Source organism: Cetorhinus maximus, chromosome 21 (genome assembly GCF_964194155.1).
Source record: "Cetorhinus maximus chromosome 21, sCetMax3.hap1.1, whole genome shotgun sequence".
In the NCBI taxonomy this organism is placed as follows: domain Eukaryota; kingdom Metazoa; phylum Chordata; class Chondrichthyes; order Lamniformes; family Cetorhinidae; genus Cetorhinus; species Cetorhinus maximus.
The window spans coordinates 31,747,829-31,819,917 of NC_135899.1; the positions used below are offsets into that span (position 1 = coordinate 31,747,829).

The 72,089-nt window shown below is 44.9% G+C and overlaps 3 protein-coding genes across 3 annotated transcripts; 1 reads left to right on the top strand and 2 right to left on the bottom strand.

The window, feature by feature from the left end:
- Window positions 1–14,411: 14,411 nt before the first annotated feature.
- LOC144695831 (uncharacterized) lies at window positions 14,412–20,239 on the bottom strand. Its single transcript, XM_078566853.1, has one exon. It carries the CDS (start codon window positions 19,889–19,891, stop codon window positions 18,860–18,862), a length of 1,032 nt encoding a protein of 343 aa, XP_078422979.1. The 5' UTR covers window positions 19,892–20,239; the 3' UTR covers window positions 14,412–18,859.
- Window positions 20,240–27,558: 7,319 nt separating this feature from the next.
- LOC144695833 (uncharacterized) lies at window positions 27,559–30,132 on the bottom strand. The gene has a single exon (XM_078566855.1). The coding sequence runs from the start codon at window positions 29,997–29,999 to the stop codon at window positions 29,232–29,234; it is 768 nt and encodes a 255-aa protein (XP_078422981.1). The 5' UTR covers window positions 30,000–30,132; the 3' UTR covers window positions 27,559–29,231.
- Window positions 30,133–59,406: 29,274 nt separating this feature from the next.
- Window positions 59,407–61,864, top strand: LOC144695832 (uncharacterized). The gene has a single exon (XM_078566854.1). The coding sequence runs from the start codon at window positions 59,849–59,851 to the stop codon at window positions 60,878–60,880; it is 1,032 nt and encodes a 343-aa protein (XP_078422980.1). The 5' UTR covers window positions 59,407–59,848; the 3' UTR covers window positions 60,881–61,864.
- Window positions 61,865–72,089: the final 10,225 nt, after the last annotated feature.

The window sequence follows — 72,089 nt, forward strand, 5'->3', positions numbered from 1 at the left end:
GCTAGTGAGACAGATGATGCATCGGTTTTAATTTTAAAGTTCCCTAGGTTTGAGGAAAGTTTTATTAGATTGCAAAATAGCAAATATAACTCCTTATTCAAAAAGGGAGGGAGACAAGAAAGCAGGAAACTATAGGCCAGTTAGCTTAACATCTGTCACAGGGAAAATGTTAGAAGCTGTTATCAAAGATGTTTTAGCAGGGCACTTAGAAAATTGAAGGCAATCAGGCAGAGTCAACATGGTTTTGTAAAAGGGAAATCATGTTTAACCAATTTATTGGAATTCTTTGAAGGAGTCACATGTGCTGTGGATAAAGGAGAACTGGTGGATGTACTGTACTTAGATTTCCAGAAGGCATTAGACAAGGTGCCACATCAAAGGTTATTGCAGAAAATAAAATATCTGGCAAATGGAGTATAATATGGGCAAATGTGAAATTGTCCATTTTGGCAGGAAGAATAAAAAATAAACTTATTATTTAAATGGTGAGAGATTGCAGAGCTCTGAGATTCAGTGGGATCTGGGTGTCTTAGCGCATGAATCGCAAAACATGAGTATGCAGGTACAGCAAGTAATTAGGAAAGTTAATATAATGTTATAATTTATTGTGAGAGGAATTGATTAGAAAAGTAGGGAGGTTATGCTTCGGTTGTACAGGGCACTGGTCAGACCACATCTGGAGTATTGGTCTCCTTGTTTAAGGAGAGATGTAAATGCATTAGAAGCAGTTCAGAGAAGGTTTACTGGACTAATACCAGGAATGGGCGGGTTGACTTATGAGGATAGGCTGAATGGGTTAGGCGTGCATCCACTGGAGTTCAGAAGAGTAAGAAGTGACTTGATCGAAACCTTTAAGATCCCGAGGGGTCTTGACAGGGTGAATGCGGAGAGGATGTTTCTTCTTGTGGGAGAATCTAGAACTGTTTCAAAAAAAGGGATCACTCATTTAAGACAGAGATGAGGAGAATTATTTTCTCTCAGAGTGTTGAGAGTCTTTGGAACCCTTCCTCAAAAGGCGGTGGAAACAGAGTCTTTGAATATTTTTAAGGCAGAGCTAGATAGATTATTGATTAACAAGGGGGTGAAAGATTATCAGGTGTAGGCAGGAATGTGGTGTTGAGGTTACAATCAGATCAGCCATGATCTTATTGAATGGCGGAGCAGGCTCGAGGGGCTGAGTGGCCTATTCCTGCTCCTAATTAGTATGTACATTCAATAAGCATCCTTTAGTTATAGGTATCTCTCCTCACAGGGACACATCTGCCTCTGCTATGGACCGGGACCGCTATAACTTGCAAGTGCAAAGACATCGAATTTTACATAAGAACTGATCCATCACACCACTGTTAGTTGCAGAAGTTTACCATTCAAGAACCACAATCCAATGTTCATCCCCTGTCATAGGCTGATCATAAAATCCAGCACTGATGGCCCACAGTTTCTCAGGACCTTTTTTGGCGGAAGGGAAGTTAAGCAGCTCCAGAAGAGCTAAAGCGTGTACAGTAACACTAGTCAGGGAAACACCTTCAACTGGCAGTAAAAAGCTTCCCCTTTGTAATTGATTACATCCGTAAAAGATGGAGGAAACTCCATGCCGAGGGTTGTGGTGAGGTGCAATCAGTCACCTCATATAACTGGCTTTCCCACTCGGGTCTATGACCCACACTCAGTACAATTCTACACTTACAGTTACTCGCATTAATACATGGTCACTATGTTCAGGCTTTCCACTCCCCTTTGCTGCACACATACTACAATTCTACGCTAACACACTCTTCCACCACTCCCGCCCATTGAAGAATGCCTGAACCGAGAGCTGATTCAATTGTACACAATATTCTACGAAAGGTATTAAATTTGATAACTCGGGGAGATTAAAGGGGAGTTACAAACAGGAGTTGATTTTTCAGTGGGGACAGTGGGGAAGAAACCACAGCAGAGGTCATCAAGATGAAAACAAAAATACCTGGAAAAACTCAGCAGGTCTGGCAGCATCTGTGGAGAGGAGCACAGTTAACATTTCGAGTCCGCATGACTCTTCGACAGAGCTAAGGAAAAATAGGAAAGGGGTGAAATATAAGCTGGTTTAAGGGGGGGTGGGACAAGAAGAGCTGGATAGAGGGCCAGTGATAGGTGGAGATAACCAAAAGATGTCACAGACAAAAGGACAAAGAGATGTTGAAGGTGGCAATATTATCTTAAGGAATGTGCTAATTAAGGGTAAAAAGCAGGATGAGCAAGGTACAGATAGCCCTAGTGGGGGTGGGGTGGGAGGAAGGACTCGAAAAAGGCTAAAAGGTAGAGATAAAACATTGGATGAAAATATATTTAAAAATAATGGAAACAGGTGGGAAAAGAAAAATCTATATAAATTATTGGAAAAAACAAAAAGGAGAGGGAAAATCGGAAAGGGGGTGGGGATGGAGGAGAGAGTTCATGATCTAAAATTGTTGAATTCAATATTCAGTCCGGAAGGCTGTAAAGTGCTTGGTCGGAAGATGAGGTGCTGTTCCTCCAGTTTGCATTGAGCTTCACTGGAACAATGCAGCAAGCCAAGGATGGACATGTGGGCATGAGAGCAGGGTGGAGTGTTGAAATGGCAAGCGACAGGGAGGTTTGGGTAATGCTTGCAGACAGACCGAAGGTGTTCTGTAAAGCAGTCACCCAGTCTGCGTTTGGTCTCTCCAGTGTAGAGGAAACCACATTGGGAGCAACGAATGCAGTAGACTAAGTTGAGGGAAGTGCAAGTGAAATGCTGCTTCACTTGAAATGAGTGTTTGGGCCCTTGGACAGTGAGGAGAGGGGAAGTGAAGGGGCAGGTGTTGCATCTTCTGCGGTTGCATGGGAAGGTGCCGTGGGAGGGGGTTGAGGTGTAGGGGGTGACGGAGGAGTGGACCAGGGTGTCACGGAGGGAACGATCCCTGCGGAATGCCGCCGGGGGTGGGTGAAGGGAAGATGTGTTTAGTGGTGACATCATGCTGGAGTTGGCGGAAATGGCGGAGGATGATCCTTTGAATGCGGAGGCTGGTGGGGTGATAAGTGAGGACAAGGGGGACCCTATCATGTTTCTGGGTGGGAGAAGAAGGTGTGAGGGCGGATGCATGGGAGATGGGCCGGACATGGTTGAGGGCCCTGTCAACCACCGTGGGTGGAAAACCTCGGTTAAGGAAGAAGGAAGACATGTCAGAGGAACTGTTTTTGAAGGTAGCATCATCAGAACAGATGCGACGGAGGCAAAGGAACTGAGAGAATGGGATGGACTCCTTACAGGAAGCTGGGTCTTTAGTCATCAAAATGTTTGGCTTACCGATAACACTGAGCTAACACGTCCATATAACGATGCCCATTAAATCAGGATGCAACTTTATCAGTTACAGAGAAAAAAAAGATTTATTCCTTACAAGGAACACCAATGACAGCAAGCGTCATGTAGTACATGTTTATGAAACTGTAAAATGTTGCCAGCATCTTCTATGTAAGCAATCTTCGTGCTGTAAGCAATTTCTACGAAATGAGCTCCAGGGCGGTACATTGCCGGAGCTTTTAAAATGCATCCTGCAGGATCCCCATGGGGGTACCACTGAGGTTACAACTCCGTTCAAATTTGCATTGATTATTTCTGAAATTTGAGCAAACAAAGATTAGGAGAGCCTGTTGTGTCCGATTTTATTTAGTGCTGAGAGATCAAATTCGAAAAACCCCAAAGACTCACATTCTGACAATTCCCCACAGTGTTGTTGTTGTTTCAAACACCGCCAGGCCTTCATCAGGATCTCAATATTGTTTCCCCTGATGCCTTGAACTCCGCTGGCTGTGTGCATTTAGTCATTAAATTCCAAATGTTATTGAGTATTACGCTGCCGAATTTGTGTGCCTGGGTTGCAGAATTCAGCAATTTTCACATTGGGGGCCAAGTTCAGCCAATCAAGTTGGGGCATTAAAAACTTCCATCCGACTGGCAACAACTGAGTTGTTTTTTTTAAAAAGTAAAGGCTCTACATTAAAAACATAAGCAATGGACCTGAGTGTTTTGTGGTTCACTAGATTGATTCCAGAGATGCGGGGCTTGTCTTATGAGGAGAGATTGAGCAGTTTAGGCCTATATTCGCTAGAGTTTAGAAGGATGAGAGGAGATCTAATTGAGGTATGTAAGATGCTAAAGGGGATCGACAAAGTAGACGTGGAGCGGATGTTTCACCTTGTGGGGCATTCTAGAATGAGAGGCCATAGTTTTAGGCTAATGGGCAGTAGATTTAAATCAGAGATGAGGAGGAATTACTTTTCTCAAAGGGTTGTGAATCTGTGGAATTCACTACCTCAGAGTGCAGTGTATGCCGGGACGCTGAATAAATTTAAGGAGGAGATAGACAGATTTTTAATTAGTAACAGGTTGAAAGGTTATGGGGAGAGGGCGGGAAATTGGAGTTGAGGCCGAAATGAGATCTACCATGATCATATTGAATGGCGGGGCAGGCTCGAGGGGCTGAATTGCCTACTCCTGCTCCTAGTTCTTATGTTCTTATGTTACTGGTGGCAAACAGATGCAAAAACAAGTGGCAAGAAACACCTTAAAGTAATTTAGCAGCTTCAGCGGATACATGGCCAAGTCAGATGATGGACATTAAATGATACGATTGTAGTTGACAAAGCTGGAAAATGGTATAATTGAGACCAATATATTTGTTTCACAAATACTTTCAAACAACTTAAATGACTTGTTGCAACTGACTAGTAACATTGCTATGTAATGAGCTGTTTTTGTCAGTGTGCATGACCAGGCTTCCAGGCTTGTACACCAGGTTCCTGCACTCTGGCTTTGTGGCATAAGTCTCTTGACCCGAATATAAGAAATTGGGGTCTTTAATAAGCGGGCATTTTCTGCATTTTATAGGATTAGCTGAGAAACATGGATTTTCTTTCTGGAAAAAGGATTCCTAAACACTTTGACCTCTAAACAGCCTTATTTTAGGCTGTCCTATCAACATTCCCGAGTTGTTAGATGGTGTCCTTTGCACCCCCTTATCTCCCAAGTGTTTAGAAGAGACCAAGATATGAACCTCAGTGTAATGTAAACTAGAGCTGACCTTGAGCAGGGTGGCCAACAGGGGAAGGGTGGCAACCAGCCTATCAGACAAGGAACCTGCCCCATATCTATTGGTCTGGAGGGTTGAGGCATGGGATTGACGCTGGGTAAGCTACCAGCCCCCAGAGTTACGGTATATCAATGAGTGCATAGGAGGAAGGGGAGATGAACTACTGCTTGGGACAAGACCAAGAGCCTCCAGCTACCTCAGCCAAAAGGCAAACAAGGAAAGAGGGGCAGATTGCCGTCTGCAATCAGTGAAGGGCTGTCACCCCACCCGCCCCACCAACCCACCGCTTGGAGCTGCAGAGATCAGCTGCATCTATTTGTCCATCCTCCAGGACCGGCAAACTGTCACAGGTCGTCTGCTTTTTCCATCTAATTAATTAATGCATCATATCTAAACTGTTGCTTCTTAATCAACAAACTGACTGTAAATGTTTCTATAGGTATGTGAAGAGAAAAAGATTGATGAAGATAAATGTAGGTCCCTTACAGTCAGAAACAGGGGAATTTATAATGGGGAACAAAGAAATGGTTGACCAACTAAATACATACTTTGGTTCTGTCTTCACAAAGGAGGACACAAATAACAGACCAGAAATGTTGGGGAACACAGGGTTTAGTGAGAGGGAGAAACTGAAAGAAATCAGTATTAGTAGGGAAATGGTGTTGGGGAAAATGATGGGATTGAAGGCCGATAAATCCACAGGGCCTGATAATCTACATCCCAGAGCACTTAAGGAAGTGGCCTTAGAAATAGTAGATGCATTGGTGGTCATCTTCCGAGATTCTATAGGCTCTGGAACAGCTCCTACAGATTGGAGGGTAGCTAATGTAACCCCACTATTTAAAAAGGGAGGCAGAGAGAAAACAGGGAATTATAGACCGGTCAGCCTGATGTCGGTAGTGGGGAAAATTCTAGAGTCCATTATTAATGATTTAATAGCTGAGCACGTGGAAAACAATGGCAGAATCGGACAGAGTCAGCATGGATTTACGAAAGGGAAATCATGCTTGACAAATCTACTGGAATTTTTCGAGGATGTAACTAGTAGAGTTGATGAGGGGGAGCCAGTAGATGTGATTTATTTGGATTTTCAGAAGGCTTTCGACAAAGTCCCACATAAGAGATTAGCGTGTAAAATTTAAGCGCATGGGATTGAAGGTAGTATATTGAGATGGATAGAAAACTGGTTGGCAGACAGGAAACAAAGAGTAGGAATAAATGGGTCTTTTTCCTAATGGCAGGCAGTGACTAGTAGGGTACCGCAGGGATCGGTGCTGGGACCCCAGCTATTCACAATATATATTAATGATTTAGATGAGGGAACTAAATGTAATATCTCTAAATTTGCAGATGACACAAAGCTGGGTGGAAGGGTGAGCTGTGAGGAGGATGCAGAGATGCTTCAGTGTGATTTGGATAAGCTGAGTGAGTGGGCAAATGCATGGCAGATGCAGTATAATGTGGATAAATGTGAGGTTATCCACTTTGGTAGCAAAAACAGGAAGGCAGGTTATTATCTGAATGGCTATAAATTGAGAGAAGGGAATGTGCAATGAGACCTGGGTGTCCTTGTACACCAGTCACTGAAGATAAGCATGCAGGTGCAGCAGGCGGTAAAGAAGGCAAATGGTATGTTGGCCTTCATAGCCAGAGGATTTGAGTACAGGAGCAGGGATGTCTTGCTGCAATTATACAGGGCCTTGGTGAGATCACACCTGGAATATTGTGTGCAGTTTTAGTCTCCTTATCTAAGGTAGGATGTTCTTACTATAGAGGGAGTGCAGCGAAGGTTTACCAGACTGATTTCTGGGATGGCGGGACTGACATGTGAGGAGAGGTTGAGTTAGTTAGGATTATATTCGCTGGAGTTCAGAAGAATGAGGGGGGAATCTCATAGAAACCTATAAAATTCTAACAGGACTAGACAGGGTAGATGCAGGAAGGATATTCTCGATAGTAGGGGAGTCCGGAACCAGGGGTGACAGTCTGAGGATACGGGGTAGACCATTTATGATTGAGATGAGGAGAAACTTCCTTACCCAGAGAGTGGTGAGCCTGTGGAATTCGCTACCACAGAAAGTAGAGGCCAAAATATTGTATGTTTTCAAGAAGGAATCAGATATAGCTCTTGGGGTGAAAGGGATCAAAGGACATGGGGAAAAAGCAGGAACAGGCTATTGAGTTGGATGATCAGCCATGATCATGATGAATGGCGGAGCAGGCTCAAAGGGCCAAATGCCCTACTCCTGCTCCTAGTTTCTATGCTTCTGTGTAACTTAATAAACCATCATAAAATTACTTATGACTAATCGACTGCCTATTTAGGTATCTGTGGGCCCGGACTGAAAAATTCCACACGAATTTCGCAGGTGCCGTCCATGACGTCCTCTGGCTCACTCAAACGATTGTTTCATATGCGAAAAAACAACCACTGGACAGGGGTAGATTATCAAATGCCTTCCCCTGTCCAAACACGCGAAAGTTACTCTTAGCTGTGGATCGGTAGCAACATTTACTCCCTCTGTTTCTCACAATAGGAGTTGGACTTCTTTCTTGGTCTCCCCCCACCTTCTCCGATCACGTTCCTATCCATCCACTTACCATGTGCAAGGAACAGATTCGCCCGCTTTTAAAAGCCTGACTGCGGTGTGCTACTGACTTCCTCGCCGATTCAGTTGGGAACTCAGCAGGCGGCAGGCTAACCATCATGGGCCATGAGAATCGGTCGACTCAAGCCTACTGCCGCTATCTGGCACGTGCGCCACTCACATTCCCGTCCTTGAGTTAAAATCGAGCCCGCGAGACATGCAATTTTCTGCTTCTGCTCTGGCACCATCATGAACTCTTCTGTTTGTACCCGAAGCTTAAGATCTCCAGTCAAACATAAAGGCATCAAGAAACTGAGACGCGCTGTGTGTAGTGGAATATCTTGGAAGAGGAATAAATCCCTTGAACTTAACCTATTCTCAGGTCGACAGACTCAGGTAAGCAGTTGAAGAAAGAAAGAAAGCACTGCAGTGCTACAGGGAAAGGATTAGTTGAAAGCAAAATACTGCGGATGCTGGAAATCTGAACTAAAAACAGAAAAAGCTGGAAAAACTCAGCAGGTCGGACAGCACCTGTGGAGAGAGAAACAGAGTGAACATTTCGAGTCAGTATGACCCTTTTTCAGAGCTAAAGAGTAGAAGTGTGATGGAATTGATGCTGTTTGAGGGGGTGGAGCAGGTGAAGTTGGATAGGTCAGCAATAGGTGGGGACTTCGGAGGTATTGACAAAGATGTCATGGACACAAGACAAAGGGATTGTTAATGGTAGTGGTAATGGCTAAAGAAGTTGCTGATAGCAACATAAAAGTAAGGAAGCAGAATGCATGAATAGCAAAACAAGGGTCAGCACTCTGTGAAAGAACAACATGGATCAAGTAACGGATGGCCCTTTTAGGAGTGGGGGGAAGGGGGCAGTGGTTGGGGAGAAAGGATACAAAAGGGGATGAAAAAGGGGATAAAGCAATGGATACATGAATAAAAATAAAAATAAGTACATGAAAAATAAAAATAAATTTTAAAAAAGGGATTAAGAAAGAGGTGAAGATAGAGGACAGGGTTAATGGTCTGAAGTTGTTGAACTCAATGTTAAGTCTGGAAGGCTGTAAAGTGCCTAATCGGAAGATGAGGTGCTGTTCCTCCAGTTTGCATTAGGTTTTACTGGAACATTGCAGCAGGCCAAGGATGGACATGTGGGCATGAGAGCAGGGTGGTGTGTTGAAATGGCAAGCGACAGGGAGGTCTGGGTCATGCTTGTGGACAGACCTAGGGTGTTCCTCAAAGTGGTCACCCAGTTTGCGTTTGGTCTCTCCAATGTCTCCTCCTTCCTGTCTCTTGCCATTTCAACACACCATCCTGCTCCCTCCCCCATCCCAGACAATGTTACTTGTTCCATGTTGTTCTTTCACAGAGTGCTGACCCCTGTTCTGCTATTCACACATGCTGCCTTCTACCTTTTTGCCACTGTCAGTACCTTCTTTAGCCATTACCACTACCATTAACACTCCCTTCATCTTGTGTCCATGACACCTTTGTCAATCTTTCCTTAGCCTCCACCTATCGCTGACCTTCTATCTAGCTTCACCTGCTCAACCCCCGCCCCCCCCCCACCATTTAAACAGTATAAATTCCATCACGTTTCTACTTCTCTTTAGCTCTGAAGAAGTCATTCAGATGGTAAAGAAGGCAAATGGTATGTTGGCCTTCATAGCCAGAGGATTCGAGTACAGGAGCAGGGATGTCTTGCTGCAATTATACAGGGTCAGTGAGACCACACCTGGAATATTGTGTGCAGTTTTGGTCTCCTTATCTGAGGAAGGATGTTCTTGCTATAGAGGGAGTGCAGCGAAGGTTTACCAGACGTATTCCTAGGATGGCAGGACTGACATATGAGGAGAGGTTGAGTTGGTTGGGATTATATTCGCTGGAGTTCAGAAGAATGAGGGGGGGATCTCATAGAAACCTATAAAATTCTGACAGGACTAGACAGGGTAGATGCAGGAAGGATATTCTCGATGTTGGGGGATCCGGAACCAGGGGTCACAGTCTGAGGATATGGGGTAGGCCATTTAGGACTGAGATGAGGAGAAACTTCTTCACCCAGAGAGTGGTGAGCCTGTGAAATTCGCTACCACAGAAAGTAGTTGAGGCCAAAACATTGTATGTTTTCAAGAAGGAGTTAGATATAGCTCTTGGGGCGAAAGGGATCAAAGGGTATGGGGAGAAAGCGGGAGCAGGCTATTGAGTTGGATGATCAGCCATGATCATAATGGATGGCGGAGCAAGCTCGAAGGGCCGAATGGCCTACTCCTGCTCCTATTTTCTATGTTTCTATTTCCCTGTCAGACCTCCCCACAGCATGGGAGCAGCTTATGCAACTGCACCTTGAACTTCCGACGAGGAACAAGGGGAGCTGCAACATCAGCAGCAGCAGCTCCAGCTACCTTGTCCTCAGTTACATGCTGCTCCAAAGGGCAGAGCTGATGGATACTGAGGTCCATCTGGGAGGAGGCGAGATACCCAAAACGGGGTGTACAGGCAGAGAGTCAGCTCCTTCGACCTGTGAGAGCACCAGATCCAAGCAATTCAGCTTAATCAGGAGACTCAGACTTTCATGGCAGGTCATTGCTGACATCTGCAACCTCCTGGAACAAGACCCCCTTCCCAGTGGAGTAGGTGGGCAGCATTGCCAGCGGTCATCAAGATGCCCGGGTACGCCACACGGATTCTCTGACTTGCCCTGTAGTTTGCCTTCTACAGTAAGGAGAAAGAGAATTGTGAGGGCCGCACGCAGGTTTGGGCTGACAAGTGGCAAGTAACATTCGCGCCACACAAGCGCCAAGGCAATTCCATCTCCAACAAAAGATAATCAGACCAATGCCCCTTGAAATTACCATTGCTGAATCCTCCATTCTCAACATCCTGGGAGTTATCATTGACCAGAAACTCAGCTGGACTAATCATATAAATACTGTGGGTACAAGAGCAGGTTAGAGACTGGAAATCCAGCGGCAAGTAACTCATCTCCTGACTCCCCAAAACCTGTCCGCCATCTACAAGGCACAAGTCAGGAGTGTGATGGAATACTCTGCACTTGCCTGGATGAGTGTAGCTCCCACAACACTCAAGAAGCTTGACACTAACCAGGACAAAACAGCCCTTTTGATTGGCACCCCATCCACAAACATTTACTCTCTCCACCACCAACACACAGTGGCAGCAGTGCGTACTGCCTACAAGATGCACTGCAGGAATTCACCAAGGTTCCTTAGACAGCACATTTCAAAGCCACAACTGCTACCATCCAGAAGGACAAGGGCAGCAGATACATGGGAACACCACCACCTAAAAGTTCCCCTCAAAACCACTCACAATCCTGACTTGTCAATATATCACCGTTCCTTCACTGTCACTGGGCCAAAATTCTGAACTCCCTCCCTAACTGCACTGTCGGTGTACTACATCCCATGGACTGCAGCAGTTCAAGAAGGCAGCTCGCCACCACCTTCTCAAGGGCAATTAGGGATGGGCAATAAATGCTGGCCCTGCCATCCCATGAATGAATTAAAAAAAGGAAACTATCACCAGGTTTAAGGGACGACACTTTTGCTGCTCAATTCCTCATCCACTCCCATCCATCCCTGCCTGATTTGATGGATTGGCTTCTTCCTCTCATCCTTGGTGAATATATCATTTCATCTCAGTCCCTCCGATCCCACAGCAGGACCTCCAGCTAGGTGGCCAAAGCCCAGAAGCAGGCTTCCCAGTTCCCCTCTCCATTCCTGGGTTGCTGAAACCTCAGGAATCAATGTACAGTTCAGACATTCTAACCTCCTGCCAGGGTCAGATGTTGTCCTGATGCTGCAGAAGCCAGAAATGAGCTGACATGAAAGCCTGAGCCTCATGAGAAATCCTTCCTTTGGCAGATTCATAATGTCACCCCACCCACCATCTCTGATTGGCTGACAAATGCGGAAGCTAGAACTGTGCCGCTTGGTTGGTCATGGTGCTGACCGGTGGATATGAAGGTCCCTGTCTGTAAATGTGCCCTGCTCAGTGCTTTTTCCAAGTGGTGTTTAACTTGGAAGAATACTGCTCCATCAGCTGAGGGTGTCAAAGAAGCAGCGACACAGAGAGATTTAGAGGGAATTTAAGAGCTTAGGAGGTGTTTTGCTTATGTTAGGATAGATTCATGTGACTTCATAGGATCTGGAGTCAATGTTGAAGTCTTCCTGGGCCATTCTCCCCTAAGTAGTGTATCACAGTGCCTCCCCTTCAGGACATACCCTGGGATGGCGGTGAAGGATTTCTGGAACACTGGGTGATAGGTGTGATTCTGTGAGTGATGACTACATCAGGCTGTTTTTTGACTATCCTTCTCTAAAGGATATTAGTGAACCTGTTGTGTTTTTACAACAATTTGATAGTTTCCCAGTCACCGTTACTGATAGGCTTTTTCAGAGGTTTATTTCATTAACTGAACTCCGCTCTCCTCCTAATTATGAGTCCAGTCCTCTAGACTATAAATCCAGTAACATGACCACCATACCACATACATGAGATTAATGCAATGAGATTAGACCACAGTAATTTAAAGGATGTTGCAGGTAGCACTTTTAAAAGAAATTTTGGAACAGTTTTTTGTCCAAGCTACAGTAACACAAGTGGGAACACTGGGGAACCCATCAACAGGTTCCAAGTCATCAAAAAATGTTCAGAAAGTGGCTGCTGGTACTGAGCTGGACTGGAGATTGTTGGAACACAGGATTGAGACCCTGTGTTCACATGGTGTCGGCAAAGTAGGACTGGAAAAGTATTGACTTTGTAAGATCTGGATTTATTGGGACCAGAGTGCTCCTGGAATTGTTTTTGATGGTCTAAGGAAATCAAAGAGGAATTTCCCAAAGAAGTTTTCTCTGAAATTAACCTTGGATTTTATCTGTTTTCTCATCTCTCTCAGGAGATGACACTCTAGGTTGGGCTGTAGAAGTCTATATATTTTATTGAACAAGGCATTGCAGCTATGAGGAACAGGCTGGATGGGCTACAGAGGACATTCATGTTCTTATGTTTTATGTCATTGACTTAAATGTGAGAAGTTTAACATTGAGAAATAAACAGGAATGGCAAGTGAGTTAACGGTGTGTGTTGTCTGATTTGTGCACAGGTCATAGCAAGGAACAGTTAGAGGAAAAGCAGAATTCTCTGAAGGGGGGATTACACTCTGGGCTCAGCTACTGCACTCTGGGATTAGCTACTGACTGGGTGAGCTTTCTGAACAACACATCTGGCAGGGCCCAGATGCAATGCGCAGTCTACAAGTCTTTACTTGTTCATCATTTTGTACATTTCTGTCAGATCCATCAAGCTTGACCTATGCGGCAGAGACAGCAGAACTCTACCATACATCTACAGGAGAATTTCTTCACTCATCTTACCACATGTTTGTGTTTCAATAAACAGTGGAGGTGGGGGGGCGGCAGGTGGTGGTGGTTAAGCAGGGGGGATGTTTCTATAAGGCTCAGGAATTCTTAGTGACAACAACTTTAATCCATGCACATGCGCACATGGAGTAATCCATCTGGAGTTGGACTTGAACCCACAACCTCGTTCTCTGAGTCAGAGGGTTGTGGGTTCAAGTCCCACTCCAGGACTTGAGCACAAAAAATCATGGCTGACACTCCAGTGCAGGACTGAAAGGCTGAGGGGTGGAAGGGATGACAGAGATAGCTAGAGGTGCGGTCATAAAGGGATTTGAATAAAAATTCAAAAATATCATGAAAGTCAACACTGACTTTCTGGGAAGAGTGGGTTATTCCTCGAGTTTTATTCCTGACAGACTGTTAGAACTGTGCCTAAACAATAGAACTTTCATGAGTGACTGAAAGCAGAATGGTTAATCAGCAGTACTGATTGAAGACAATCCCTTAAGATGTCCATTTCAGCTGACACCAGGGACTTTACCACCTTTCACAGCTTCAGGAACCCAGACACAAAGACAACACTGACACCTGCAGCTCTAACTAGTTATCACTTTAAATCAAATCAAACTTTCAGGCTGCCAGTTTACAGGGGGAAAAGCATTCTGTACACAGCCTTGGGATTTAACCCCTTAGAAACTGAATCTAATACAAAAACATATTTTGTTATTGTCAACCATGACTTAGCACTCTCCTCTCTGATTCAGAAGATTGTGAGTTCAAATTTCACTCCAGAGACTTGAGCTTTGAGGCTGACACTCAGTGCAGCATTCCCCCAGAACTGCACAGTCAGAGGTACCAAGCTTCAGATGAGGTAAACCAAGGCCTCATCTGTCCTCTCAGGTGAATGTAAAAGATCCCATAATACTACACTATGGTATAGGAGGTGAGTTATCTCCAATGTCCTGGCCAATATGGATCCTGGAATCAATGTCACAAAATCAAAAATAGATTATCTGGTCATTATTACACTATTGTTTGTGGAAGCTTGCTATTTGAAAACTGACTGCCATGTTTCCTACATGACAACAGGAACTACACTTCAAAAAATACTTCTTTGTCTGTAAAGAGCTTTCAGGTACCATAGGTTCATGGAAGCTGATAAATAAATGCAAGTCTATGTTCTTTCTAAGGGAAACATTATGCTTCCTGTTAATTGGAAATTATAAACTCATTGAAGGAGAAAGTATACCAGCCCACAGTGACACTGATCAATATGTACAGGACTCTTACTGTAGCTTCTAAACATATCAGTGAATAGAAACAAACCATGCTGACAAATCAGATGGTTTAGGTTAAGCTAAACAGATGAATTTATTGTGAGTTATATTTCTATACAGTAGATTGATGAACCAGCAGGCAAACAGCAACACAATATTTAGTTTTCAATATTCAAGCTACGAGTCAATTGAAATAACAATAATTTGAAAATGACTCAAGATCTTTCCACAAAGATGAAATGAATCTTGGATGAGTGTAAGATGAACACATCTCACCGTTATCACACTGAGGTGATGGGCTGATGAAACTCAGGTCTATAGAGGTTCATGCCCACACCCTCATCATACTCGGGATAGTCCTCCTCCCAGGAAGGAGAAGACAAATATTACCTATAGTATTAGTCAATTAACTGTTACTTTAAAAGGGTCTGTCTATAATTCACAACACAAATTAAAACATGGTCCGATTCTATCCCATACCCACTTCTGAGAGCTGTCTCACTTTACTAACACACATACATCAGGGGAAGCCATCAGAATACTACAGACAGAAGTTTATTTAAAATCCCTGTGCTTTTTAGTCTGGCTCCCAATTCCAATGGTCAGAAATGACATAACTTTAGTAGCACAGGATGGAGCTTGCTGCCATTGTCGAAGCCCACCAATGGCTACAGAGATCCAGTGATCACATGGGTCTATGGACCAATCAGTTTCCATTCCTGGAAGACACTTTTCCCCCAGGTGAGTTGGACAGCACTTTCGACTTCCCAACTCTCTGCCCTTTGGCCCTCCATTCACCACAATGCTTCTGTAGCCATCAATCTGGTTTAACCTCTCCCTCATATCCATCTTCTATACCCTTGTTCCCAAAATTACCCTTCTTCTCTTCCTTCCTGGTCACTGTCACGCTTCTCAACTCCAACAGTGAAGATTTTGGTGTATCTGGCACACAACTGGTTTAGCCATCCATCTGACAATTATCTCAAACATTGGGGATGCTACTTTCCTCTGCCAAAACTGCTCATTACTCCAGGACCATCCTGAAGAGAAAAGATAACCTACAACTTCTCCTCCCCAAAACCAACTGTGTCCTTGTGGAAGTTATGTTCCAGCTGTACAGAGCTCTGTTTAGACCATATCTGGAGAACTGTGTTCAGTTCTGGGCACCGCACCTCAGGAAGGATATATTGGCCTTGGAGGGAGAGCAGCGTAGATTCACCAGAATGTTCCTGGGGCTAAAAGGGTTAAACTATGAGGACAGGTTGTACAGACTGAGCTTGTATTCCCTTGAATGTAGAAAATTAAGGGGTAATCTAATTAGATGATAAAATGAGTCAATAGAGTAGTTAGAGAGAAACTATTCCTCTGGTGGGAGAGTCCAGAACAAGGGGGCAGAGCATTAAAATTCGAGCCAGGCTGTTCAGGGGTGATGTCAGCAAACACTTCTTCACAAAAAGAGGACTGGAAATCTGGAACTCTCTCCCCACAAAAATCTGTTGAGGCTGAAAGACAATTGAAAATTTAAAAACCGATTATAGGTTTATAGTTAGGCAAGGGGATTAGGGGTTACAAAGCCAAGGCAGTTAGAGTTCAGATATGGATCAGCCATGATCTAACTGAATGGTGTAATAGGCGCAAGGGGTTACTCTAGTTTACACATTCCTTAAATTCCTTTCGATTGCCCTCTCCACTCTCATCTCCAAGAAGAATTAGTCAGTGTCATCCTCTTCAAACTCCAGCTGAGCTTCTGACCCTATATTCTCTCCATTGCAAAGATCATCTACTTCCCCTCTGTAATATGGCCCATTTCCAACATCCCCTCCAGCTCTGCATTAGTCATTCTACTGTTGAAATCCTCATCCATGCTCTTGTTGCTTCTAGGCTAGACTAGACTATTCCAATGCTCCCCTGTCCAGTTCCCATCTTCCACCCTCCATAAACATTAGTTCAATTAAAACTCTGCAATCTTTATCCTAACTCATACACCTGCCACCCCAGTGTTCGCTGACCTATACTGGTTCACAGGCATCCACCCCCACTTTCCTCCAATTTAAAATTCTCATGCTTATGTACAAATTGCCCTTTAACCTCACCTCCTCTCTAATTCTGTCACCTCTAACCTCATTTCCCTCCATGATCTCCATGTCCTTCCAATTCTGGCCTTTAGTACATCCACCCCACTACCTTCACTTCACCATTGACAAGTGTGTCTTCAGCCATCTAGGCTCTATGCTCATGAAATCCTCCTTAAACCTTTCTGCATCATAATCTCTCTTCTCATTTCACACCCTCCTAAAATGCCACCTCTTTGACCTTGTAGTCATCTCTCCATCCAAGGCTGACGCCTACACAGTCATGAGTTTCTGCCATAGGTCTTCATGTGACTGATTACGCTGATTCTCAACTGCAGATCTTTGCCCATATGAGGCAGGATGTTCCATGCGGTAGTAGGATCTGGAGTACACACGTCGCTCCATTTTATTTCCTTCTCTGTCAGTGCACTGACCTCATCATTAAGGTTTTGGGACTTGCTCTCTCTGTCACTCACTTATATTCAGTTCACATGAGTGTGGATACTATGGGATACAAACTGTATAAGCTCTCTTCCTTCACTTACTGGATATTCAGTCCTGAACATGAGAGTGGATATTATGGGATTATATCTGTATAAACTCTGCTCCTTCACTCACTAGATATTTAGTCCTGAACATTAGTGTGGATATTATGGGATTCAATCTTCCTCAGAATCTGAAGCGATCCATGCCCAAATGCAGCAAGACCTGGATAATATATAGGCTTGGGCTGACAAGTAGCAAGTAACATTCGCGCCACACAAGTGCCAGACAATGACCATCTCCAACAAGAGAGAATCCAACCATCTCCCCTTGACAATCAATGGCATTACCATCACTGAATCCCCACTATCAACTGCCTTGGGATTGCCATTGACTACTAGCTCAGTCATATAAATACTGTGCAGGTCAGAAGCTAGGAACTCTGTAGAGAGTAGCTCACTTCCTGGCTCCCCAAAACCTGTCCGCTATCTGCAAGGCACAAGTCAGAAGTGTGATGGAATACTCTTTACTTGCAGCTGAACGCAGCTCCAACAACACTCAAGAAGCTCGACGCTATCCAGGACAAAGTAGTCTGCTTGACTAGCACACCATCCACCACCTTCAACTTCCACTCCCTCCATCACTAATGCACAGTGACAGTGTGTGTACCATCTACAAGATATACTGCAGCAAATCACCTAAGCTCCTCCGATGGCACCTTCCAAACCCCAACCTCTACCATCTAAAAGGACAAGGGCAGCAGATGCATGGGAACACCACAAGTTGCCCTCCAAGTCATATACCATTCTGACTTGGAACTAAATCACCATTCCTTCATTGTCGCTGGGTCAAAATGCTGGAACTCCCCAACAGGACTATGGGTGTAATTACACCACAAGGACTACAGCGATTCAAGAAGGCAGCTCAGCACCATCTCCTCAACAGCAGTTAGGGATGGGCAATAAAGGTTGGCCTAGCCAGTGACACCAACATCCTGAGAATGGGTTTTTTAAAAATCGGTATAAAATCTGCTCCTTTGCTCACTGGATATTCAGTCCTGAACATTTGTGTGGATATTATGGGATATAAACCGTATAAGCTGTTCTCCTTCACTCATGTGAACCCTCTTGATTTTCAGTCCCTTACAACAGGGGTGCCCAATCTGTGGATCGCGATCTCCCAGTGGGCTTACGGGACATATTGGGTATACTGATACTTTTCGGAATGTTTGGCGATCTGGTCAAAAGTTAAATTGGCCTTCTTGAACCAATTGGACTGATGGTGGGAGAGGTTCCAAACAGACAATGGTGAGTCAGACAGTGCTTTGGAATGACAGCTTCCCTGTGCAGGCAGTAAAGAGTAAACAAGACAGACAACATCAGTGCAATGGAAGTAGGTGACCCAGCTCCAAGTCCATATGGAGACGTCGGTGAACGGCAAGAGAGGAGGAGTCAGTGAAACAATCCTGCCACATGTGACACTGGAAGGGTTTGTCTCCAGTGTAGGTTCACTGATGTTCCAGGGGATCCAAAAACTGTGTTAAGGCTTTATTACAGAACTAAAACTGATGGATTTCTTCCCTGTATGAGCATGTTGATGGACCAGGAGAAACGTTGACTGTGTGAAAGCCTTGTCACACACCTCACACCTGAATGGTTTCTAACCAGTGTGAGCCTGCTGGTGCTTCAGGAGATTGGAGGTGTGAGTGAAAGCCGTCTCACAAACATTGCACATGAACAGTTTATCCACTGTGTGAACTCGCTGGTGTCCCAGGAGGATTGAAAACGTCACAAAAGATTTATCGCAAACCTCACCTTAAAGGGTTACTCCCAAGTGTGCATCTTCTGGTGGAGCAGGAGGAACAAGACATTGTGAAAGCTTTGTTGCACACCTAACAATTGAATGGATTCTCACTTGTGTGAAAGTGTAAATAGAGGGACGATGACTCAGAATGATTTGTCACACATCTCACACATGAATGGTTTCTCCTGTGTGAATGCGCTGGTGATTCAGCAGGGCCAATGATTGTGCAAAGCCCTCATTACACAGCTCACAAATGAACGGCTTCTCTCCTGTGTGAATGCGTCGGTGATTCACGAGTGTTGACGACCGTGCAAAGGCTTGGTCACACACCTCACATTTGAATGGTTTCTCCCCTGTGTGAATGCGTCGGTGATTCACAAGCGTCGCTGAGCGTGTGAAAGCTTGGTCACACACCTCACACTTGAAGGGTTTCTGCCCTGTGTGGATCCTCTGGTGCATCAGGAGTTCAGACGATTGGGTGAAAGCCATCTCACAAACCTCACACATGAATGGCTTCTCCCCAGTGTGAGTGCGTCGGTGTCTCACGAGCGTTGATGACCGTGTGAAGGCTCGGTCGCAAAACTCACACTTGAATGGTTTCTCACCTGTGTGGGTCCTCTGGTGCCTCAGGAGATCAGAGGATTGGGCGAAGGCCATCTCACAGACCTCACACCTGAAAGGTTTCTCTGCTGTGTGATTCCTCTGGTGCATCAGGAAGGATGTTGAACTTGTGAAGGCTTTGTCACACACCTCACACTTAAATGGCCTCTCCCCTGTGTGAATGCGTTGATGTTTTCGGAAGGATGACGAGTGGGAGAATGATTTGTTGCACACTTCACATGTGAACGGTTTCTCCCCTGTGTGAATGCGCTTGTGATACAACAGGGTTGATGATTGTGCAAAGCCCTCATTACACACTTCACACTTGAAGGGCTTCTCCCCAGTGTGAATGCGTCGGTGATTCACGAGCGTCGATGACAGTGTGAATGCTTGGTCACATACCTCACACTTGAATGGTTTCTCACCTGTGTGGATCCTCTGGTGCTTCAGGAGGTCACAGGATCGAGGGAAAGTCTTCTCACAAACCTCACACATCACCGTTTTCGCCCCAGTGTGGATGCTTTGATCATTCATCAATATCGATGACTGTGTGTACGCTTGGTCGCAGACCTCCTGCTTGAATTGTTTGTCTTCCATGTGAGTCAGTGGTTCAAGGGGCTCAATAAATGATTGAAGTTCTCACCACACTTGGAGCCACTCACACTTCTTCCCAGCCTCACCCTGACCGATCGCCCACAGCTGAACCTTCAGAAAGGTTGGTTCTGATGGAAGGTTCCACACCGCTGACCAGTTTCAGATCCGATGATATGTCAAAGCTCCCCTGACCCGACCGATTTCCAGATGATGGTTTCACTGCCTAACCTTCTCTGTGTTGAGCAATGCTGTGAAGGGACTGGATGTCTTCCCACAGTTGTACAGTTGTTCCTTGGGTGATGGTTAGGATCTATCTGTGGTGTCTATCCTCTCTGTATTCTCTGGTGTAGTACGGTGCAATCCTTCTGTAAAACAGGAAAAGGAAACATGATTTCCTCCAACTCCCTCTCCTCCTTTGCTGAAGGGGCTGACTCCTCAGTTAGAGACTGTTCCACAGTGAGTGCCAGTCTGCTATTCCCCTGTGTGGGGATCATTTGCAAATCCTTTCTTTTCCCGCACTTGACTGTCACACACCCTCTGTTTCCAGCAGGGACACTGGACAGTGACCAGAGGCAGACAACGTGGCTACTTTCTTTCCTCCACCCAGCCCCCCATCTTCCCAGGCACCGTGAGGACAATGGAAAAGACAGTCGGGCGGTGTGTAAAACGGGCTATTAATTCACTATGAGCTCCAGTAGTGCTGGAAGTGACCAGTTTTATGCTTAGAATATATGTTTAATATAAAAGTAAACACTCAGGGGAAATGTTAATTCAATGGAGATTTTGGAATTCCTCCCCTTGTTTTCCAAAATTATTTGAAGAAAACACACTGGGCAGGAAGTGCTAGAAGCTAAGGAAAATATTGCTTCAGTGTAGCTGATTGAAGGGTTCTGATTTATCCTGGGAAATTAGAAACACTGCACTCACTCAGACTGCACATCCCAAATTCAGCTATCAGCCACAGCACTGGGCAAAACTATCAAATCCAATCCCAGGCTTTTGGGAAAGACTGAGGCCTCAGGTAAAATCTTTAAAGAAGGCATTAAAAGACATTTCAATAAATGTCTCTCCAAGTATAGCAGCCGAATTGCTATGGTGCTGGATTAACAATGCAGAGATTAGTCATTTGGTAGTACAGAACTTGAGTATTGCTGAAAAAAAGAGGCATTCTATCAAAGCTTTTCATCTTGCACTCATCAGGACACTTGCTAGAAGCCACATGTATTCACAGACAGGGCCATATCCTTTACAGACAGAAGGAGCATGTCCATGCATTGTGCGTTTTTAAACTAAACAAATGGGGCGACAGCTGTCCCCATGGCAATGCCTTGACCAATCTGAGTCAACCAGCCTGGTTTGAATTTGAACAAAAATCTGGCAGTTAACTGTTCCCTGCTGAATTTGTTGTGGCAACACCTCAACCAATCAGAGTCCACTTGCCAATCAGTCAGCACTCTCTTCTCATACAGTATAAATTGTTGTTGCTTTTACTATTGGTGTTCTTGCAAACTGTCCTGATGAGTTCAAGATGATAAGGTTAGGCTGCATGTCTTTTTTTTCAGTAATAGTCAAATCCAGAGATTGTGAGTTCAAATCCACATAAAAGTTGCATACATAGAATTACAGAATGAAAACAGGCCCTTTGACCCAATTGGTCCGTGCTAGTGTTTATGCTTCACATGAGCATCCCTTCTCCTCTCTTCATCTCACCCTATCAGCATATCCTTCTGTTCCTTTCTCCCTCATGTGCTTATCATTTCCCCTTAAAGGCATCTACGCTACTCACCTCGACCACTCCATGTTGCAAAGCTGAATTTTTTAAAACAATGAAATTTGTTGAACATGAAAACTATCAGGTTGTCCTAAAAACCCAAATATTGTCTTTCAAGGAAGAGAACCTGCTACAACTGCCTGGTGTGGCCTACATGTGATGCCAGCCCCAAGCAACATAGCTGACTAACTGCCCTCCAAAATGGTCTAGCAAACAATCACTTCTTCATTGAGTTCTATGCCTAACTGCAAGGTCCAATCCACCACACCACAGCCTTCACCACAGGTAGGGCAAGGAGGCAGATCCCAAATCCACCCCATCCAAAATGGGGATCGAATCCTGTCCATTTGGCACCAATCCACACCAGCTGTCCAGCCAACTGAGCCACTGCAACCCCCCCACCCCAAGCGGTATGATTTGCTATGGCAAAAACACTTTTACATGCATGTTGTGGCCTGGAACTATGGATAATGATGGTAAAGGCTCCCATTTCATTCCATCACATGGCTGACCAGGAATCTCTCCCGCTGTTCTCACCTGCTATTAGCATGTGTTGAAAGGATTTACAGGTTTACACAGGGGTAAACAGCCCCACAATCAAAGGATCAGAGCAAAGATCTGTGGTCTACAACATCTTGTCAAGAATTGTGGACAATCAGTGAAGTAGCAAGAGGTGGCGGCTCCATGAACACCTCCATCCCCAACTATGTTGGAGCCTAAATGAATGGAAGAGACAATGTGAAAGTGTCCCAGCCAAAAATAGTGAGTGGATGATCAAACCTAGCTTCCTCCTGAGGTTCGGGGAGAACTCCCCTCCAGGCCACTCAAATCCTCCTAACTATCGAGAAAACTCAAGTCAGGCGTGTGTTATGAATGCAAAGTTTGTAAGGTTGTTATGGTTTAAACCATCTTTGTAATTTAAAGTAGAACAGAATATCCTGGAAAGGTGAGTTAATAGGAAATTATATAACCCTGCATGGCAACAGGCCAGGTGGTTTGGTTACCAGGGGACAGGTTGGGACTTGCTAAGCAAGATGCAAAGTGATCCCACCTGAAAACAAAGGCAAACAGCTGGGACTGACTGTTCAGACTTTCTGTCTCTGAGATTTGGACAAAAAGAGAGAGAGAGAGACAGACTGATAGATCTCACAGAGAGGCCAACTACTGAAGCCAGTGTGATCAGCGGAGAGGTGAGGGTGTCATTTCTGTGGTCTGCCAGGCAAAGTGCAGGAGGGAACACAGTCTCTAGTCTAAGGAATACAAGACGTGTGTCTGGGCATGGCCAGGGCTGGATCTCTGGATTAGACCTTACTGCTGGTATTTGGTTCAGAAAGTGAGAGAAGTGCCTTTCGATAGTCACTCAAAATTACAACTCGGCAAAACTGGGAGAAACAAACCCACTGAAACTGAGGGTAACGTTGAACTAGTTTCTGTAAAAACTGTGCTTCTGCAGAGAGCGTGACATAAAGCTGAACTGTGGCATGGGCTGTTAAAAGTTAAAGGTGGTATCTTTTCTGTAGTTTAGTGTATTAATCGCCTACTAGTTATTGCTTAGTAGTTGTTGATTTTAGTTGTTTTAATATAATAGAAGTCTTAAATTTGAAACCTTGTTGCGCGTTCCTTTAAGTTGGTCACTGGAAATTAAAATATCCTTTAAAAGTTATCGGACTCTACGGGGTTCATAACAATACCACAATCAAAAACACGACAAGCACAGATTATCTGGTGGGAGATGGCTGTGTGTACATTGGCTGCTACAATTAGAACAGGGACCGCACATCAAAAGTATTTCATTGGCTGTAAAGAGCTTTGGGGCATCTGGTGGTTGTGAAAGGTTCCATATAAAGGCAAGAATTGTTTTAACCTTCCTGAGCAAGGTACAGAGATAGGGTGGTGGGAGGTCTTAGTGGGATTTGAAAGGACAGGAAACATCCAGATCCCCACACACAGAGTGAACTGACCGCCCACAGTCCACAGGATAATAACCAGCTCCCAACACACACACACAGAACTCAACAATAGGAAATCAGTAAGAATCCTCAGACACTCTGCACCTCCCAGATAATTACACCTCACCTTCTCATATTCAGTAATGAGCCATCAACAAAAGTCAGCCTGTAAATCAGAAGGGAAATGCTTCCAATAAACACACTCAATATCCAACACACAGCTCCAGGCAAACAGTTCAGCACAAAGCACCGAATAAACAGCTCTCTCAGCTGGATGTTCTCACACAGCATAAGGGGCATTTCCACAGCTGATTCCCCACAGGATAGTCAGGCTGCCTGAAGATTAGTGTGGATATTATGTGATGTAATTATTATAAATTGTGTTCGTTCACTCACCATGTCCTGAGTTGGTTTTGAGTCCCTACAGGAAGTGAAGCAGCTGTGGAACAGGAAGGGGAGGGAATGGGCAGAGTGGGTGGGGCTCTCTGATTGACGTCTCTCACAGCCAATCCAAATATTTCTGGACCAACATGAGTTTCCTGAAGTTTGGGAAACTGACCGGTGAAATGGAGGCGACTTTGAGCAGCAGATCAGGTGGGGATTTAAACTTGTCATTGTCCCATCTGAATAAAACCTCACTTATTGCAGCTGCTGTCTCAGTTCCTCTGGCAAACATTTCACAGAGATTTTTACTGTGGGAATAGCATTCTTCATCCTCAGAGGCTTTCAACCTGACATCATTGTGTGATGTACACACTCAATGTGTTTGAGAGCAGATCAGAAGAAAAAGACTGAAAACATCCAAGGCACTGATGACGTGCAGTGGTGAGATCAACACATGCACAGGAGAGGGACACAGGAGGGAGAGAGACAGGAGAGAGGGACACAGGAGGAAGAGGAACAGGAGGGAGAGGAACAGGAGAGATGGACACGGGAGGGAGAGGAACAGGAGAGAGGGACACAGGAGGGAGAGAGACAGGAGAGAGGGACGGTGATGGGGGGGGTTGTTGGGAGAGGGACACAGGAGGGAGAAGGACAGGAGAGAGGGACACAGGAGGAAGAGGAACAGGAGGGACACAGGAGGGAGAGGAACAGGAGAGATGGACACGGGAGGGAGAGGAACAGGAGAGAGGGACACAGGAGGGAGAGGGACACAGGAAGGAGCAGGACAGGAGCAAGGGAGAGAGAGGAGATTGACTCTGCTTGGAGAATGACTCAATAACTCGGGGAGTGAGGTGGGGCTCATTGTGTGAGTATATGCCCCAATAGTTGATATCTGACAGTCCTGCACTGTCGAGAGGTCGCCAATAAACAACACCTCCTCCTCAGTGTGTGGTGCAAGAAATGGTGGCATCAGCCCAGAAGGAAGGGATGGACCTTGTCCCAAATCAGTTGACCATCAGGTCACTCCCCTACCCTGAATGTGGGTGTGATGTCCGAGTTCCTAATAATGAAAGTATTGTGGGATGCTCCGCACAGTATTCTCAGACGGCCATTACACTCGTTCTGTTGCTTTCTGTTCTTGTAGCTCTGAGAGTTTTTGTTTTACTCATTTGTGGGACATGGGCATCACTAGCTAGGCCAGCATTTATTGCCCATCCCCAATTGCCCTTGTTCAGAGTCAACATGTAGGCCAGACAAGGTAAGGATGACAGATTTCCTTCCCTAAAGGTTATTAGTGAGCCAGATGGGTTTTTTACAACAATCGACAATGGTTTCATGGTCATTGTTAGACTTTTAATTCCAGATTTTTATTAAATTCAAATTCCACCATCTGCTGTGGTGGGATTCAAACCTGGGTCCCCAGAGCTTTACCCTGGGTCTCTGGATTACTAGTCCAGCAACAATAACACTACACCATCACCTCCCCATGGTCTCCTCATGTAACCTTCAATGTCATGTGAGTGCTATCAATCACTCCCAGCACCTTGGGGAAGCAGCTATTCCGTAAAACTCCAGCAACCTCTCCTCCTGTCATCTCCCATCTCTTCTCTCCCCAACTCACCACTTTCGTTATCATCCTCTCTCATACCCATCTTTTTCCCTTCCGATCTCTCCTCTTTCCTCTCTATATTTCTCCCCTCCACTACCTCTCCTCCTCCAGCATTTTAAAGATGAGAGGGATAGAGAGAAAGAGTTTAAATAATGCACTATCATAAATGAAAAAACAAAGCAAAAACTCCATGCAAAAGAGGTAATTAAATAATTATGACTCTATTAAATTTTTTTATAACTAATTGTCCTGTTTATGTGACATAACTGAAATGTAGTTTGCTGAAATAATTGCTGGCCACAGCATGTAGACTGGAGTCATGAACATGACTGACTGTTGGTGCCTGAATGACCAAACACCCTGAGTGTAATTTGAAGAGCCGCCTCAAACAGGCGCAATTGGCAGAAACTCGCCACTCTCATTATTCCCATCTGGGGCCGTGGTCATTTCTGTGGCTGGTACCAGCTTCCTGGGTGATGTTTAATAACCTTTAAGATCGCAACTAGTTCAACTTACATTTAAAATTCCTGATACGGTCAATTTCAGCCGTATTACACTGATAAGACAAACACAAACTAAACTCTCAGCCACAACTTGCAGTTGTTGCATATTTCTCAAGGGGTTTTAATAAAGCACTTAAAAAAATTTTTACATGACCAATTGAAGCAATTTTATTTCAGGATGATACATTGTGATCTGATTGACTTCATGATCAATGCAGTGTGTAAACATGTACAGGATAATCTCATTTTACAACATGCTTCTGTTTCAGCAAATGGTGGGGTGGAGTTTGTTTCTAAAGGGAGCCCAGAGCCTCAGGATTATTTTGTGTAACCATGGAATAATCCATTAGGAATTGGACTTGAACCCACAACCTTGCTCTCTGAGTCAGATGGTTGTGGGTTTAAGTTCCACTCCAGGACTTCAGAACAAAAAGTCATGGCTGACACTCCAGTGCAGGACTGAGGGGTGGAAGAGATTACAGAGATAGGGAGGGGAGAGGCCATGGAGGGATTTGAAAACAAGTTCAAAAACCTCACTAAAACTAATACTGAGCTTTCCTGGGAAGAGTGGGTTATTCCTTGAGTTTTATTCCTGACAGACTGTTAGAACTGTGCCTAAACAATAGAACTTCCATGAGTGAATGAAAGCAGAATGGTTAATCAGCAGTACTGATTGAAGACAATCCCTTAAGATGTCCATTCCAGCTGACACCAGGGACTTTACCACCTTTCACAGCTTCAGGAACCCAGACACAAAGACAACACTGACACCTGCAGCTCTAACTAGTTACCACTTTAAATCAAATCAAACTTTAAGGCTGCCAGTTTACAGGGGAGAAAATATTCTTCACACAGCCTTGGGACTTAACCCCTTATAATATTTCTGTCACACTAGACTCAGTTTCTAAGTTATTGTCAGTCATGGTTTATTAGCGCTGTCAGAGCTATCATTTCTCTCAGGTAAATGTAAAGAATGTAAAAGTCCCATGACTACAATGTAGAAGGGCAGGGGAGTCTTCCCTGATATCCTGGCCAATATGGATCTCGCAATCACCTTCACAAAAACAGATTATCTGGCCTGGCTATCATCACCTTGCTGCTTGCGAGAGCTTGCTGCTCGTAAATTGGCTGCCACATTTTCGACATTACAACAGCGACAATACATCAGAGAGCATTTCATTATCCATAAAGGGCTTTTGGATATGTAATGCTTGTGAAAGTTGATAGATAAATGCAAGTCTTTCATTCTTAGGAAAACATTCTGCTTCCTGTGAACAGGAAATTATAAACCCATTGATGGAGGAAGTATATCAGCCCACAGTGACATTGATCAACAGATTGTGTACAGGATTCATAATCTAGCTGCCTGAGTATGAGTGACTGGGAACACACTGTGCTGACAAATCAGGTCATTTGCATTAAACTAAACACATGAGAATTATAATATATTATTGAGAATTATAAATCTACACAGACAAATAACATCACAAAAACAGATTATCTGGTCATTATCACACTGCTGTTTATGGGAGCTTGCAAATTAATTGCCTTGTTTCCTACATTTCAACAGTGACTACACTTCAAAAAGCACTTCACTGTCTGTAAAATGCTTTCAGACGCCCTGAGCTCATGAAGGTTAATATATAAATGCAATTCTTTCTCTCAGAGAAATGTTACACTTCCTGTGAACTGGAAATTATAAACCCATTGATGGAGGAAGTATACCAGCCCACAGTAACATTAACCAATATATTGTGTACGGGACTCTTACTGTACACTCTGGAGTATTTCAGTGAATAGGAACATACCATGCTGCCAATCAGGTGGTTTGGGTTAAGCTTAACACATGAATTCATCGTGAGTTACATATTTAGACAGAAGATTGATAGACAGCAGACAAACAACAACACAATATTCAGCTTTTCACTAAATGTTTAATCAACCAAATTAACAAAGCATTTGAAAATGACTCAAGATCTTTCCCTGAACATGAAATGAATCTTGGAAAAATGTAAGGTGAACGTTTCGCTCCATTATTACATCAAGGAAGGATGGGCTGAGGGAACTCAGGTCTGTAGAGATTCACCCACACTCTACTCTTGGTATTAGTCAACCACCCAACACCTGAAGAGAGATCTGTTTATAATTCACATCACCAACTTAAAGCAGTGTCCAATTCTACCCCAGACCCACTCCTGAGAGCTGGGTCATGAACACACAAAGGCACACACACGAACACACACACACACAACCGCCTCCCCAGGGGAAACTGTCTCACAATACAACAAACAGTTCACTTAAAATTCCTGTGCTTCAGTCTGGCTCCCAATTCCAATTCTAATGAAGTGAATGGCACAGGATGTAGCTCATTTCCATCATACAAACCCAACAGTGATTGCAGAAATCCATTGGTCACATGGGTCCATAGACCCATTTTTGGAAGAAATTCTTCTCCCAGGTGAATTGGACAGCACTTTCTAATTCCCAATTATCTGCCCTTTGACCCTCCATTCACCACAATACTTCTGTAGCCGTCAATCTGGTTTAATCACTCCCTCATATCCACCTTCCACACCCTTGTTTCCAAAATTAACTTTACTCCCTTCCTTCCTGGTCAATCTCTCTGCTTCTCAAATCCATGGGGTGAAGATTTGAATGTATCTGGTACACAACTGGTTTAGCCATCCATTGCCAGTCTGACTGGACCACATCAAGCACTAGTGGTCCTGCTTTCCTCTGTCAAAACTGCTCATTACTCCAGGATGCATCCTAAGGGAAAAGATAAGGAAGGGTTTGTCTCTTGGGTGGGTTCACTGACATTTCAGGAGGTCTGACAACTGTGTGAAGGGTTTATTACAGAACTCACACCGATAGGGTTTCTCCCCTGTGTGAGTGTACTGATGGACCAGGAGATACACTGACCTTGTGAAAGCCTTGTCACACACCTCACACCTGAATGGTTTCTCACCAGTGTGGATCCACTGGTGCTTCAGGAGATCAGAGGAGTGGATGAAAGCCTTTACACAAACATCGCACCTGAAGAGTTTCACACCATGTGAATCCTCTGCTGTCTCTAGAGGGTTTAAGGCATCAAGAAAGTTTTATCGCAAAATTCACACTTGAAGTGTTATTCCCCTGTGTGGATCCTCTGATGCACCAGGAGGTCCGATGACCTTGAGAACAATTTGTTGCACACATCACATGGGAACGGCTTCTTCCTAGTGTGAATGCGTCGGTGTTGCACAAGCGTCGATGGCTGTGTGAAGGCTTGGTCACATACCTCACACTTGAAGGGTTTCTCCCCCGTGTGAATCCTCCGGTGCCTCAGGAGATCAGAGGTTTGGGTGAATGCCATCTTACACACATCACACCTGAAGGGTTTCTCCTGTGTGTGAATCCTCTGGTGCATCAAGAGGATCGTAGATGTTGCAAAAGCTTTATCACAAACATGACACTTGAAGGGTTTCTCTCCTGTGTGGATTGTCTGATGTCGCAGGAGGCTTGATAACTGTATAAATGCTTTATCACACACCTCACACGTGAACAGCTTCTCCCCTGTGTGAATGCGTTGGTGTATGTGGAGGGCTGATGGCTGCGAGAATGATTTGTTGCACACCTCACATGTGAATGGTTTCTCCCCTGTGTGAATGCGTTGGTGAACCCGGAGGGTCATTAACCGTGAAAATGATTTGTTGCACACTTCACATGTGAATGGCTTCTCCCCTGTGTGAATCCGTTGGTGTACATGGAGGCTCGATGAATGTGTGAATGATTTGTTGCACACATCACACATGAATTGTTTCTGCCCTGTGTGGACGTGTTGATGTTGCATGAGCTCCAATGGCTGTGTGAAGGCTTGGTTACGCACTTCACACTTGAATGGCTTCTCTTCCATGAATCTGTTTTTATGTTACAGGCGGTACAACAGATAAACCTTGTGTTTTAGGAGATTTTATCAGCCTATGGATCCCTCCTCACACACCTCACACTTGAACAGCCTCTCACCTGTAGGAATGAGTCAGTGGTTCATGAGGGCTCGATGAATGATTGAAGCTCTCACCACACTTGGAGCCACTCACACTTCTTCCCAGCCTCACCCTGACCGATCACCCACAGCCAAACCTTTGGAAAGGCTGATTTTAATGGAAGGTTCCACACCACTGACCAGTTTCAGATCTGATGATATGTCAAAGCTCCCTTGACCCAACCGATTTCCAGATGATGGTTTCACTGCCCAACCTTCTCTGTGTTGAGCAAAGCTGTGAAGGGACTGGATATCTTCCCACAGTTGTGCAGTTGTTCCTTGGGTGATAGTCAGTATCTATCTGCGGTGTCTATCCTCTCTGTATTCTCTGGTGTAGTACGGTGCAATCCTTCTGTAAAACAGGAAAAGGAAACGTGATTTCCTCCAACTCCTTCTCCTCCTTTGCTGAAGGGACTGACTCCTCAGCTAGAGACTGTTCCACAGTGAGTGCCAGTCTGCTATTCCCCTGTGTGGGGGATCAGATACAAGTCCTTTCTTTTTCCTCACTTGACTGTCACAGACCCTCTGTTTCCAGCAGGGACACTGGAGAGTGACCGGGAACAAATGTGGCCTCTACCTGCAATCCCCAACTTCCCAGGTGCCATGAGGGCAATGGAAAAGACAGGTAAGTGAAGAGTAAAGGGAGCTATCAATTCACTATGAGCTTGAGTCATGCTGGCAAAGACTAGTTTTATACTTATGAGTATGTGTTTAATATAAAGAACACTCAGGAGAAATGTTAATTCAGTGAAGATAATGAAATTTCTTCCCTTGATTTCCCAAATTATTTGAAGAAAACACACTGGGCAGGAAGTGCTAGAAGCTGAGGAAAATATTGCTTCAGTGTAGCTGATTGAAGGGTTCTGGTTTATCCTGGGAAATTAGATACACTGCACTCAGACTGCACATCCCAAATTCAGCTATCAGCCACAGCACTCGGCAAAACTATCAAATCCAAGCCCAGGCTTTTGGGAAAGGCCGAGGCCTTCAGGTAAAATCTTTAAATCAGGCATTAAAAGACATTTCAATGCTCTGGGGACATGGATTCATTTTAGCTGGCAAAATTTAAATTCAACGAATTAATAAATCTGGAATTGAAATCTAGGCCGGAGTTTTCCGTCCATGTTGGATTTGGGCGTCATGACAGGCGTGAGCGAACAAAATGACAGGAAGGCCAAAAATCGGTTTCATGCCGTCATGAAACTAGTTTGCGATTGTCCGCTCCACCCGTCAATGACGGGCCATCTTTCCCGCCACCACACATCAGGAACATCATTTTAATACATCTGCATCTAATTATAAGCCCTACTCGCTAGCATCATCAAATTTACCGCCCACATCGGCGGGAAAACAGGCCAGCCCAGACCATGTCTTGACAATTGTGGTGTGCAGAAGTAGGGACTTACCTGTCAAGTCCTGGCACACATTGCAGATATCTGAGGAACAGAAGATGCTGATGCCCTACAGCTGCTGGACCCTGGACACGTGCATTGCATGCTGGGCGGATTCTCATTGACATGGCTCTGCCACGAAGCAGCTCACAGCTTCTTGGGAAGATAGGGAATGTTCACCTGGACATCCCGGAAAGAAAAGGGTTCTGGCTGGTAGATGACAGTAGGGAGGTGGAAGGTGATGCCGAGGTCACTGCTGATGTCTGGGGTCTGCTAAGCAACATCAGTGCCTTGGTCATTGTCTGTTACGGATGATTGTCAAGGGGATGGAGAGGAAGGTCTAGCTTTGACTGGGAGAGGAAGGTGTACTGGAGGGGATGAGGTTAGGAGCCAGGGAATGAATGTGCCAGGTGTTGGGGTGAGGTTGAGAGGGGGGAACAATAGCACTGTGGGTTGAGGTTGTGGGCGAGGGAGTACGGGGTGAGGAGGGTTCAACGGTGGAGAATGCAGCAACTGAGGAGGTAGGTGCAAGGGAAGAGGAAGGTGAAAGGGAAGGAGTCTGGAGGGGAAAGGAGTCTGGGGTGGGGGTGCGGGGGGGTGGGGGGGAGGGGGTTGTGCATCTGGCTGGGCGGCTGGAGGGGGGAGGAGTCTGGGGGGAGGAGGGAGCCTTGGGCAGGGGAAAGAGTCCAGGGAAGGAGGGAGCTCAGAGCAGGGAAGCAGTGCAGGTGGAGGAGAGAGTTCGAGGTGAGAAAGGAGTCCAGGGGGAGGAGGGAGTTAAGGTGGAGGAAGGGGTAAAGGTGGGGGGGATGTCCAGGTGGACATGCAAGGGAGGGGTCTGTGGAGTCGATGACTGCCTTCTAGGGAGCGAAATGAGGGTGGGTGTGGTAGGACAGAATGTTGAGAATGAGAGAGGGCAGAGTGAGCCGATAGGGTGGGAGGGTGAGGGTGCATCGGTAGCAGAAGAAGGGATGGTGAGGGTGGTTGGTGGGGACTCCAGGGCAAACACGAACACTGGGGGTGAAGAGGAGGAGGTCCGGGAGGTCAATGAGGATGCGCGTGGGATTCTCGGGAAGATAGGAAATGTTCACTTGGACGTCTCGGAAAGAAAAGGTTTATGGCTGGTAGGTGACAGTGGGGAGGTGGAAGGTGATGCCGAAGAGTCAACGTTGATGGGGGAAAAGGACATGGGTGACTGGGGGAGGGGAAAGGACGGTGGGGGGGAGCTGAAGACATACTTAACAACCACCATGTTTCTTAAATTGAAAGTGAAAGGAGCATCGTGTTGGGTAGGCACAGCTGCTGCATGGGAGTGTGATCAGTGGGTGGGCAGAGATGCAGGTCGGTTAACTTAAACAACTGAAAGCGAACCCCAGCCAGCGGCATTGAAAATGCTCGAGACTTTGAGATAAGTATGAGTGGGGGAAGGCTCTGCGTGTGCGGGAGAGTGCTTGCACAAGCTCCAAAAGGCCCTGCCACACACACACACTTCTCCCTCCAGAATCACTTGTGGGCCAGCCGTGTGCAGCTGGACTGCTAGTTGGGGGGATGTAGTGGGAGGATGCGTGAAGTCTGTAAATTAAGCTGAAAGACACCATTACACATTATTCATGGAAGTGAATATATTTACAGATTATAAAGTGACAAAATGTGTTCTCCCGTGCAACCAGCTGTGATCAGGATTTCTTAACTTTTCTAGGCTTACCACGTCTTCTAGATGCTGCCCTGACATCCGCAGCAGGGGTGGAGACAGCCTGTGCAATGGTCGGCCCTGTTGCCTCTGATGACTTCAGCATATGTCCTCTGGAAAGCTGAGGCCTTCAGGGCCCCGGCTTGCTCTGGCTGTCCTCCTGTGGGCCAGCAGCTCCCTCTGAGGTGACAGAGGATGAGATTGAGGGGGTCACAAGCAAAGGGAGAGGACAGCCTCTGACAGCACTCCTGCTGCCTTCAGGTGCCTAAGGGCGCCAGCCTGACTCCTTGTGGGGAAGGGGCACCAGGAGGAACGTTGAGATGTCCCATTTCCCTCTCGTGTTGCCACTGCAAGAACTCAGCCATGGTTCCCACAATGGAGTGTAAGTCTGCATGCATCTCCGCGTTCTGCTGGACCAGGGTTTCCATGGCGTCCGCCATCCTTCCCATGGAGACCTCCATATGCGCACATGTGGGCACCACTTCATCAGAGAGCAGGCTGACACACTCCTCTGAATTGCGTGCTACCCTGTTGGGGGCTTCCAAAAGCTCTGCGTGATGTTCCCACGCCTCCTGCTGACTCTCCACGATGAGTTGGAAGGCCGAGTTCAGAGACTCATCATCTGACTCGGACCTCATAATTGCCTCTTCCTTAGCAGTGCTCTGAGTGCCAGAGAGCTCGGATGAACCAGCCTCCTCCTTCTGCAGACACGTGTCCATGTGGTGACAACCAGATTGTGAACCTGAGCCTGCTCTAGACCTAGGTCCCAACGAGGTGTGTGTCTCTGTATCGGCGGAGAGTGTGGGTGAGCGCTGTGATGGGTCTTCCAGGCTGCTTAATTCCAGCTCTTCAATGGAAGAGGAGTCCTCTTGGCTGGAGGGAGGACTGGGGTGGAGCTGAGGGACTGGCTGGCTGAGGGTATCAGTTGCTTTGCAGAGCTCCCTGTGAACCAAAGTAGAGATAATTAATGCATGGCAGCAGAGTCAAAAGCTGGAGGGGGAGCTCTCACAGTTGCGTTGAGAGAGGGATGATGTGATGCAGGATCCTCACGTGGGTGTTCACCCCTGACTTCACCATCACCACAGGCAGGGTCCATGTCCTCACCAGTCAGCGTGATGCCACGCTCCTCAAAGCAGGTGAGGGGCCTAATGCTGGCCACTCCACCTTGAGTCTGGGTTCTCTCCCTGTTGTTGTAAGCCAGCTTTTCCTGCATTAAAAATTGATGGAGAGTGTGTGAGCAGGACGCACAGCACTGCGTGGCATGTTTGTGTGGTGAGCAGAGCCATAGACGGGATGAGGGCACAAGCTCCAGAGGATGTGAGACTGATAGAGATGTGAGGGTGTGTGTGGGAGTTAGCAGTGTTGTCCCTTGAGATGTGCGATCCCTATGGACATGTGGTGGGTTTGTGATCCCTGTGGCACACCACTCATTACTTCCTGCTAACCAGAAAAATACATTTTTATGCTTATTCTCTGTTTCCTGTTAGCCAACCAATCTTCTGTCCATGCTAAAATGTTACCCCCTACACAATGAGCTTTTATTTTCTGCAATAACCTTTGATGTGGCACTTTATCAAATACCTTCTGGGAATCTAAGGACTGTACATCCACTAGTTCCCCTTTATCCACAGCACATGTTACTTCTTCAAAGAACTCCAATAAATAGGTTAAAAATGATTTACTTTTTGTAAAACCATGTTGATGCTGCCTGATTACCCTGAATTTTTCTAAGCGTGCTGCTATAATGCCTTCTAACATTTTCCCTATGACAGATGTTAAGCTAACTGGCCTGTAGTATCCTGCTTTCTGTTCCTTTCACTTTTTGAATAAAGGAGTTACATTCGCTATTTTCCAATCTAATGGAACCTTTCCCGAATTTAGGGAATTTTGGAAAATTAAAACCAACACATCAATGAGCACCTTCACTATGAGGCCATTAATTAATCCTACCTCATTGCACAATACCAGGTCTAGCCACTTTTTTTAACATCCTAGGATGAAGTCCATCAGGATCCAGGCACTTGTCAGCCTGTAGCTCCAACAATTTGCTCAGTATCACTTCCCTGGTAATTGTGATTTTCTTGAGTTCCTCCCTACCTTCGATTTCCACTTTAGAGCTATTTCTAGTGTGTTACTTGTATACTCTACAGTGGAGACCGATGTAAAATACCTGTTCAATTCATCTGCCATCTCCTTATTTTCCATTATTAATTCCCCACTCACTGTCTATAAGACCAATGCTCAGTTTGTTAACTCTTTTCTTTTTAAAATATCTATAGAAACTCTTACTATCTGCATTTATATTTTTACCTAGCTTTCTCTCGTCCTCTAATTTTCCCTCCTTATTAATCTTTTAGTAATTATTTGCTGGTTTTTATATTCTGTCCAATCTTCTGACCTGCCACCCATCTTTGTGCAACTATATGCTTTTTCTGTAATTTCCCCTTAAATGTCTGGCACTAACCTATCCCTTAAACTAATTTGCCTGTTCACTTTAGCTAGTTCTACTTTCATGCACTCATAATTGCCCTTATTTATATTTTAAAAAGTAGTCTTAGACCCACTCTTTTCTCCCTCGAACTGAATGTCGAATTCAATCATACTATGATCACTGTTACCAATGAGCACCTTCACTATGAGGCCATTAATTAATCCTACCTCATTGCACAATACCAGGTCTAGTATTGTCCACTCTCTGGTTGGCGCCAGAACCTGCCACTCCAAGAAATTATTCCGAAAACATTCTATGAATTCCTCATCCAGGCTGATTTTTCCTGTCTATATGTAGATTCAAATCCCTCATGATTATTGCCGTACCTTTCTGACAAGCTCCCATTATTTCTTCCTTTATACCCCGTCCTACTGTGTGGTTACTGTTAAGGAGCTTGTACACAACTCCCACAAATGAGTCCTTGCCTCTATCATTTTTCATCTCTACCCAAACTGCTTTGAAATCCTGGTTTCCTGAACTTAGGTCATCCCTCTCTATTGTACTAATACCATCATTAATTAAGAGAGCCACACCATCTTTTCCTAACTTCCTGTCCTTCCTAAATGCCATGTACCCACATGCTGCAGTCACACTACATCACCAGCCCTGCCATTTCTGTTCAACCTTAATTATTTAATTAGTCAAATAGTTAATAATTTACACAGATAAAGTCATGGAAAGTTGCACTCTCCAAGCTTGGAAAGGAGGACGGAAACGCAAAAACCACTGGATGCTGAAAAAAGTAGAAAAAGCAGTACCTCTTTCCCGCTCTGCCCCAAATTTCCACCTGAATCAAATTCCTAACTTCTCATTCAATTTACATCTCACCCAGGAATAGTCACATGTACTGCACACCCCTTTCTGTGTTACAATGCGATACAATCTGTATAAACTCTGCTCCTTCACCCACTGGATATTCAGTCCTGAACATTACTGTGGATATAACGGGATACAATCCGTATAAACTCTGCTCCTTAACTCACTGCATATTCAGTCCTGAACATTAGTGTGGATATTAGGGGATACAATCTGGATAAACTCTGCTCCTTCACCCACTGCATATTCAGTCCTGAACATTAGTGTGGATATTATGGGATACAATCTGTATAAACTCTGCTCCTTCACTCACTGGATATTCAGTCCTGAACATTAGTGTGGATATTATGGGATACAATCTGTATAAACTTTGTTCTTTCACTCAAAGTCGCCTCACTTGGTTTTCAGTCTGTCCATTGGAAGATGAGGATAGAATGTGAACGGTGGGTGAATGATTGACGTTGCTGACAACCAATCAGGGACAGGAATAGATTAAAACACTGCCAACAAATCACAAGTCAATCACCCTGCTCAGCCAATCACAGATTAGAGGGCAGAACTTTTCAGGTTTCCTCATCCTCCCGGTTCAGCACAGGTGTTGGAGAGACATTAAGGGTAGAAAGCCATTTCCGCCAACTCCAGCATGATGCCACCACCAAACACATCTTCCCTTTACCCCCACCCCGGCAGCATTCTGCAGGGATCATTCCCTCCGGGACACCCTGGTCCATTCCAACATCACCCCCTACACCACAACCCCTTCCCACGGCACCTTCCCATGCAACTGCAGAAGGTGCAACACCTGCCCCTTTACTTCCCCTCTCCTCACCGTCCAAGGGCCCAAACACTCATTTCAAGTGAAGCAGCATTTCACTTGCACTTCCCTCAACTTAGTCTACTGCATTCGTTGCTCCCAATGCGGTTTCCTCTACATTGGAGAGACCGAACGCAGACTGGGTGACCGCTTTGCAGAACACCTTCGGTCTGTCCACAAGCATGACCCAGACCTCCCTGTCGCTTGCCATTTCAACACTCCACCCTGCTCTCATGCCCACATGTCCGTCCTTGGCCTGCTGCAATGTTCCAGTGAAGCTCAACGCAAACTGGAGGAATAGCACCTCATCTTCCGACTAGGCACTTTACAGCCTTCCGGACTGAATATTGAGTTCAACAATTTTAGATCATGAACTCTCTCCTCCATCCCCACCCCCTTTCCGATCCCCCCTTTTTTTTCCCAATAATTTATATAGATTTTTCTTTTCCTACCTATTTCCACTATTTTTAAATGTATTTCCATCCGTTGTTTTATCTCTAACTTTTAGCTATTTCGATCCCTTCCACCCCCCCCCCCCACCCCACCCCCACTAGGGCTATCTGTACCTTGCTTGTCTTGCTTTCTACCTTTAATTATCACATTCCTTAGATAATATCACCACCTTCAACACCTCTTTGTCCTTTTGTCTGTGACATCTTTTGGTTATCTCCATCTATCACTGGCCCTCTATCCAGCTCTCTTGTCCCAACCCCCCCCCCCTTTAAACCAGCTTATATTTCATCCCTTTTCTATCTTTCCTTAGTTCTGTTGAAGAGTCATACGGACTCAAAACATTAACTGTGTTCCTCTCCGCAGATGCTGCCAGACCTGCTGAGTTTTTCCAGGTATTTTTGTTTTAGTGTTGGAGAGACAGACCCCCACTGAGTTGGAACTACATTACCCACGCTGCATAGCGCAGCGCCTGCGCAGTAAAGAACGGCAGTCTGGAACCAAATGGAAGCCCAGCCCGCGGTACCTGATGGGGGTTATAGTTCTGACGCACGCAGCGGCGGTTGACGCCCAGCGTTCGGATCTGAGGAAGCGCAAGCCCGAGCGGCTGTCACGTGGGCGGGGCTGGAATTGGAGGTGCGCATCTGTAAATCCCAGCCCCGGGCGGCGGGAACCAGGTGTTTAACCCCCTCTACCCCATCTCCCCCCTCCTTCATCCCCCATCAACTTGGTTAAATGGATAACATGGGACTACATTCGACATTGGTTTTCTGTGACTGGTGAGAGACTGTTTTCTCCAGACTGTGGAGTAAAAGTATAAAAGTTTGACTCTCCCAGTTTTGAATCCATCTCCCTTACTGGTGCTGAAGGGCCTGTCCTCCATTTAGCCCCTGCCCCAGTTAAGATTGTAGATCTAAGGTGCTCCGCTCCATGGCCCGGTCCTCAAATCATTTCTCTCCCTCTTGAAGCTGTCTGCTTGCCATTAGATTTCTGTTTTGTCTGGTGGTGAGGGGCATTTCTTTCTGACTCGAGGTAAAATGGGACAGATTGTAAGAGACCCTCTGTGAATCTGACATCAGGTCATCAGATGGTTTTACACAGGGGCAGCGTGTGGATGAGAAATAGGAGGGGACTGAGGATAGACCCTTGGTCAGTCTCCAGAGCGATGGGGGTGGGAAGATTAACCATTGCAGGAAATTCTCTGGCTGCAACTGAAGAGGCAAAAGGGGGCCAATCGATAGCAGTCCCACTCACTGGACAACAGAGAAGAGTTGGAGGAGGAGGATAGTGTGATCGGGCATTTCAAAAGCTGCAGAGAGGTTGCTTCTCTCCCCACAGATGTTGCCTGACCTGAGTATTTCCAGCTTTTTGTGAATATGTATCAGATTTCCAGCATTCACAGTTTTTTACATTGTATTTGAAGAGCTGGGTGTGTGCGCTTTAGGGAAGTGTAGACTATGGGGTGATTTGATGGAGGTTTTAAAATAACAACAGTTTGTGTTCACGACTTCATGTGGACAAATTATTTCAATTGGACAGGTTAGGGAGGGCCAAAGACCATATTTACAAGTTGTGCAAGAGCAGAGCTACAGATTCATCAATCAGTAAAAGTAGAAAGGGAGGTCAATAAGGCTATTTTTAAAAAAAGAAATTGCACTGGGGTCCATTTTCGAGGAATAGAATTAAAAAGCAGAGAAGTTATGTTGAACTTGTACAGATTCTTGGTTAGACCACACTTGAAGAGCTGTGCACAGTTCTGATCTCCATAATGAAAAAGGACATAAAGTAACTGGAGAAGGTGCAAAAAACTTTTATGTGTATGATATTGAGAATTGAGAGATTGTAACTATCAGGAAAGATTGAACAGGCTAGCACTCTTTTCCCTAGAAAAGAGAAGGCTGAAGGATGACATAATAAAAAAATTTTTAAATGATGAATTATACAATTCAGAATTTGGGGATAAATGGAGAGAAGATGTTCCGACTGTGTGGGGAGTCCATAACTCAGGACCATAAATACAAGATGGTCAATAATAAATCCAATGAGGAATTCAGGAGAAACTGCTTCACCAAGAGAATGATTACAGTGTGGAACTTGCTACCACAGGGAATGGTTGAGGCAAATAGTTTTGACGTATTTGATGGGAAGCCAGGTAAGTACATGAGGGAGAAAGGAATAGAAGGATCTGCTGATAGGGTGAGATAAAATAAGGATGGAGAAAGCGCATGTGGAGCATAAGCACCAGTTGAAAACAGATGTGCTGAATGTTCTGTTTCTGTGTTTAAAGGAGAAAAAAATAAAAACATTGAAAAATTTTATCAGCAGATTAGGCAGCATCTGTGGAGAGAAACCGAGTTAACATTTCAGCTCAAGATGATCTTTCATCAGAAACTGGGTTGGATGTTAGGCAGCTCTTACTTTTTTCACTCCAGCAGCCAACACCGCCCCCTCCCAACCGAGGTCCCACAGTCTGAATGCCCCATATTTTATTTTTTCAGAGTTGGTCACCCTGGAGTCAAATAACTCACCAAGCATGGGTTGCGTACTGAGCACAGATCATTCCCTAAGTCACTCCTGAGCCCTACAGTCACTCCCTAAGTACTGGCTTAATCTCCCCTCCCACCTATTTTCTGTTACCCCCCCCCCCCTATTTTCTGTTACCCCCCCCCACCCCACTACAATGCCCCTCTCTCCTGTGCATGTGCTGATCCCACCACTGCACGTCACCACTGCCTTGGATGCTGTGGGTCTTCCTCTTCTGATCTGCTGTCAAACACATCCGAGGCTACACATCCCACACTGATGATGTCAGTTTGAAAGCCTCCGAGGATGAAGAATGCTATTCCCACACTAGAAATCTCTGTCAAACATTTACCGGGGGAACTGAGACAGCAGCTGCAATAAGTGAGGTTTTATTCAGATGGGACAATGACAAGTTTAAATCCCCACCTGATCTGCTGCTCAAATTCGCCTCCGTTTCACCGGTCAGTTTCCCAAGCTTCGGGAAATTCATGTTACTCCAGAAATATTTGGATTGGCTGTGAGAGACGTCAATCAGAGAGCCCCACCCACTCTGCCCATTCCCTCCTCTTCCTGTTCCACAGCTGCTTCACTTCCTGTAGGGACTCAAAACCAACTCAGGAGATGGTGAGTGAAGGAACACAATTTATAATAATTACATCACATAATATCCACACTAATCTTCAGGCAGCCTGACTATCCTGTGGGGAATCAGGTGTGGAAATGCCCCTTATGCTGTGTGAGAAGATCCAGCTGAGAGAGCTGTTTACTCGGTGCTTTGTGCTGAACTGTTTGCCTGGAGCTGTGTGTTGGATATTCAGTGTGTCTGTAGGTGAGGTGTAATTATCTGAGAGGTTCAGAACTTCTGAGGATTCAGACTGATTGTTGAGTTGTGTGTTAGTTTGTGAGTCTGTCTGTGTTGGGAGCTGGTTATTATCCTGTGGGCTGTGAATGGTCAGTTTTCTCTTTGTGATGGGATCTGCATGTTATCTGTTTTTTGCAAATCCTTCCAAGGCCTCCCATCACCCCATGCGTGTAACCTTGTCAGAAAAGAAAAAAAAAGGAAGATTTGCATTTATATAGAGCCTTTCACGACCGCCCGATGTCCCAGAGTGTTTCAGATCCAATAAAGTACTCGTAAAGTGTGGTCACTATTATAATGTAGGAAATGTGGCAGCCAGTGTATGCACAGCAAGCTCCCACAAACAGCAAAGTGATAATGACCAGGCAATGTATTTTTCATTAGTGTTGATTGAGGGATTAATGTTGGACAGGACACCATGGGTAACTCCCTGTTCTTTTTCAAAATAGTGCCATGGGATTTTTTACACCCATTTTAGAGAGAGCAGAAGGGGCCTAGTTTGAGATCTCCTCTGACATACAGGACTCCCTCACTTCTGCACTGCAGTGTCAGCCTTGGTTTAAGGCCTGGATCTGGGGAAGGAGTGAGTGAGTGGAATGAACTGGATGGCTCTTCAAAAGAGCCAGCACAGACTCAATGGGCCGAATAGCCTCCCTTTGTGCCATACTATTCTATGATACTGTATAATTCTACGAAGGGTTCTCCGTTACCATTCCTGGCTCTCACTGTCATTTCCCTATGTTGGTCAGGAATAGGGACACCGTGCATAGGAAGAGCTATAAGCTCCATTCACAGGAGAGACCAGTGACGTCCTGCCTCAGCTCATCTGCTGCTGAAACTCTCATCCATACCTTTGTCGGCTCTAGACTCAACTATTCCAATGCTCTCCTGGCTACCCTCACATCTTTTTTTATTCTTTCGCGGATGTGGGTGTCACTGGCTAGGCCAGCATTTATCCTTGTTTTCAAATCCCTCCATGACCTTGCCTTTCCCTATCTCTGTAATCTCCTCCAGCTTCACAATTCTCCGAGATATCAGCGCCACTCTAATTCCAATCTCTTGAGCATCCCTGACTTGAATCGCTTCACTGTGGTGGCTGTGCCTTCAGCTCTTCGGGCCCTAAGCTCTGAAAAACCCTCACTAAACCTCTCCATCTCTCTACAACTCTTCCCTTCTGTAAGATACTCCTTAAAATCTATCTGTTCAATCAAGGTTTTGGTCATCTGTACTAATATTATATTATGTTATGTTCTTCAGCGTCAAATTTTGTTAACACACTTGCAAAGCACCTTGAGACATTGAACTATGTTAAAGGTGTTATATAAATGCAAGTCGTTGTTGTCTATTGTTGTTGTGTAAAAAGCCAGAAAGTGACCAGGCATTCAGTTGGAGAAGTGTGATTTCCCTCATGGTTCACTATCCCACTGACCCTCGCTGTGAAGCAATCTCCCAGTGAGGGGGCAGACTATTTGTAAAGGGAGATAGGGTTATAACCTATAACTGGCAGCAGAGCAGGGTAGGAATGGCTGCACACTAGTTCAAACTCAGTGTGTCAAGTAGCACTGAAGGATGCACCTTCAGGCTGCAGTCCCTCTTCCTGCATGGACGGGTTGGGGGTAGTTCCCGATCTCAGCCCAGATATGGAGGAGGCAGTGGGAAGAGAGGCAAGCGGCAGAGAGGGAACAGTTTTCTCATGGAGCTGTTGTTCTTTCTGACCAATCTGGTCTTGAGGGATGCAAGCTCTATCCTGTGTTATGTATTTATGTGTGTGAATTTGTTGCTAGACCAATGCACTGTGATTTTTATATGCTCTGCTGATTCTGCTAACATTCATTTGCATGATGACAAGTTAAGCACTCGGCACCAACATTTTTGAGTGGACATAGAAGCTTGAAGCAAAAGCTTGTTTTTGTTTGTTTTAACACCGGTAAACTGACCACCTACCAGGTCAAGATTATTTGACAACTTGAAGCTATCTTTGCAAGTTCCTGACTGTGGGGATTTGATCTTTACCTGTAATCATTAACAGCTCAGGGAGTATACTTCCGGGAAAACAATGATTCTCTCAGCTACTGCGGTGGAATTTGTCACAGCTGTCAAAATGGGAGCAGAGTTTTCAGACCAGGTTGTTGGATGTGGATTGGCTTGAAGCATCCTCAGTGAGAAAATAAAAAGAATTCCTCTTTCTTGGAATAGAGATGAATAATAAATAATAAATTCTATTGGCACAGTGAGAGTGTGAGAGAAACAGCATGGCCATTTACAGTGAGAGTGAGAGAAACAGCGTGGCCATTTACAGTGAGAGAAACAGCGTGGCCATTTACAGTGAGAGTGAGAGAAACAGTGTGGCCATTTACAGTGAGAGAGTGAGAGAAAAACAGCGTGGCCATTAACAGTGAGAGCATGAGAGAAACAGCAGGACCATTTACAGTGAGAGAGTGAGAGAAACAGCATGGCCATTTACAGTGAGAGAGTGAGAGAAACAGCGTGGCCATTTACAGTGAGTGTGTGAGAGAAACAGCGGAGCCATTTACAGTGAGAGTCAGAGAGAAACAGCGGGGCCATTTAGAGTGAATGTGTGAGAGAAACAGCGTGGTCATTTACAGTGAGAGTGAGAGAGAAACAGCGTGGCCATTTAGAGTGAGTGTGTGAGAGAAACAGCGTGGTCATTTACAGTGAGAGTGAGAGAGAAACAGCGTGGCCATTTACAGTGAGTGTGTGAGAGAAACAGCGGGGCCATTTACAGTGAGAGTGAGAGAAACAGCGTGGCCATTGAGAGTGAATGTGTGAGAGAAACAGCGTGGTCATTTACAGTGAGAGTGAGAGAAACAGCGTGGCCATTTAGAGTAAGTGTGTGAGATAAACAGCGTGGCCATTTACAGTGAGAGTGAGAGAAACAGCGTGGCCATTTACAGTGAGTGTGTGAGAGAAACAGCATGGTCATTTACAGTGAGAGAGTGAGAGAAACAGCGTGGCCATTTACAGTCAGTGTGTGAGAGAAACAGCGTGGCCATTTACAGTCAGTGTGTGAGAGAAACAGCGTGGTCATTTACAGTGAGAGAGTGAGAGAAACAGCGTGGTCATTTACAGTGAGCGAGTGAGAGAAACAGCGTGGTCATTTACAGTGAGAGAGTGAGAGAACAGTGTGGTCATTTACAGTGAAAATGTGAGAGAAACAGCAGGGCCATTTGCAGTGAGAGAGTGAGAGAAATAGTGTGGTCATTTACAGTGAAAGTGTGAGAGAAACAGCATGGCCATTTACAGTGAGAGAGTGTGAGAGAAACAGTGTGGTCATTTACAGTGAAAGTGTGAGAGAAACAGTGTGTTCATTTACAGTGAAAGTGTGAGAGGAACAGTGTGGTCATTTACAGTGAAAGTGTGAGAGAAACAGTGGGGCCATTTACAGTGAAAGTAGGAGAGAAACAGCGTGGTCATTTACAGTGAGAGAATGAGAGAAAAACAGTGTGGTCATTTACAGTGAGAGTGAGAGAGAAAAACAGTGTGGCCATTTACAGTGAGAGAGTGAGAGAAACAGCGTGGCCATTTACAGTGAGAGAGTGAGAGAAAAACAGCGTGATCATTTACAGTGATATGTGAGAGAAACAGCGCGGCCATTTACAGTGAGAGTATGAGAGAAACAGCGTGGCCATTTACAGTGAGAGAGTGAGAGAAACAGTGGGCCATTTACAGTGGGAGTAAGAGAAATAGCGGGGCCATTTACAGCGAAAGAAAGAATGAGAGAAGCAGCAGGGCCATTTCCAGTGAGAGAGTGAGAGAAACAGCGGGGCCATTTACAGTGGGAGTGTGAGAAACAGTGTGGCCATTTACAGTCATGTGTGAGAGAAACAGCGTGGTCATTTACAGTGAGAGAGTGAGAGAAACAGTGTGGTCATTTACAGTGAAAGTGTGAGAGGAACGGTGTGGTCATTTACAGTGAGAGAGAGAGAAAAACAGCGTGGTTATTTACAGTGAGAGAGTGAGAGAAAAACAGCGTGGCCATTTACAGTGAGAGAGGGAGAGAAACAGCGTGGCCATTTACAGTGAGAGAGTGAGAGGAAAACAGCGTGGTCATTTACAGTGATATGTGAGAGAAACAGCGCGGCCATTTACAGCGAGAGAGTGAGAGAAACAGCGGGCCATTTACAGTGGGAGTGAGAGAAATAGCGGGGCCATTTACAGCGAAAGAAAGAATGAGAGAAGCAGCGGGGCCATTTCCAGTGAGAGAAACAGCGTGGCCATTTACAGTGAGAGAGTGTGAGAGAAACAGTGTGGTCATTTACAGTGAAAGTGTGAGAGAAACAGCGTGGCCATTTACAGTGAGAGAGTGTGAGAGAAATAGTGTGGTCATTTACAGTGAAAGTGTGAGAGAAACAGCGTGACCATTTACAGTGAAAGTGTGAGAGAAACAGTGGGGCCATTTACAGTGAAAGTATGAGAGAAACAGCATGATCATTTACAGTGAGAGAGCGAGAGAAACAGCGGGGTCATTTACATTGAAAGTGTGAGAGAAACAGCGTGGTCATTTACAGTGAGAGAGTAAGAGAAAAACAGTGTGGTCATTTACAGTGAGAGAGTGAGAGAAACAGCGTGGTCATTTACAGTGAGAGAGTGAGAAAAAAACAGTGTGGCCATTTACAGTGAGAGTGAGAGAAAAACAGCGTGGTCATTTACAGTGAGAGTGAGAGAAAAACAGCGTGGTCATTTACAGTGAGAGAGTGAGAGAAACAGCATGGCCATTTACAGTGACAGAGTGAGAGAAAAACAGCGTGGCCATTTACAGTGAGCGTATGAGAGAAACAGTGTGGCCATTGACAGTGAGAGAGTGAGAGAAAAACAGCGTGGTCATTTACAGTGATATGTGAGAGAACCAGCGCGGCCATTTACAGTGAGAGTATGAGAGAAACAGCGTGGCCATTTCCAGTGAGAGAGTGAGAGAAACAGCGGGCCATTTACAGTGGGAGTGAGAGAAATAGCGGGGCCATTTACAGCGAAAGAAAGAATGAGAGAAGCAGCGGGGCAATTCCAGTGAGAGAGTAAGAGAAACAGCGGGGCCATTTACAGTGGAAATGTGAGAGAAACAGCGTGGTCATTTACAGTGAGAGAGTGAGAGAAACAGTGTGGTCATTTACAGTGAAAGTGTGAGAGAAACAGCGTGGTCATTTACAGTGAGAGAGTGAGAGAAACTGTGGTCATTTACAGTGAAAGTGTGAGAGAAACAGCGTGGTCATTTACAGTGAGAGAGTGTGAGAGGAACAGTGTGGTCATTTACAGTGAAAGTGTGAGAGAAACAGCGTGACCATTTACAGTGAAAGTGTGAGAGGAACAGCGGGGCCATTTACAGTGAAAGTATGAGAGAAACAGCATGATCATTTACAGTGAGAGAGCGAGAGAAACAGCGGGGTCATTTACATTGAAAGTGAGAGAAACAGCGTGGTCATTTACAGTGAGAGGGTGAGAGAAACAGCGTGGTCATTTACAGTGAAAGTGTGGGAGAAACAGCGTGGTCACTTACAGTGAGAGAAACAGCGTGATCATTTACAGTGAGAGCGAGAGAAAAACAGCGTGGCCATTTACAGTGAGAGTGAGAGAAAAACAGCATGGTCATTTACTGTGAGAGTGAGAGAAAAACAGCGTGGTCATTTACAGTGAGTGAGAGAAACAGCGTGGCCATTTATAGTGAGAGAGTGAGAGAAACAGCGTGCCCATATACAGTGGGAGTGAGAGAAATAGCGGGGCCATTTACAGCGAAAGAAAGAATGAGAGAAACAGCGGGGCCATTTACAGTGGGAGTGTGAGAAACAGTGTGGCCATTTACAGTCATGTGTGAGAGAAACAGCGTGGTCATTTACAGTGAGAGTATGGCAGAAACAGCGTGGCCATTTACAGCGAGAGAATGAGAGAAAAACAGCGTGGTTATTTACAGTGAGAGAAACAGTGTGGCCATTTACAGTGAGAGAAACAGCGTGGCCATTTACAGTGAGAGTGAGAGAAACAACGTGGCCATTTACAGTGAGAGAGTGAGAGAAAAACAGCATGGTCATTTACAGTGATATGTGAGAGAAACAGCGCGGCCATTTACCGTGAGAGTGAGAGAAACAGTGGGGCCATTTACAGCGAGAGAACGAATGAGAGAAGCAGTGGGGTCATTTCCAGTGAGAGAGTGAGAGAAACAGCGAGGCCACTTACAGTGGGAGTGTGAGAAACAATGTGGCCATTTACAGTGAGAGAGTGAGGGAAACAGCGTGATCATTTACAGTGAGAGTATGGGAGAAACAGCATGGTCATTTACAGTGAGAGAGTGAGAAAAAAACAGCGTGGTCATTTACAACGAGAAAATGAGAGAAAACCAACGTGGCCATTTACAGTGAGAGAAACAGCGTGGCCGTTTACAGTGAAAGTGAGAGAAACAGCATGGTCATTTAAAGTGAGAGAAAAACAGCGTGGCCATTTACAGTGAGAGAGTGTGAGAAAAACAGCGTGGCCATTTACAGTGAGCGTATGAGAGAAACAGTGGGGCCATTTACAGTGAGAGAGTGAGAGAAAAACAGCGTGGTCATTTACAGTGAGAGAGAAACAGCGTGGCCATTTACCAAGAGAGTAAGAGAAACAGTGGGGCCATTTACAGTGAGAGAGTGAGAGAAACAGCGTGGTCATTTACAGTGAAAGCGAGAGAAACAGTGTGGCAATTTACAGTGAGAGAAACAGCGTGGCCATTTACAGTGAAAGTGTGAGAGAAACAGCGTGGCCATTTACTGTGAGAGAGTGAGAGAAAAACAGCGTGGTCATTTACAGTGAGTGTGAGAGAAACAGTGTGGTCATTCACAGTGAGAGAGTGAGAGAAACAGCGTGGTCATTTACAGTGAGAAAGTGAGAGAAACAGCGTGGTCATTTACAGTGAGAAAGTGAGAGAAACAGCGTGGCCATTTACAGTGAAAGTGTGAGAGGAACAGCGGGGCGATTTACAGTGAGAGAAACAGCGGGGCCATTTACAGTGAGAGTGAGAGAAACAGCGGGGCCATTTACAGTGAGAGAGTGAGAGAAACAGCGTGGCCGTTTACAGTGAACGTGTGAGAGGAACAGCGGGGCCATTTACAGTGAGAGAAACAGCGGGGCCATTTACAGTGAGAGTGAGAGAAACAGCGGGGCCATTTACAGTGAGAGAGTGAGAGAAACAGCGTGGCCATTTACAGTGAAAGTGTGAGAGGAACAGCGGGGCCATTTACAGTGAAAGAAACAGCGGGGCCATTTACAGTGAGAGAGTGAGAGAAACAGCATGGCCGTTTACAGTGAAAGTGTGAGAGGAACAGCGGGGCCATTTACAGTGAGAGAAACAGCGGGGCCATTTACAGTGAAAGTGTGAGAGGAACAGCGGGGCCATTTACAGTGAGAGAAACAGCGGGGCCATTTACAGTGAGAGTGAGAGAAACAGCATGGCCGTTTACAGTGAAAGTGTGAGAGGAACAGCGGGGCCATTTACAGTGAGAGAGTGAGAGAAACAGCATGGCCATTTACAGTGAGAGAGTGAGAGAAACAGCATGGCCGTTTACAGTGAAAGTGTGAGAGGAACAGCGGGGCCATTTACAGTGAGAGAGTGAGAGAAAAACAGCGTGGTCATTTACAGTGAGAAAGTGAGAGAAACAGCGTGGTCATTTACAGTGAGAGTGAGAGAAACAGCGTGGCCATTTACAGTGAAAGTGTGAGAGGAACAGCGGGGCGATTTACAGTGAGAGAAACAGCGGGGCCATTTACAGTGAGAGTGAGAGAAGTGAGAAAGTGAGAGAAACAGCGGGGCCATTTACAGTGAGAGAAACAGCAGGGCCATTTACAGTGAGAGTGAGAGAAACAGCGTGGTCATTTACAGTGAGAAAGTGAGAGAAACAGCGTGGTCATTTACAGTGAGAAAGTGAGAGAAACAGCGTGGTCATTTACAGTGAGAGTGAGAGAAACAGCGTGGCCATTTACAGTGAAAGTGTGAGAGGAACAGCGGGGCGATTTACAGTGAGAGAAACAGCGGGGCCATTTACAGTGAGAGTGAGAGAAACAGCGGGGCCATTTACAGTGAGAGAGTGAGAGAAACAGCGTGGCCGTTTACAGTGAACGTGTGAGAGGAACAGCGGGGCCATTTACAGTGAGAGAAACAGCGGGGCCATTTACAGTGAGAGTGAGAGAAACAGCGGGGCCATTTACAGTGAGAGAGTGAGAGAAACAGCGTGGCCATTTACAGTGAAAGTGTGAGAGGAACAGCGGGGCCATTTACAGTGAAAGAAACAGCGGGGCCATTTACAGTGAGAGAGTGAGAGAAACAGCATGGCCGTTTACAGTGAAAGTGTGAGAGGAACAGCGGGGCCATTTACAGTGAGAGAAACAGCGGGGCCATTTACAGTGAAAGTTTGAGAGGAACAGCATGGCCATTTACAGTGAGAGAAACAGCGGGGCCATTTACAGTGAGAGAAACAGCGGGGCCATTTACAGTGAGAGTGAGAGAAACAGCATGGCCGTTTACAGTGAAAGTGTGAGAGGAACAGCGGGGCCATTTACAGTGAGAGAGTGAGAGAAACAGCATGGCCATTTACAGTGAGAGAGTGAGAGAAACAGCATGGCCGTTTACAGTGAAAGTGTGAGAGGAACAGCGGGGCCATTTACAGTGAGAGAGTGAGAGAAAAACAGGGTGGTCATTTACAGTGAGAGGGAGAAACAGCGTGGCAATTTATAGTGTGAGACCATTAAAGAGCACGAGCGGGAAAAGAGCGCCGATAGCAGCTGATTGCTGAGTAGGATTGGTATTTCTAGCCTTAAAATATAGTAAGGTTTTTAGTTTGTGTTTAGATCTCTAGTCTTTTTATTCTCTTTTCCTTAAAGATGGCTTGTTAAGTATAAGATTGATACTGGTGTGTATAAAATATATTTATGATAAAGTGTAAAGAGTGGGGATGCTAGATTAATTAATTAATTGAATAAAATATGATAGCAATGGCAGGATGGGTGCTGTGTTGCTGCTGCAGCATGTGGGAGCTGCTGGACAACAAGGTGATCCAGAGCGAACACATCTGCACCAAGTGTTTACAGCTCAAGGAACTTCGGATCCGAGTTGAGGAGCTGGAGGCCGAGCTGCAGACATTGCGCCACATCAGGGAAGGGGACAGTTACCTGACACTTTGCTTCAGGAGGCGGTCACACCCTCAGATTAGGTAATTCAAATTTGGTCTGTGATCAGGGACAGGAGGGTGTGACTGCAGGTCAAGCAGGCTTGGGGACCCAGGGTGTAGTGTTCGAAGAGCCTCGTCCCCTGCAACTGTCCAACAGTTACAAGGTTCTTACAAGCTGTGTAGACGAGAACGGGGACTGCAGGGAGGATGAGCAAACTGACCACAGCATCGTGGTACAGGGAGCCATTCAAGTGGGGGGAGGAAATGGGAACATGGTAGTGGTAGGGGACATTATAATTAGGGGGATAGATACTGTTCTCTGCAGCCATGAGCGTGAGTCCTGAAGGCTGTGTTGCCTGCCCGGTGCCAGGGTTAAGGACATCTCCTCAGGGCTGGAGAGGAAGTGGGAGGGAAGGGGTCCAGTCGTCGTTGTCCATGTTGGTACCAACGACATAGATAGGACTAGAAAGGAGTTCTGCTGAAAGAATGTGAACAGTTAGGAGCCAAATTAAAAAGCAGAACCTCCAAGGTAATAATCTCGGATTGCTACCTGAGCCACGGGCAAACTGGCATAGGGTAAATAAAGTCAAGGAGTTAAATGCGTGGCTCAGAGATTGGTGTGGGAGGAATGGGTTTCAGTTCATGGGGTACTGGCACCAGAACTGGGGTAGAAAGGAGCTGTTCCAGTGGGATCGGCTTCACTTGAACTGTGCTGGGACCAGTGTCCTGGTGAATCGAATAACTCGGGCTGTAGAGAGAGCTTTAAACTAAATAGAGTGGGGGAGGATTCTGGAAAGGGGATACGTAGGCTTACAGAGCAAAAAGACATGGCAGCCTTGCAGGGCAGCTATTTAGGTAATGATACCCAGAATGTGACAGGAAGGAACAGAGGGTACAAACATTAAAAAAAGCAACAAATAGAATCAAAAGGGGGAAAAAAATGGTAAAAAGGCAAAATTAATGACTCTTTACTTAAATGCACATGGTATTCAGAACAAAATAAATGAATTAACGGCACAAATAGAGGTTAATATGTATGATCTTATAGCCATTACGGATACATGGTTACAAGGGGATCAAAGCTGGGAACTAAATATTCAGGAGTATGTGAATTTTTGAAAGGACAGGCAGGAAGGAAAGTACGAGATGGAATAAGTACGTTAGCAAGAAAGGACCTTCGATCAGTAGATGTAGAATCCATATGGATGGAGATAAGAAATAACAAGGGGAAGAAGACACTGGTGGGAGTAGCCTACAGGCCCCCTGACAGTAGCTATACTGTAGGTAGGACAGAGAATAAATAAGGAGATAATGAGAGCATGTAAAAAAGGCAGTACATTAATCATGGGTGACTTTAATCTTCATGTAGATTGGGAAAATCAAATTGGCAGAGGTAGATATGAGCAGGAATTTATAGAGTGCATTCGGGACAGTTTCTTAGAACAATATGGTGTGAATCCAACCAGGGATCAGGCTGTTTTGGATCTGGTAATGTGTAATGAGGCAGATTTAATAAATGATCTCAGAGTAAAGGATCCCCTAGGAAACAGTGACCATAATATGGTAGAAATTAGCATTCAGTTTGAGAGCGAGAAACTTGGGTCGGAAACAAATATGCTAAACTTAAATAAGGATAATTACAAAGGAATGAGGTCAGAGTTGGCTGGAGTGGACTGGGAAAGGAGTTTAGCAGAAAAGACGGTTGATGAACAATGGCAGATGTTTAAGAAAATACTTCATGACTCACAACAAAGATATATCCCAGTGAGGAAGAAGGATTCAAGGAAGGGGATAAACCAACCATGGTTAACCAAGGAAGCTAAGGACAGTATCAAATTAAAAGAAAAAGCATACAATGTGGCAAAGGTTAATGGTAAGGCAGAGGATCGGGAAAGTTTTAAAAACCAACAAAAAATGACCAAAAAAAATTAAGAGGGAGAAAATAAGCTTTGAGTGTAAACGAGCAAGTAATATAAAAACAGACAGTAAGAGCTTCTTAAATATATAAAAAGGAAGAGAGAGGCCAAAGTCAATACAGGCCCCTTAGAAAATGAGGCTGGGGAAATAATAATGGGGAACCAGGAAATGGCAAGAGTTGAATAAATACTGATAGTATTCCAAAAATACTAAATAATCAAGGGGTAGTAGGTGGGGAGGAAATAAATGCAATAACTATCACTAGAGAAAAAGTACTAGAGAAACTAATGGAGCTAAAGGCCGATAAGTCCCCTGGACCTGATGGGTTGCATCCTAGAATATTAAAGGAAATAGCTACAGAGATGGTGGATGCACTGGTAGTAATCTTCCAAGAATCCTTATTCTGGAAAAGTCCCAGAGGATTGGAGAATGGCCAATGTAACACCCTTATTCAAAAAGGGAGACAAAAAACAGGTAACTATAGGCCAGTTAGCTTAACATCTATCTTTGGGAGAATTTTGGAGTCTATTATAAAGGATGTAAGAGCATTTAGAAATATATAATCTAATCAAGCAAAGTCAGGATGGCTTCATGAAGGGGAAATCATGCCTAACAAATTTATTACAATTCTTTGAGGAGGCAACAAGCAGAATAGATAAAGGGGCACCAGTAGACGTAATATATTTGGATTTCCAAAAGGCATTCGATAAGGTACTGCACATAAGGCTACTTAATAAGATAAGAGCCCATGGCGTTGACATAGTATATTAGCATGGGTAGAGGATTGGCTGACTATTGAAGACAGAGAGTTGGGATGAGGGGGGCATTTTTAGGATGGCAACCTGTAACTCGTGGAGTGCCACAGGGATCAGTGCTGGGGCCTCAATTATTAACAATACATGTTAATGACTTAGATGAGGGAAGCGAATGTACTATTGCCAAGTTTGTGGATGACACAAAAATAGGTGGGAAGGCAAGAGGTGAGGATGACACAAAGAGTCTACAGAGGGATATAGACAGGTTAAGTGAGTGGGCAAAAACTTGGCAGATAGAATATAATGTGGGAAATTGTGAGGTTATGCACTTTGGCAGGAATAATAGAGGAGCTGAATATTATTTAAATGGGGAAAGACTGCAGAAGGCTGCAGCATAGAGGGATTTGGGAGTCTTGTGCATGAATCCCAAAAAGCTAACATACAAGTTCAACAGATAATAGGGAAGGCAAATTGAACGTTGGCCTTTATTTCAAAGGGAATGGAGTATAAAATTAGGGAAGTCTTGCTAAAACTATACAAGGCACTAGTTAGACCACACCTAGAATACTGTGAACAGTTTTGGTCTCCTTATCTAAGGAAAGATATACTGACATTGGAGGCAGCCCAGAGAAGGTTCACTAGGTTGATCCCGGGTATGGAGGGGTTTCCTTATGCGAAGAGGTTGAGTAGGTTGGCCCTGTACTCATTGGAGTTTAGGAGAATGAAAGGCGACCTTATTGAAACTTAGGGGGCTTGACAGGGCAGATGCTGAGAGGTTGTTTCCCCTTGTGAGAGAGTCTAGGACCAGAGGGCATAATCTCAGGGTAAGGGGGCGCCCATTTAAAACAGAGATGAGGAGGAATTTCTTCTCTCAGAGACTAGTCAATCTGTGGAATTCTTCACCACAGAGGGCTGTAGAGGCTGGGTCGTTAAATATACTCAAGGCTGAGATAGACAGATTTTTAATCAGTAAGGGAATCAAGGGTTATGGGGAAAAGACAGGAAAGTGGAGTTGAGGATTATCTCATTGAATGGCGGAGCAGAATCAATGGGCCGAATGACCTACTTCTGCTCCTACGTCTTATGGTCTAATGACACATTTTATTGGATAAAAGTTCAGCTAGAAGTGCATGAATGTTAAAATATAGTTTAACATTGAGTTAACACAGCGTGGTGGTGGTATGCGCTCTAATGAGTGCCCTCTCCACTTGTTTCATTCTAGATTCATTCCGTTTCCCCTATTATTTAACCCTGGATTCCTTCAATTTTCTTTATGGGTTGGAAGCCCCTGAATGAATGTTGCAGTAGTGAGGATGAGCTGCGTCCTTGGAAGGGCAAAACTGAGGGAGTGTTGCCTTGCTCGAGGGGCAGTACATAACAATAGGGGTTAGCCATTTAGTGCCTTGAGAATGCTCCACCGTTCAGTGAGATCATGGCACACATCTGTGATCTAATCCTGTTTTTCCTCAAATCCCTTCAAACCTTTGGTGAACAAAAACTATATCACTCTCAGATTTAAAATTAACAATTGATCTAGCATTATTTGCCATTTGTTGAAGTGAGTTCCAATTTTCTACCATCTTTTGTGTGTAGAAGTATTTCCGAATTTCACTCCTGAAAGATCTAGCTGTAAGTTTTAGACGATGCTCCCTAGTCCTAGACTCCCCAACCAGTGAAAATCCCCTTAATATCTTGAAAACTTCGATCAGATCACCCTTAGCCTCTGGGGAATATAACCCTAGTTTGTTTAACCTTTCCTCAGCCTTTAACCCTTGCAATCCAGGTATCATTCTAGTCAATCTACTCTACCCTCCCTCCAAGGTCAATATATCCTTCCGATGGTGAGGGGCCCAGAACTGCTCCCAGTATTCCAGATGTGGTCAAACAGGGCTTTGTAAAGCTGAAGCATGTATTTTTTTCCACCAAATATAAAGACCAGCATTCCATTAGCTTTTGTGATAATTTTTCTGTACCAGTTCATGATATTTTAGTGATTTCAATACCTGGATCCTCAAGTCTCTTTGAACCTCCACTGTTTCTAGTTTTTCTCCATTTAGAATACCTTTTTCTATCCTTTGTAGGTTCAAAGTGCTGACATTGAAATCCATTTACCACAGTTTTACCCATTGATTTAATCTATCAATGTCTCTTTGTAATTCAATGTTTCCATGTACATTGTTTACAATTTATGGAATATTCTTGGGATATAACATTACCAGATAGTACTGGTGATGGAGGGAGTATTGAGTCTCATGGCAGCGGGAATTAATGGAACTGCTGTGTTCTCGATACTGAGACACACCAGCATTGTTACAAATGTTCCCATTCACGCGAGTGGTGGGAATTCCATCACACTCCTGACTTGAGCCTGTTCAACAGTGAGGAGGGTTTGAGTGGACTGGAGGGGAGTTCTCCCAGCACCTCAGGAGGAGGCCAGGTTTGGTCATCCACTCACTATTTTTAGCTGAAGACAATTTAACATTGTGCCTTGCAGGGCTCTAACATGGTTGAGAGTGGAGGTGTTCATGGAGTCATCTTCTCCTGTTAATTGGCTGATTCTCCACAATTCCTGACGAGATGTGTTAGGACTACAGAGCTTTGGTTTGACCTGTTGGTTATGGGGCTGTTTAACCCTATTTATTACCCCAGTTTATTGTTATTGGTGTTTAGCCTGCATGTAGCCCTCTATAGTATTTTCACTAGGTTCAAACATGGACTCTAAAGTATACCCAATGCTACCTGGCATGTCTGTCTACCACTTTGATGATAATCATGGAATGAGGACAGTGAGATTGTGATGGAATACAATCCTGCTTCTGTTGATGGCTCATTGCAACTCATGAATACCCAGTTTTGGGATCTGTCCTTAGTCTTCTTCCCTAGTGCTGATTAACCTGGTGAAATACTCATTCATCAGTTGGGAGGGGAGTGGTAGTTTTCCTTGAACTTGTTTGACCTGAAGCCATGAGACTCCATGGAGTCAATATTGAGACTTCCCCACCTGCCAGTGGGATGGGACATACCCAGGGATGGTGACGGAGGAGTCTGGAATGTTTCCAGATTGATACAATTCAGTGAGTATCATTGCTACTTGACCAGTCTGTGGGGCAGCTCTCCTCACTTGGGTACTTGTCCTCAGACCTTGGTAAGAGAGACTTTACAGATTTCACTGGACTGAGATCAATTTAACCTTATTCTGACACAATGCCAGGATTGTCCAGATCTATCAGAATTTCCACTTATTATTGGACTTTGTAGTGATTGTTTATCATTATTTGCTAGGGCAGTTCAGAGTCAACCATGTGTGGGACTGGAGTCACGTGTAAACCAGACCAGGCAGTTGTAGCAGGTTCCCTTCCCTGAAGCACAATATTTGGGATTTTTGGACAACCTAAAATTTTTCATGTTTTTATTTTGTTTGTATTCTGCGAATTCAATTTCACAACAGGAGCGGTTGAGGTGAATAGAACAGATGCCTTTAAGGTGAGACTAGATAAGCATATGAGGGAGAAAGGAACAGAAGGACATGCTGATAGGGTGAGATGAAGAGGGGTGAGAGGAGGCTCATGTGAAGCATAACCACCAGCAAGGACCAATTGGGCTGAATGACCTGTTTCTGCACTGTAATTCCTGTACACAAAAAGCAGGACAAATCCAACGTCGCCAATTACTACCCCATCAGTCTACTCTCCATCACAGCTCTAGAGAAGAGTCATACGGACCTGAAACGTTAACTCTGTCTTTCTCTCCACAGATGCTGTCAGGCCTGCTGAGTTTTTCTAGCATTTTTTGTTTTTGTTTTTGTTTCAGATTTCCAGCATCTGCAGTACTTTGCCTTAGCCTACCCTCCATCATCAGTAAAGTGAGGGAAGGGGTCATCAACAGTGCTATCAAGTGGCCCTTGCTGAACAATAACTTGTTCACTGATGCTCAGTTTGGGTTCCGCCAGGGCCATTCAGCTCCTGACCTTATTACAGCTTTGGTTCAAACATGGACAAACTAGCTGAACTCCAGAGGTGAAGTGAGAGTGATTGCCTTTGACATCAAGGCAACGTTTGACCGAGTGTGGCATCAAAAGGCCCTAGCAAAACAAGAGTAAATAGGAATCGGGGGGAAAACTCTCCGCTGGTTGGAGTCATACCTAGCACAAAGGAAAACGGTTGTGGTTCTTGGAGGTCAGTCATCTCAGATCCAGGGCATCACTGCAGGAGTTACCCAGGGTGTAGTGTCCTAGGCCCAACCATCTTCAGCTGCTTCATCAATGACCTTTCTTCATAAGCTCAGAAGTGGGGGTGTTCGCTGATGATTGCACAATGTTCAGCACCATTCCCACCTCCTCAGATACTGAAACAGTCCATGTCCAAATGCAGCAAGACCTGGACAATATCCAGTCTTGGGTTGACAAGTGGCAAGTAACATTCACGCCACACAAGTGCCAGGCAATGACCATCTCCAACAAGAAAGAATCTAACCATCGCCCCGTGATGTTCAATGGCATTACCATCACTAAATCCCCCACTATCAACATCCTGGGGGCTACCATTGACCAGAAACTGAACTGGACTAGCCACATAAACACTGTAGCTCCAAGAGCAGGTCAGAGGCTAGCAATCCTGTGGCAAATAACTCACCTGGCTACCCAAAGCCTGTCCACCATCTACAAGGTACAAGTCAGGAGTGTGATGGAACACTAGTTGTATGGAGTGGTAGGCTGGCAAATCTCTGGGTCTTAAAAGAGGTGGCTAATGAGGTAGTCAATACACTGGTGTTATCTTTCCAAAATTCGCTAGAATCTGGAAAGCTTCCATCAGATTAGAAATTAGCAAATATAACCCCTATATTCAAGAAAGGAGGGAGGCAGGAAACTATAGGCCAGTTAGCTTGATATCTGTCGTGGGGAAGTTATTAGAATCGATCATTAAGGAGGTTATAGCTGGGCACTTAGAAGAGCTCAAGGCAATTGCGAAGAGTCAGAATGGCTTTGTGAAAGAAAAATCATGTTTAACCTATTTATTGGAGTTTTATTTGAAGGAGTAATATGCACAGTGGATGAAGGGGAGCCTGTAGATGTACTGTACTTAGATTTCCAGAAGGCATTTGATAATCAAAGATTATTACAGAAAATAAAGTGCATAGTGTAGTGGATAACATATTAGCATGAATAGAAGATTGGGGTGACTGGCAGAAAGCAGAGAGCATGCATAAATGGGTCTTTTTCGGATTGACAGGATGTGACGAATGGCATCCCACAGGGGTCTGTACTGGGGCCTCAGCTTTTTATGATTCACATCAATGACTTAGATGAGAGGAGTGAAGACATGGTAGCTAAATTTGCAGATGACACATGGATAGGTAGGAAAGTATGTTGTAAAGAGGACATGAGGTTGCAGATGGATATAGATAGGTTGTGAGTGGGCAAAGATCTGGCAAATGGAGTTTAATGTGGGAAATGTGAAGTTGTTTACTTTGGCAGGAAGAACAAAAAAGCAGAGTATTACTTAAATAGAGAACAGTTACATATTTGTGAGGTGCAGAGGGACCTAGGTGTTCTAGTACTTGAGTCACAAAAAGTTAGTATGCAGGTACAGCAAGTAATTAAGAAGGCTAATGTAATGCTATCCTTTATTAAGAGAGGGATTGAACATTAAAGCGGTTGGATTTCAACTTAATCGCTGGATTGTTAATCCAGCACCATAGCAATTTGGCTGCCACCTGGAGACACATTTATTGAAATCTCTTTTAATGCCTTCTTTAAACATTTTTCCTGAAGGCCTCGGCCTTTCCCCAAAAGTTTGGATTTGATAGTTTTGCCCAGTGCTGGGGCTGATAGCTGAATTTGGGATGTGCAGTCTGAGCGAGTGCAGTATATCTAATTTCCCAGGATAAACCAGAACCCTTCAATCAGCTACACTGAAGCAATATTTTCCTTAACACATTGGGCAAGTAGTGCTAGAAGCTTTCTTCAAATAATTATGGAAAACAAGGGAGAAATTTCAAAATTTGCTTTGACTTAACATTTCTCCTGAGTGTTTTTTTTGTATATAAATACATCAACAAAGGATAAAACTGGTCACCATGAGCATGAAAGGAGCTCATCGTGAATTGATAGCCCATTTTACACTCCGCCTGATGTCTTTTCCATTGCCCTTATGGTGCCTGGGAAGATGGGGTCTGGGTGCAGAAAAGAAAGTAGCCACGTTGTCTGCTCCTGGTCACTATCCAGTGTCCCTGCTGGAAACAGAGGGTCTGTGACAGTCAAGTGAGGAAAAAGAAAAGGACTTGAATCTGATCCCCCAGACAGGGGAATAGTCGCTAACTGAGGAGTCAGCCTCTTCAGCAAAAAAGGAGAGGGAGTTGGAGGAATTCATGTTTCTTTATCCTGTTTTACAGATAGATTGCACCGTACTACACCAGAGAATACAGAGAGGATAGACACCGCAGATAGATCCTGACCATCACCCAAAAAACAACTGCACAACTGTGGGAAGACATCCAGTCCCTTCACAGCATTGCTCAACACAGAGAAGGTTAGGCAGTGAAACCATCATCTGGAAATCGGTCGGGTCAGGGGAGCTTTGACATATCATCAGATCTGAAACTGGTCAGAGGTGTGGAGTCTTCCATCAGAGCCAGTTTTTCCCAAGGTTTGGCTGTGAGTGACCACTAGGGTGAGGCTGGGAAGAAGTTTGAATGGGCTCTAAGTGTGGTGACAACTTCAATCATTCATCGAACCTCATGAACCACTACCTGATTCCTACAGATAAGAGGCTGTTCAAGTAAGAGGTGCGTGGAGAGGGCTCCACAGCCTCATATTATCTCCTAAAACGCAAACTACGTCTGTTGTACAACTGTGAACTCCAAAGGAAGCCACATGGAAGACAAACAATTCAAGCAGGAGGTCTGCGACCAAGCGTACACACAGTCATCGATATTGATGAATGATCAAAGCATCCACACTGGGGCGAAAACGGTGATGTGTGAGGTTTGTGAGAAGACTTTCCCTCGATCCTGTGACCTCCTGAAGCACCAGAGGATCCACACAGGTGAGAAACCATTCAAGTGTGAGGTATGTGACCAAGCATTCACACTGTCATCGACGCTTGTGAATCACCGACGCATTCACACTGGGGAGAAGCCCTTCAAGTGTGAAGTGTGTAATGAGGGCTTTGCACAATCATCAACCCTGTTGTATCACAAGCGCATTCACACAGGGGAGAAACCGTTCACATGCGAAGTGTGCGACAAATCATTCTCCCACTCGTCATCCTTCCGAAAACATCAACGCATTCACACAGGGGAGAGGCCATTTAAGTGTGAGGTGTGTGACAAAGCCTTCACAAGTTCAACATCCTTCCTGATGCACCAGAGGAATCACACAGCAGAGAAACCTTTCAGGTGTGAGGTCTGTGAGATGGCCTTCGCCCAATCCTCTGATCTCCTGAGGCACCAGAGGACCCACACAGGTGAGAAACCATTCAAGTGTGAGTTTTGCGACCGAGCCTTCACACGGTCATCAACGCTCGTGAGACACCGACGCACTCACACTGGGGAGAAGCCATTCATGTGTGAGGTTTGTGAGATGGCTTTCACCCAATCGTCTGAACTCCTGATGCACCAGAGGATCCACACAGGGCAGAAACCCTTCAAGTGTGAGGTGTGTGACCAAGCTTTCACACGCTCAGCGACGCTTGTGAATCACCGACGCATTCACACAGGGGAGAAACCATTCAAATGTGAGGTGTGTGACCAAGCCTTTGCACGGTCGTCAACACTCGTGAATCACCGACGCATTCACACAGGAGAGAAGCCGTTCATTTGTGAGCTGTGTAATGAGAGCTTTGCACAATCATTGGCCCTGCTGAATCACCAGCGCATTCACACAGGAGAAACCATTCATGTGTGAGATGTGTGACAAATCATTCTGAGTCATCGTCCCTCTATTTACACTTTCACACAAGTGAGAATCCATTCAATTGTTAGGTGTGCAACAAAGCTTTCACAAGAGTCATTGTACCTCCTGCTGCATGAGAGGGCCCACACAGTGGTGTAATCCTCTGAGTGTAAGATTTACAATAAAGCTTTCATTACATCTTCAATCCTCCTGGGACACCAGCGGATTCACACAGGGGAGAAACTTCAGGTGCAATGTTTGTTAGACAGCTATCAACCACTCTTCCAATCTCGTGAAGCACCAGCGCACCCACACCAGTGAGAAACTATTGAGTTGTCAAGTGCGTGACAAGGCTTTCACGCATTCAGCGTATCTCCTGGTCCCTCAATGCACAGGGAAGAAACCCTGTCGGTGTGAGTTCTGCAATAAAGCCTTCGCTCAGTTTTCGAACCCCCAGAAAAACCAGCAGATCCTCATAGGAGACAAACCCTTCCAGTGTTTGTGCCAAGATTCTTTCACTGACTCTTCCTCTCTCGCCATACACCAACGTCTCCATATGGACTTGGAGCCAGTCACCGGCTTCAGTAACACTGAGTTGTCTGTTGTTTATCCACCAGTTCTCATACAGGGGAGCTGTCTTTCCAAAGCTCTGTCTGTCTCAGCAGTGTCTGTTTCGAACCTCCCCCACCATCAGTCCAATAATTTCAAGAAGGCCAATGTAACCTTTGACCAGATCGCAAAACATCACCAAAAGAAGACATCAATATGTATAAAAGCTCCTGTATAAACTCAGCATCCTTTCAGTGCAGAGTCAGGTACAAGTCACTCACTGACTCTCACTCTGGCTAAGAAGACAATCAGATACTTGGTGGTTAGAAAGGTTTCAGCTTCTGACCTTCCAGCACAAGCACCCAGGGGAGGGGCCATTCCTGGGGTAGTAATGGAGGGACTTCAATTAGCCATAGTATCTCTGGTCTATGGAAGGGAATAATCAGCCAGGAATCCCATTCCTCATCAGCTGGGAAGTCAGGGGGAGGGCAGGATGTGTCTCGGCTGTGACAGTCTTCATTGTCTCAAAACATTCACTGTCTGGGTCTACACATGCTGAATGGCCCCTCGAACAGAGTACTAGAGGCCAATCAATGTCCACAGTCTGTACTCCAGGTCAGTAGCTTGAGGATTGGAGGGAATGTGAGAGGACAACTGCTTGTGTTTATAGAGCACTTTAATATAGTCAAACATCCCAAAGTGTTTCATAGAGACGTAATCAGGGAAAAATTAACACCAAGACAAGGAAGGAGATATTAGGAGGGGATGACCAAAAACATGGTCAAAGTGGTGGGATTTAAGGAGGGAATTCTAAAGCTTGGAGTCTGGCTGTTGATGGTAGGGTGAAGGGTGAAAAGAATGGAGCTGGGGGAATGTACTAAATGACAAAATTGGAGGAGTCCAGAGTACTTGGAGGGAAACGAGGTTAGAGGTGACAAAGATAGTGAGGATTGGAGGCAGTGAGGGCTATGAACCAGTGTAGGTCAGTGAGCACAGGGGTGATAGGTGTGAAAGTTAGGATAGAGACCACTGAGCTGGTTTATGGAGGGTGGAAGATGAGATGCTGGACAGGAAAGCATTGGGATGGCCTAGTCTAGTATGGAAGCAACAACAGCATGGATGAGGATTTCAACAGATGAACTAATGCGAGGGTTGGGGATGTTAAAAATGGGCGAAGAAACAGAGGGGGAGGTAGGCGATCTTTGTGATGGAGAGGGTTGTGGGGTCGGAAGCTCAGCTGGAGGTTGAAGAGGATGACACTAACCAATTGTTGTTGGAGATGAGAGTGGAGAGAGCAATCAAGAGGAATTTAAGGAATGGAGGAACTGGAGTAATTCCTTGAGCCCGTTACACATTCAATTAGATCATGGCTGATCTTTATCTTAACTCTATCTACCTGTCTTGGCTCTGTAGCCCTTAAGCCCCCTGCCTAACAATAAACCTATCAATCGCAGACTTTAAATTTTCAGTTGACCTCCAGCCTCAACAGACTTTTGTGGGGAGAGAGTTCCAGATTTCCAGTCCCCTTTTTGTGAAGAAGTGTTTGCTGACATCACCCCTGAACAGCCTGGCTCAAATTTTAATGCGATGCCCCCTTGTTCTGGACTCTCCCACCAGAGGAATAGTTTCTCTCTAACTACTCTATCAACTCGAACACCTCAATTAGATTACCCCTTAATTTTCTTCATTCAAGGGAATACAAGCTCAGTCTGTGCAACCTATCCTCATAATTTAACCCCAGGAACATTCTGGTGAATCTACGCTGCTCTCCCTCCAAGACCAATATATCCTTCCTGAGGTGCGGTGCCCAGAACGGAACACAGTTCTCCAGATAGGGTCTAAACAGAGCTCTGTACAGCTGGAACATAACTTCCACAAGGACACAGTTGGTTTTGGGGAGGAGAAGTTGTGGGTTATCTTTTCTCTTCAGGATGGTCCAGGAGTAATGAGCAGTTTTGGTAGAGGAAAGCTTGTGCTTGTCAGATTTGGCGAATGATGGCCAGACCAGTTGTGCAATCGATAAGCTTAAAACTTTAGCCCTTGGACTTGAGAAGCAGGGAGATTAACCAGGAAGGGAGTAAAGGTAATGTTAAAAACAAGAATGTAGAAGCTGGATACGAGGGAGTGGTTAAACCAGATTGACGGCTACAGAAGCATTGTGGTGAATGGAGGGTCAAAGGGTAGAGAGTTGGGAATTAGAAAGCGCTGTCCAATTCACCTGGAGGAAAAATGTCTTCCAGGAATGGAAACTGACTGGTCCTTGGACCCATGTGACTCCTGGATCTCAGTAACCATAGGTGGGCTTATATGATGGAACTGAGCTCTGTGCTGTGCTACAAAATTTCTAAATTTCTAATCTTCAGAATTGGGAGCTAGACTAAAGCACTGGGATTTTAAAGAAACATCTGTCTGTAGTACTCGGAGAGACTTCTCCTTGATGTCAGTGTGTGTGTGTGTTGGTAAAGTGATCTAGCTCCCGGGTGTATGGAGTAGAATCAGACCCTTCTTTAGTTGGCGATATCCTCTTTAGGTAATGGGTGTTTGACTAATACCACAGGTAATGTTTGTACTCTACTGTCGAGGAAGACGACTAGCTTGAGTATGGTGAGGTGAGTCTCTAAAGACCTGAGTTCCCTCAGCCTATCATACCTCGATGTAATAACAGTGTGATATGTTCACCATACAGTCTTCCAAGATTCATTTCATATTTGGGGAAAGATCCTGATCATTTTCAAATGCTTTGTTATTTTGGTTGATTCAAAGTTTGGTGCAGGCTGAATATTGTGTTGTTCTCTGCTATCAGTTTTCTGTATAGTTTTGTAACCCAAAATAAATTCACTTTTTAGTTCAACCTAAACTATCTGATTTGTCAGTATAGTGTGTTCCTATTCACTGAAACACTCAGGAGCCTACAGTGAGAGTCCTATTCACAATCTATTGGTCAGTGTCACTGTGGGCTGGTATACTTTTCCCATTAAACAGTTGATAATTTCCAGTTCACAGGAATCATAATGTTTCCCTGAGAAAAAGACTTGCATTTATGTATCGACTTTCACAAACACAAGGGCTGGAATTTAACAGCCTCTTCCCTCCCCCCCCCGACCCCACACCCACAATGGGCCCCCCCCTGGCAGGGCTGGTGAGCCATTAAAATGTCCATTCACATCACTGGGACCAGAAAATCCCACCGGCATTAGGGACTGGAAAATTCCAGCCAAGGTGTCTGAAGGAAGCCAATGTAAATGTAGTGAGAAACGAGGCACCTAATTTGCACACAGCAAGCTCTCACAAACAATAATGTAATAATGGCCAGATCATCTGTTTTTGTGATGTTGATTGTGGGATCCATGTTAGCCAGGACATCGGAGATAACTCCCCTGCTCTTCTATAACACAAGTGTCATGGAATCTTTAACGCTGACCTGAGAGGGCAGAAAGGGCCTTGGTTTAACTCATTTGAAAGATGGTACCTCTGACAGTGGAGCACTCCCTCAGTACTGCACTGGAGTGTCAGCCTCAGTGCTTAAGTCTCTGGAGTGAGGCTTGAACCCACAACCTTCTGACTCAGAGATGGGAGTGCTCACTAAGTCACGGCTGACAACTCTTAATATTTCTGTTCTATTAGATTCAGTTTCTAAGGGGTTAAGTCCCAAGACTGTGTACAGAATGCTTTTCCCCTGTAAACTGGCAGCCTGAAAGTTTGATTTAAAGTGGTAACTAGTTAGTGCTGCAGGTGTCAGTGTTGTCTTTATATCTGGGTTCCTGAAGCTGTGAAAGGTGGTAAAGTCCCTGGTGTCAGCTGGAATGGACATCTGAAGGGATTGTCTTCAATCAGTACTGCTGATTAGCCATTCTGCTTTCATTCACTCATGAAAGTTCCATTGTTTAACAGTCTGTCAGAAATAAAACTTGAGAAATAATCCACTTTTGCCAAGGAAGGTTAAACTTGGCCTTCATGATATTCTTGAGCTTGTTTTCAAATCTCCCCAAGACTTCCTGCACTTGAGTGTCAGCCATGTTTTTTTGAGTTCAGATCCTGGAATGGGACTTGAACCCACAACCCTCAGACTCAGAGAACAAGGTTGTGTAGGTTCAAGTCCAACTCCAGATGGTTTATTCCATGATCATTGATTAAAGTTGTTGCTGGGGCCACATGAATAATTCCTCAGGCTCTGGGCTCCGTATACATCTCCCACCTATCAGTTATTGAAACACATACATGTAAAATGAGTGAAGAAATCATCCTGTAGTTGTTTACATACTGCATTGATCATGAAGCCAATCAGATAAAACAGCTTCAATTGGTCATACCCATTTTTGTAAATGTTTAGTTTAGTAAAACTCCTTAAACAACTGCAAGTGCACAGGTTATAGCCGCGGGTTTACACTAGTTTACGTTGGTTTTATCTGCGTAATCCAGCTGAAATTGACTGTAGCAGGAATTTTAAATGTAACTTACCCTGTTTTTATGATGCCAGCTGATGTTACTACTGAACAAGACAGATCCTAGGGTGGAACCTATCTTGATAGATCCTAACTTTTATTTTTTGTTTAGGTAGGGAGTGGCTACTGAACAGAGTCACAGGAGTCAGCTGATGAACTTTTAACACAAGAATAAAACATGCATTAAACAAAAAAAGATGAACCAAATTACAATATTCCTTCACCCACACTATACAAATCTGTATATTTCTACAAAGATAATGATAACTTAAGTTACAAAAGCTATCTTATGTTCGCAGTAAGTACACAGTCCATGTAAACCAATAGGCGACCTGTGGTCATTACAGACCACACTCTGAAACCAAGTGACAGATACCACCCCAAACAGATGCTATGGATCTCTCTTCAACTTTTCCCAGACGCTTGTCACACCATGAGCCAACCGGTCTCACTGAACTCCATCTTTCACACGAGGGTTTCCAATCTCCGCTCTCCAAGAACTTGTTTTGGAATCTTCTCCCAAAGCGACACTTTCTCTCAAAAGCATTCTGCAAGGGTTCACCTCCAGGGTTTTGAATTCTCCTTCCAATGTTCCTCCTCCACCCCCCCCTCTTGATCGGAACCTACACATGCCTGCGTAGGCAGCTCGGTGAAGACTATTTTAATTGCTGGCAACTGTGACTCTTGGGTAGGTGTTGGAAGACCTGGAAAGAGGAGGAGGTAGCAACCAGAAATGGTGGCGACAAGTGTCCCAGCAGCAGCCCGTGTTTTCATTGCACTCCTTCACATCCTGGCTCTGTGTTCAGGCAGATGGTTTTACTTTTTCTGGTAGAGAATGTCAGTGGCCCCTTTCAACAATGTTGCTTAAGTTGTTTTGTCATCTTTAACAGCTGCAACCAGGGCAAACCAATTGCATAAAGGGAGCATAACATAGGCTCGGGGCCTCTTATTGGTGGATGCGAAGACACTAATCCTGTTTGAGGCACAGGCACTGGGTGCCTCTTTTGATACTTATACCAATATTGCATGTGGATGTCTGCCTTAGATTGTGCGTGTGTGTGTGTGCACTGCCTGTTGTGTTGGACATCTGCAAAACAGGTGAGTCACCATCAATTTAACTGAATATCAAAAAATGTCCGGTTTTTGGACAGCCAAATTTTGGATAATGTACCTGTATAACCTCAATAATATTGTATGGAGTTTCTGCTTTGTTTTTTCAACTATGAGAGAGTTTAAAATGGTGAACTTTCTCTTAATCCTCTCATCTTTATAATACTAGAGGAGGTCAGAGAGATAGGAGAGAGGACGAGAAGGAGAGATAGGATTAAAGAGGGGTAGGAGAGAGGATGAGAATGAATGAGGAAAGATAGAAAGAGAGGAGAGGAAATGACACTGCAGAGTAAATTTAATACAACACTCAGAGAGCAGCAGCAGAGGTCACTGGAGTTTTATAGAATAGCTGCTTCCCCAAGATGCTGGGATTGATTGATAACACTCACATGGCATTGAAGGTCACCTGAGGAGACTCACAGAGTTACCTGAACAGAAAGCAATTCCCCTCCTTCATGTAGTGTGTAATGTCCGTCTGAGAATACTCCATACGAACGTCACTCACTCTGGATCATCCCACAATTCTTTCATTGTCAGGAACTCGGACATCAGACCCATATTCGGGGAAGGGGAGTGACCTGATGGTCAGGTGATTAGGGACAAGGTCCATCCCTTCCTTCCGTGGCTGATGCCGCCATTTGATGCACAACACACTGAGGAGGAGGTGTTGTTTAATGACGCCCATATCTCTTTGAAGCAGCTGTTATGATATGGCAGGTGGTATTTGGCAGGCTGACCGAATCCACAAGGGAAACTTGGCCACACTATCACAACGATTTTGCAATTTGTATTTGTTAGGAGAAGGCTTGTGTACTGAAGTCAGAAGTAATGAGTCCAATATCACCTTTAGAGATTTCAAGATTAAATTAAAACATTAACAAAAGAAGAAAAATCTTAAGCACAAGCAAGGTTACAGCCTCACAGTTATAACATTTCACAAAATTGCTACTTAACCAGACTGCCAACTACACACCCCTTTAAGACAACAGTCCAAAGTAGTTTTTGAATTTATAAAGGCATTCAGAAATACTACCACAAGCACCCACGCGACAATTGATTTCCAAAGACTTTTAACACAACTTTGGTTACTGGAACAGCCAACTTCTGCAGGATGGCTGGAGGCTTTTTTTCCCCAAGTCTGTTTCACCCGGTGCACCTTCAAAATCTCACACAGCCTTGCATCCTTCTTTAAATACGTTTCTCCCTTTTTGATCTGTAAATCCGGTTGCTTCGGTTGTCTTTAGAAGTTACTTTTCCCAGAAGATAACAATCTTTCATGTTTTTATTATGGCCAACACTTTTGGGAAAAATAAATGTAATCACTTTGTTACAACTGGCAAGATAAGAAAGGCAATCTTATCATGTCTCTTTGAAAATCAAACACCTTTCCCATTTATCTAAAAATGCAAATTTCATTCACACTGTCTGCTGAGACTTCACTTTAGTTTACTCATCTCCATTTCAAATGCCTGTTTTACACCTAACTTCTTTGATAATTTAAACCTTGCAGTCTAATCATCTCTAGTTTAATTAAATTAGCCACACACATTGAACCATACACACACACAAACATAAGCCTGTTTTAAAACATCCCACAGTAATATTAGGAAAAATATGATAGCTTTGTTACACAGCTCACAGAGAGGAGCTAGTGGGGGAATGTTGAAGAACTGTTTCAGGTACTGGCTACACCTGTAGTATTCGCCACAGAGAGAGAATGCCCACAATGATCCTAGTCTACTACATGCTGAACAATATAACTGTCAAACAAGGTCTAGACTGGGACAGCCCAGCAGATGAACTGGGAGAGGTGAATGGACCGGGACATCCTGGGAGAGGGGACCCCTGGACAGGGCAGGACTGTCAGACATGAACTCACAGGGCATAAAACTTACACAATGAGCCCCACCTTACAGAGTCATTCTCTGAGCACTGGGTCATTCTCCTCTCTTCTCTTGTGCCCCTCTCTTCTGTCTCCTTCTCTCCTGTGCCCCCTCTCCCATGCCCCCTCTCTCCTGTGCCTGTGTTGATCCCACCACTGCACGTCATCGCTGCCTTGGATGCTGTGGGTCTTCCCCTTCTGATCTGCTGTTAAACACATCCGAGGCCAAACATCCCACACTGATGTTGTCAGTTTGAAAGACTCCGAGGATGAAGAATGTTATTCCCACACTAGAAATCTCTGTCAAACATTTACCGGGGGAACTGAGACAGCAGCTGCAATAAGTGAGGTTTTATTCAGATGGGACAATGACAAGTTTAAATCCCCACCTGATCTGCTGCTCAAAGTCGCCTCCGTTACACCGGTCAGTTTCCCAAACTTCAGGAAACTCATGTTGGTCCAGAAATATTTGGATTGGCTGTGAGAGACGTCAATCAGAGAGCCCCACCCACTCTGCCCATTCCCTCCCCTTCCTGTTCCACAGCTGCTTCACTTCCTGTAGGGACTCAAAACCAACTCAGGACATGGTGAGTGAACGAACACAATTTATAATAATTACATCACATAATATCCACACTAATCTTCAGGCAGCCTGACTATCCTGTGGGGAATCAGCTGTGGAAATGCCCCTTATGCTGTGTGAGAACATCCAGCTGAGAGAGCTGTTTACTCGGTGCTTTGTGCTGAACTGTTTGCCTGGAGCTGTGTGTTGGATATTGAGTGTGTTTATTGGAAGCATTTCCCTTCTGATTTACAGGCTGACTTTTGTTGATGGCTCATTACTGAATATGAGAAGGTGAGGTGTAATTATCTGGGAGGTGCAGAGTGTCTGAGGATTCTTACTGATTTCCTATTGTTGAGTTCTGTCTGTGTGTGTCGGGAGCTGGTTATTATCCTGTGGACTGTGAATGGTCAGTTCAACCTGTGTGTGGGGATCTGGATGTTTCCTGTCTTTTCAAATCCCTCCCAGACCTCCCAACACCCTCGCCCTCCCCCACACACACCCCCCTCCCCTTCTCTGTAACCTTCTTGGTTAAAAAGACAATAGCCAGATGTCCCAAAACACTTTAGAGCCAATGAAGTATTTTTGAAGTGTGGTCACTGTTGTAATGTAGGAAACGTGGCAGCCAGTGTGTGCACAGCAAGCTCCCACAAACAGCAATGTGATAATGACCAGATAATCTGTTTTTCATTGGTGTTGATTGAGGTGTTAATGCTGGTCTGGAAACCAGGGATAACTCCATGTTCTTCTACAAAACAGTGCCATGGAATCTTTTACACCCACCTTAGAGAGTGCAGGAGCAGTTTCATTTGAGACCTGAAAGACGACACCTCTGACAGCACAGCACTCCCTCATGACTGCACTGGAGTTTCAGCCTCAACGCTCCGCTCCGGGAGTGGGACAATGTTAAAGATACTATAGAAATCCAAGATGTTGTTGTTGCTGGACAGCACAGTGGCCAGCTCCCTGATTCAGGATTATATTGAGCTTCATGTGTTTAACCAGACCTTCCTTACTTCAGGTTTTACAGCCAGCTGTTCCAGAGGTTAATACTGGAGTTCAATGTGACCAGCTGAAGAGTTGGGTAAATGCTCAGAAGTGAGGTTATGCTTTGAAATTGATGCGTAGTGAGGGGGTGAATGGAATCTGATTTGATGTAGAGAAATGTAACTCTTTCGAGTTATCAACAGTCACAGATTGTAACTCTTTCCAGTACATTCACAGTTCTTGGTTTCCGGGAGTGGGACATGAACCCACAACCTTCTGATTCAAAGAGAAATGTAACTCTTTCGAGTTATCAACAGTCACAGATTGTAACTCTTTCCAGTACATTCACAGTTCTTGGTTTCCGGGAGTGGGACATGACCCACAACCTTCTGATTCAAAGAGAAATGTATGATGCACTGCTTTGTACTGTTTCCTGATCATTCAGCTGTCTTGTGTAACTGAAAACAGCTGCTTGGTTTGTAGACTGCATCTTGCTCATTAAGACTATCCATTCAGTCTGTCTGTTAGAGAGAGGCTGAGGTGGTCTGGGGTATGTTCAATGAAGAATTTTGGAGAGGGTACAGAAGAGACTTACGAGAATGTTCCAGGATTGAGGGATTACAGTGACGTGGATAGACTGGAGAAGCTGGGATTGTTTCCCTTACAGCAGAGAAGGCTAAGAGGAGATTTGTTAGAGATGTTTAAGATCGTGAAGGGTTTAGACACAACAACTAAAGAGAAACTGTTTCTAATGGTCGTAGGGTACTCCTGTAAGACACTCCTTAAAATCTACTTCTTTAAGTTTTTGATCATCTGTATTAATAACACCTAATGTGCCTCACTACTAAATTTTATTAACACTCTTGCAAAGCACCTTGGGACATTGAAGTATGCTAAAGTTGCTAAATAAATGCAATATAATAAAAGCCAGGTCACCCTCAACCATCTAAAGTCTGAGGAATATAACCCGAGTTTGTTTAATCTCCCCTCACAGTTTAACCTTTGCGGTCCAGGTATCATTCTCATCAATCCACACTCCCCTCCCTCCAAGGTCAATACATCCTTCCTATGGTGAGGGGCCCAGATCTGCTCCCAGTATTCAGGTGTGGTCAAACAGGGCTTTGTAAAGCTGAAACATGACTTCTACCACCTCATCTTTCTGATTGTTTTCTCTACCTGTTCATGACATTTTAATTATCTCTGTACCTGGCTCCAAAAGTCACTTTGAACCTCCACTGTTTCTAATTTTTCCCCATTTAGAATACCCTAATCTAGCCTTTGTAGGTTCAAAGTGCTGACACCGAAATCCATTTACCAGTTTTACCCTCTGATTTAATCTATCAATGTCCCTTTGCAATTTGATGTTTCCATGTACAATGTTTACATGAACATCTATCTTGTGTCATCAGTGAATTTGGAGATGTGTTTCTTTTATCCCATCATCTAAATCATTAATAAATACAGGGAATAGTTGAGGCCCAAAACAGATACTTGCAGGACAGCAACTAGTCACATCAGTTCTGAGGGAGTGCTGCACTGTCAGAGATGGGGGGCTACTGAGAAAGTGCTGCATGTCAGGGAGGGGGGCTACTGAGGCAGTGCTGCACTGTCAGAGGAGCAGCACTGAGGGAGTTCTGCACTGTCAGAGGAGCAGCACTGAGGGAGTTCTGCACTGTCAGAAGAGCGGCA

What these genes read in the sequence shown, in the direction of transcription:
- LOC144695832 (XM_078566854.1), top strand. Translation starts at nt 59,849, where the DNA reads ATGGAAGACAAACAATTCAAGCAGGAGGTCTGCGACCAAGCGTACACA.
- LOC144695833 (XM_078566855.1), bottom strand. Translation starts at nt 29,999, where the DNA reads ATGGAAGAGAAGCCATTCAAGTGTGAAGTGCGTAACCAAGCCTTCACA.
- LOC144695831 (XM_078566853.1), bottom strand. Translation starts at nt 19,891, where the DNA reads ATGGAAGACAAACAATTCAAGCAGGAGGTCTGCGACCAAGCGTACACA.